General features: G+C 43.6%; 1 long non-coding RNA gene and 1 pseudogene across 1 annotated transcript; both read right to left on the reverse strand.

Annotated features, from left to right (window-relative positions):
* Positions 1–7,027: 7,027 nt before the first annotated feature.
* Positions 7,028–28,924, reverse strand: LOC138848087 (uncharacterized). The gene is made up of 5 exons (XR_011385935.1): positions 27,930–28,924; positions 27,520–27,594; positions 25,090–25,129; positions 14,126–24,335; positions 7,028–11,584 (listed from the first exon to the last, which is right to left on the reverse strand). It is a non-coding gene; the product is annotated as an uncharacterized lncRNA (long non-coding RNA).
* Positions 28,925–47,159: 18,235 nt separating this feature from the next.
* The window catches only part of LOC127486380 (nucleus accumbens-associated protein 1 pseudogene), a 33,865-nt pseudogene continuing 8,935 nt past the window's right edge, over positions 47,160–72,089 (reverse strand).

The raw sequence follows: 72,089 nt of genomic DNA on the forward strand, positions 1-72,089 counted from the left end.
TCTCTCTCTCTCTCTCTCTCTCTTTTAATCAGAGGGGAAGTATTTCTGCTCAGCTAAGCTCTTCACTTTGATGGTGATCAGTGCCTGAGCGGTAGCCCCAGTGGGTTTATTTGTCTGCACTGTCACAAGGACCTCACAATGAATCTGTGCAGTCTTCAGTGTAAGTTCAGATTCCCCTGCAATGTCTCCCACCATCTAGCCAGGTCCTCCTGAGCTTGTGGTGTCTCCTACCAAGACTACTCAAAGTCTCCAACACACTCAATTTTTTTTTTCACAATCCTAGTTCAGAAGTTCCACACAGTCACTAGGTCTTAGCCTCCTGCTATTACTCCCCACCAGAGTCAGGTTTCTCTGCTCGGCTGATTGCTGGTTGCAAACACAAGCTGCCGCTGCTGTTATGTATGTCCAAAATGGAGCTGGCTCTATTAGCTTGTATGCATTTGTAAGGTGATCAGAGAGAAATGTGTCTCTATGGCCCCTTTAATTTTTTCTCTCATCTAGTTAGGTTGGTGTACTTTCCCCCATGGGGCTTCAAGCCTTGTTCCCTCTAGGCACTTCCTGCTGCTTTTTTGCCAGTGTCTCCAGCTACTGCAGTCTCATCTCACTTACTTTCCAATGCTGGAGCTTAGCCTCTCAGATGCTGGCATCTTGAGCTGTGGGTGACCACGCCCTTCAAGTAGGTCCACTGTGTCCTTCTAATTTTGGAAGAGTTTCCTCTGCCATTTTTTTCTCTAACTCTTTCCTGAGACTACACTATCTCCACTTTTTTTTACTACCTTCTCCTGGACTAGATCAATAAGCTTTCTCCCTATTCCACCATCTTCTCTATGCTTCTTTATGGAAAACCCTTGTTTTAATCATTACAAAATGTCCATATTTGACGCTATGGCCTTATACTAAGAACTGATTACATTAAGAAATGAAAGCTATTTCTGCTTCTAATGTCAACTCAGTCCTTGGTGGAGTACCCTACAATATTCCTGCTGAATTTCCCAGTTGAAATTGGTTCTAGATTTCTTCATAAGGCATTTCCAAGGAAACAATTCAAGGTCATTGTTTGAAGTCTATACAAATACCAAAGGAAATAAAGGATGCTGTGGTGAGGTTCAGAGAATAGGATGCAGGTCTCCACTTCTCTGCTGCAGGAGGACAGTACATGCCTCAGCAGAAATCAATTTCAGGTATAGGCCAGATACAGAGAGGATTCCAGATCTGATCTTTTGGGGCCTGAGCAGGGAACAAGATTTTGTAAGTTGCCATATAATTATTGTCCACACAGAAAGAGGAAAACTAGAGGGGCCATCACATCTCAGGGCCATCACAGCTAAAGCACACTGCAGTAATAGGAGAGGTGGGGAGGGGCATAGGCTCCAGCACAGTACATGCTCAGCACAATGACAGGGTCCATGCACCCTTGCTGCTTCTTTGTATGATCCAAAGACTTCTGTGGCTTAGCAGCACTGGAAATTCTTAAGAGTTCCCAGGGCCAAAGTCCATCTGTGTTTTCCCATTCTTGTGTACAGGAAGCCTAGCCTGGGCTGGTTGGTCATCTGCAGACATTGCCATCCCACAGCCTGGCTCTTGGCTGTCCTCCTAGGGTCTCATAGGCAAATGAGGAATATATCCCTGGTCTGGTATCTAGCATAGGGCTGGAAAGGTCTACTCCTCACTGTGCACACCCTGTTGGATCACACACTGGGCTGATTACCTGCTCAGGCTCTGACCCAAGTCAGGCACAATCAGCACAAACTCCTGAAGAAAGTGCTCTTCCTGCACAATTAGTTCCAGCTGCTCACAGAATGCTCTCTCTCAGCCTGGGACAGGTCCATTCTCCAGCTCATCCATCTACAAGCATGCACATCACAGCTGGGATTTGGGGTTTTCAGATGCAGGCTGGAGGCAGCCTCATTCATTGTTTTAGGGAAAGTGAGATGTTGAGAGGTAGTGTTTTCAGCTCCACTCTTTCACTGGAAGGCTTGAAGCTGTGGTCAATGTCTGCCTGAAGGTCCACAGAGCCAAGGAAGGGTCTGAGAGGACAGAGGAGGGAGCAGGGTCATGTTGGGCAATCCAAGATGGGATCAGGCTGAGGGGAGGAATAGGCGAGACTCTCTGTGAACACATGTTGTCTGTGTTTGTGTCTCTCAAGATTGGGTCTTGCAGAACATTTCCAAGTCCAACAGTGAGGATGAAGCCCCTCAGGTATGAGCAATACCCACAAAGACTGGAGAGTCAAATTAGGGGAAGGCTTGGATTATCTGCTGCTTTGGACTTTGGAGAGGACATATTAACTCAGGAGGAAAAAATATATTGCATGTAGATGTCTGTTTTGTTCTTTTTTACATTAATTATAGAGTAGGAAGAGATTATATACCCATGGGATTGGAGCAAACTGAATTTTTACTGATCATTTCTTGCTTTAGTATTTAAAACGTTACATTTTCTCTACTGCTGACCATCCCTGGCATTGCCATTGCAAAGATCAAGTCCACTGCATTGTGATAGGACAGCACTGCCTGCATATTCAGGACAAGAGATGTTTGAGTTTTCTGTTGACCATTATCTTAGTCCACTTTTCACTGCAACATAATACCTGAGACTCTGTATTAATAAGGAAGAGAAATTTCTTTCTTCTCACGGTTGGCAGGTCAAAGACCAAGATGGTGCCATTGTGTCTGAGGAAGGGCTCTTTGTTGCATCCTGGATTCACTTGGCAGAAGGCAGAAGGGCATGGGATACAGTGGGACACCATCTCTCACACACACTGGCTGGAACCCACACAGTCCTGTAGCAAGTGCCAGGTGACAGTGAGTAGTGGACCCTGCCCCTCTGCACAGCCAGTACATGTACCAATGCTTTTGTGCTCTATCTTCACTGTCTACTCCCAGCTTACAACACAACCTCTCACGCCCAGGTTTGGCCAAGTTAAAGAATACTTCCTCTGAGCTGACAGGGGAGGCCCCAACATCCTAGAATTGTGATGGCCAAGCATTACTTTGAGTTCCTCTTGGCATCCCCATCTCACCCAAGTCTGGAATAGGCTTTGTGACAGGCTGTTATCCAGTTACTACTGGAGATACTGCATAGCTGCACAGGCTTCCCAGAGGATCTGTGTTAGGGCATTCTGGGCTGGAAACACACACTGGCCCTCACGGTCCTGCTGACCTCATCCCTTGGAACGTACTGGGCTCAGTGGAGTGCCTCTGGGCAGCAAGGCTGTGTGTCGCTGTTCCCCTCAGATGTACTGCTCCAAACACACAGTACTGAACTGTTCCCTCCTCTAGGCAGACCCAGCAGATTCCCTGTCCTCAGGCCTGCCAGGTGTCCTTCTTCCCAGTCTTTCCACTGCTCACTGAAAACTCTAGCAAGTCCCATTTATTGATATGGCCAAAAATAAACCTGCTGTGGACTCCCTGTTGCCTCCTTGGCACACTACCAGAATTTGAACAAATTAAATTTCCTCTCCTTTTTGGGGCATCTTTTCAAATGGGTCAGGAAACCTGGGATTGCTATGATGATTAAATATTTCCAAACTCCACAAGGTTAACCCAGATATATGGACTTGGTCCTTGTTATCTTGTTACCTTCTCAGGCCCCAACAGGAGACCAGGACATTCGCTCCCCACATTTAGAATTGATCTCCAGATATATTGCTGTGCATGAAAATATATTTTTAAAAGATTTATATACTTATTTGAAAGGCAGAGTTATGACTTGGAGCAAAAAAATAAAAAAATAAAAAGAGATCTTCCATCCAATGTTTCAGTCCCTACATAACCTCAATGACAAGGTTGGGCTAGGCCGAACCAGGATCCTGAAACTCCATCTGTCTCCCAAATGTCTGGCAGGGGCCCAAGCATGAGCCATATACACTGATTTCCAAGGGACATTAACAGGGAACTGGATCAGAAGGGGTGAACCAGGGACACCAATCAGTGATCCTATGGGGTGGTCGCCACACAGGGCGCTTTCACCTGCTGCACCACAATGCCAGCTCCAGGAGGCAGTATAGCATTATCTTGGGCTCCAAAGCTCCCATAGCAGACAATAATATGATTGGTGGAGGTCGACAAGGACAAAGGAAATGGACAATATTTATGAGCCAAAATAGAGGCAGGGACACATGAGGGATGAAAAACAATGTGTTGCACACATCGACAAATGGACAGTGGCTACACAAGGAGGAACAAGGTGACATTCCTAGTGAGTATTATGGGATACTGAGGGCTCAAAGAAGAGGTCAAAGTTCAGAGATCCTCTAACTCATTACAAAGGTGAAGCCATCCAATCCCAGGAACAGGGGTATAGAGATGGAGCCCCAAGAGGGTCCCAAGGTTGGCCTACATCATCCAACCAGCAGCAGGGGTCCAAGTCCTCACCTCAAGTCTAACTCTTCCCTTTTCTTTTCTCTGGCAACCTCATCACTCCCTGCTCCTGTGCACATGGAAGGCTACGTGGTAGTCTCTGAACTTTCCATTGGAAGTGGCGATCTGGGGGTAAGTGTTTCCTTTTTCATATCTTTCTGATTCTCTGGCTTTTTGCTCAGAAGCTCCTATTCCTTTGTCTCCCTCATTCCCTCCTCACCAGAGTTGATGATTCTCATTGTGAAGAACCTGGTATGATCTAGGCACTTGATATACTTGCACTATGGATGCTGATACAATCTCTCTACAGCCCTCCTTTCTCAGTTGATCAAACTTGCCTTCACTCCTGACCCCCAGACTACACTATGAAATGGTGCTGAGCAATCTGGCTGGCCTACAAGGGAACTGGCCTGGGAACAGGCAAGCTGGGTCCCAATCTCAGTGGAAGGGAGGACTCCAGGGAAGTCTGAATCTGTCCTTATTGTCCACCAAGACAGGTCAGACAGGTCTTCTCCTGCAATGCCTGCCTCAAGAAACTCATTCTGGTCTCCTTCCAGCTGTTCACGTGTTCCCTTGATGTGAATTACACTCAAAGCGTTCAGGACATTGAGGATCTCGACCAAGAAGAACAGAAAATGTGAGTTTGCAGCAGGTAGATGGGGGTCAGGGAAATAAGTCACATGGACTCCATTGCTCCACATTCTTTGTGACACCTCAGGGATGCCAACTAAATGTAGACCAGAAGTGGAGAGGCTGCCAATGAGCCTGACCTTGAGAGTGGAGATGAATGGATGTTCAGGATCCACACAGGTGAGTGAAGGATGTGCCCTGAGGTGGTCCCATGAAGCACATCCCTGTTCCATGGAAGCTCCTAGAGCTGCTAGGAGGAATTTTGCTTTCATCTGAAGGGAAGGCTGTAGGTGCTAGCAGGATTGGCAGGCAAATGACTCTGGAGAGGGCTGTTAGTTGTGTTGTGTCTGGGGAGAGCCACCACAGCTGTTGAATATCTCCCTCTACAAGGTGAGTCCCTGCCAACCCAACCTGAAGTCAACAGGGAGCCTTACAGGTGTGGGGAGACACTGGGGGTTGTCCCTGACCACCTCCAACTCAGGAAGATTAGGAAGAGGGTGAGACAGAGAGAGGCACCTTTGGGTGCCTTTTCACACCAGGAAGACAGCCCACTGTACACATCTTTATATCCTTGTAGCTACCCATCCCAACCTGACATCACATAAGAGCCAGCACAGAACACAAGAGCTGTGGGGATTTACCCAGGCCTTTTGGGGCCCTCAGCCTCCATTCTCAGAGGTTGATAGATGCTTTTTCACATGTTGATTGTTTATTTTTGTGCATATAAACTTTTCTATGTGACTGTTAAACTTAATTGTCAGCAATTAAGGCAAAACTCACTTTGAAAAGTGACAGGAGCAGGGTGTCAAGAACATAGTGTTCTTCTCATTTGTGCACTAATTTTATACTTCAATCACAAATACACACTGGCTGCATGGCCCTCTCAAAAGAAATGTCTTCCATCACATTTTCCATGCTCAAATATAGTAAAGCAATAATTGTTGGGTTAATGTCACAGAATAATTCTTGCCAATAAAATCCCTGAAATGACTTCTACATGGAGGATAGAAAGAACTTCTCCATGATTAGGGAAGGAAACCAAAGAGCTCTGTACAGCGGTCCATAATTAACATGCAGGTTACAGGCCCCAGGCCTGTGGGGTAAGAACTGAGTAGGCAGCATCAGGACTCCCATTATGTGTCATCAAACCTCCTTCTCATAAGACCCAGGGGAGTGGGCCTTGGATTTTTTTTTTATAGGCAGAGTGGACAGTGAGAGAGAGAAAGACAGAGAGAAAGGTCTTCCTTTGCTGTTGGTTCGCCCTCCAATGGCCACCGTGGCTGGGGCACTACGGGCAGTGCACTGCGCTGAACTGAAGCCAGGAGCCAGGTGCTTATCCTGGTCTCCCATGGGGTGCAGGGCCCAAGCACTTGGGCCATTCTCCACTGCACTCCCGGGCCATAGCAGAGAGCTGGCCTGGAAGAGAGGCAACCAGGACAGAATCCAGCATCCCAACCAGGATTAGAACCCAGTGGAATAGGCGGAGGATTAGCCTATTGAGCTGCGGTGCCAGCCTGGCCTTGGATTTTTAATCCCAGGGGCCAAGAGATCTCCCCTTTCCTGTACATCAGGTTCAATGCCATGTGAAATGTCCCCTGAAGGCTGCTCAAGTGAATGCCTAATGGAATTCACAATTGTAGGACATCCATGCCCCACACAAATGGGCCTCAGTGACCCATGGCCCTGATTTCTGTGGAGGTCAGGACTTAGGGTTACCCTCCAGAGCACAGGAGCCTTCTGAGTGCTGCACACCCATCCCATGGTCCCTATCCCTACAACATCCTTGTCCTCCCCCACTGATCCTGTACCTGTTTCATCTTTGCAGAAACTCTTAGCAACTTAGGAGACTGCAATGTGGAGTCCTGGGATGCAGAGGAGCTGGAGTTTCCCAAGCCATCGGAAACTTGAACCATACAGGAGACACAACTTCAGCCACATGCACCTCATCAGTCTTCTGGTAGCTTTGACATTACATTCTTGTCACCCAGTACTAGTGATTTTCACATGCTTTTCTGTCAAAGAAAATACATGGAAAGAAAACATCTTTAGCAAATGTAGGACTTAAAATGATCAGAGAGCAGTCACCCTAGTGAGTACCACCACCATTCTCTCCCTCAAGAAGAATCTCGTTTGGTCTTCACTGAAGAAAGTCACTGCCAAGTTGGCTGCTTCAATCTGTCCTTACAGGAATGACTTTCTAGGAATTTTGTCTCACATCTGTTCCTTTCTCTGGAAGGGATCATGGGGTCCATCTCACCCAAGATCTTTCTCAAAGACTTGGATGCCATTGCATTTTTTAACTAATGTCAGCTTGCACAGCACACAGTTCCTGGCTTAACCTTTTCTTCTTGAGCATCTTAAATATATTCTTTTCCCTCCTAACCCAGATAAGCTGGATCCTTTTCATTCCCTTCTATGTTACTCATCCGTGTATTCTAGATGCCTGAGTACTTTTTATTTAATTCCCAGATTTTACTAGGATAGAAATGACTTCAATCACTCTAAGTATGAACCAGTTTTCTGTGAAGATGGACTTTGAGAGCATATTGTCATTTTCTGAAATAGTTTGAATTAAAATTATTAGCTTTAGATCATTGCATTGGTATTCCTCTTCCAAGAATCTCATTCATACATATGCTTGTATTCAACTTCTAGTATTTCTCATCTTCTGAAATCTTTGGTCAAGCACCTATTCTTTATATTTCCCCTTTCACCTTCTGTTTCTTGAAAGGCACCATCTGTCTCTGTGTTTCTTCTGGTTTGCATTTCATGAGTGATGTTATTTTTTCCCGTTTTCCTTTTTTTCCTGAGTTCTGTACATTCATTTCTGAGTTTCCCTGATTCTTTGTATTGATGTCCTTTCATGCTTGGTATCATTGTCTGAGCTATTTTCCCTCATCCTGTAAACTACCCTGCTGAGAACACAAATTACACAAAGATGTAAGTATTTGCATGTATCAGAGAGTCCTTTTTGTCTTTTTATTACTGATTTCTCCCTTTAGTACTTTTGTATATAGTTGTGCATAATGTCACCAAGATTTTGGTTTTGTTCCTTTTAATAGAAAATTTGGCTTTGGGAATTGTCAATGAATATAGGATTCAGAAATATTTGTCTCAATTGTATTTGCAATGCTGAAAAAAATGACACCTAATTTCTTGGCTCTGTATTTTATCCTTATTTCATGTGAGTTTCCCCTCTGAAAACCCCTCTTTCCACTTAACCTTATTATCGATACTATTTAGGAAGGCCTCTTATATAAGAAAACAATAGTCCCCAATTTTGCAAATCTGTATTTATTTGCCTTTATATTGGGGGTATCAGAATCTTGAGATTATGGAGTTAATTTCTATTATGTCTACAAAATTATTTCTCTGAGTAACTGATTAGCCTGTTTTTATTGGTCACCATTTTATTCATAGGATTATTAAGTTTTCAAATATTTTGGTTTCTTTGAGTCACAAAATCTGGAGCTTTTTTTTCTTATTTACATTTGTGTCACTTAAGTTTAGAACTAAAATTTTTCATTTACTTTAACATCAATCTTATTTCAGAAAAATTTGATTTTAGATACCAAAAATTTTTTTAAGTTAATTAGTGATTGCTATGCATTTTTAATCCCTTAGATTATCAAAGAGGTACAGAAAAGGTCAGGTCCACCTAGGCCCATAACTCCAGCGGAAATGAGTTTTGCCAAGTTCAAGCATATACATCAGGCTTACCATGGTCTCTCTTGTTGACACAGAGTGGCCAAGGATCATCCTTACTGATTCACCCTTGTTGTCCTTACATGCACTATCTTGGAAATACATGGTTAAAGCAAAAATATTCTTTGACATTTCTTTGCTGACATAAAAAACTTAATATGAAAGAAGATAAAAACTCTCATCCATAAAATGTCATGAATCCCATTCCTGAGCAATTAAATAATTACACACATATACACACTACAGCCTGGAAAATAAAATGATGATCTTATACTCACGTACCAGGAGTTCATGAATGAACATCTTTCTGGCTTCTGGTATCCTGGGATGTTCTACTGCTCATTATCCATGGATTCCCATTGGTGGAATGGCTGAACTTCCCCCCCCCCCCCCGCCAGCTGCTTCTTTCTTTTTCAAGATTTAGTTAGTTATTTGAAAGGCAGAGTTAGAGAGAGAAGGAGACACATACATGCATACATACACACACCCACACACACAGAGAGAAAGAGAGAGAGAGACAGAGAGAGAGAGAGAGAGAGAGAGAGAGAGAGAGAATTCCCATCCACTGGTGGTTTACTCTCCAAATGTCACAACATCTAGGGCTGAGCCAGGCCAAAGGCTGAAGCCAGTAGCTTCATCCAGATCTCCCGAATGGGTGCAGGGGCCCAGGCACTTGGGCCATCTCCCACTGCTTTCCCAGGTGCATTGGCAAGGTACTGGATCAGAGGTGGAGCAGCCTGGTCATAAACTGGGACCACCATGCTGGCCTTCAGAGCTGTATCACAACTCCACCCCACACACATACACACTCATGGCATCAATTGTGAACAAAAGACAAGATTCATATCATACAAGCTCTTCAAGCCTCTGATACCCTGCAAGCATATATAGGTGATCTGTCTCCAAACAGTCCAGGCATTCATTCGCAGGATTCATGGATGGCACGGTGCGTACCTGTGACTTCAGAAACACGTGCATGGCATGCAGTGGATGCATTGGTCTGGCCTCCTGATGCAGTTGTGTATGATGTGGATAGTTCAGAGGCAGTAGGTCCAGAAGTGATGATAACAGTGGATGGAGGGCCAGTGCTGTTGTGCAGTGGGTTAAAGCCCAGGCATGAAACCCCAGCATCCCATATGGGTGCTGGGTCTAGTCCCAGCTGCTCCTCTTCTGATCCAGCTCTCTGCTATGGCCTGGGGGATCAGTAGAATATGCCCCAAGTCCTTGGCCCCTTGCACCCATGTGGGAGGCCCAGAAGAAGCTCTTGGCTCCTGGCTTTGGATCAGCACAGCTTCTGCTATTGCAGCCATCTGGAGAGTGAGCTAGCAGATGGAAGACCTCTCTCTATGCCTCTCCTTCTGTATCTTTGTAACTCTGACTTTAAGTAAATAAATATTTTAAAAAGTAGATGGAACATGAGCTACAGCCTTAGACACAGTGAGCAGGGCGGGCAGAGAAGTAATTTCCTTGGAAATACCTGGAAACCACTCATGGTAAACCTCACATATTCTTGGAGGGGCATTATAGACCTGTGGCTTGTTTACTGGCTATTCAAATGGGACATGTGGGAGACAACAAATCCCCACATCAGAGGCTGAGAATAAAGCATGAAAAACCACATAGAAGCACAAGAATGAGTCCAATAAAGGACCTTCTGTTGGTGAGTGGGTTATCTCCCTTGTTGGAGGGCACAGGAATGTGAACTGTCTATGCATAATCTAAGATCAGAAGAGAGAGACAGACTGAGCATCTAGATCAGCCATGAGCCCCTAGACCTCATGCTAACTAGATTCCTGGACAACTACCAGTTCATCAATGGGAATTTGAGTGCTGCAAGGGATAGGTATCAAAAGTTATCCTCTTGGGACACATTCTCCCCTTGATGTATTTAAGAAAATGTGTGAAAATGCTGAATGAATGTTTAAAGACACACATATATAACTTTACAAATGCCTTAAATACGTCTATACTTTGGAAAATAATGTTGAGGGACTGTACTGTGGTGTGGTGGGTAAAGTTGTCACCTGTAGTGCCGGCATCCTATATGGATGCTGGATCAAGTATCCGCTGCTCCAGTTTTTTTTTAAGATTTATTTATTCATTTGAAAGGCAGGGTTACAGAGAGGCAGAAGGAGAAGGAGAAGGAGAGGCAGAGAGAGAGAGAGAGAGAGGGAGAGAGGGAGAGAGGGAGAGAGGGAGAGAGAGAGATTTTTCCATCTGCCGGTTCACTCCCAAATGGCTACAATGGAGCTGTGCCAATCCAAAGCCAGGAGCCAGGAGCTTCTTCTGGGTCTGCCATGCGGGTGCAGGGTCCCAAGGACTTGGGCCATCTCCCACTACTTTCCCAGGCCATAGCAGGGATCTGGATCAGAAGTGAAGCAGCCAGGTCTTGAATGGGAGCGCATATGGGATGGAGGAACTACTGGTGGTAGCTGTAACTGCTTTGCCAAAGCATTGGTGACTGCTCCACTTCTGATGCTTCTCCTGGCTAATGTGCTTGGGAAAGCAGCAGAAGATGGCCCTAGTGCTTGGGCTCCTGCACCCTCATGGGAGACCTGGATGAGACCCCTTGCTCCTGGCTTCTACATGGCCCTGGCTGTTATGGTCACCTGGGGATTGAAACAGTGGATGAAGATCTCTCTCTCTCCCCTCCTCCCTCTCTCCCTCTCTCCCTCTCTCTTCTCTCTCTCTGCCTCTCCCTCTCTGTAGCACTGCCTTTCAAAAAATTATGAAATCTTTTGTAAAAAATAAAAAAAGAAAATGTCATTTCTTACTTGTGAAGCTGTATCCTTCCTTCCAGGATGTTTCCCTCTCAAAGGAAGTAGGAAGTCAGGACTACCTTTAATTGACAAATGTGCACACCACAAAACCATGAAAACATATGTATCCTAGAAATAAATACAGATAGAAACCAATCCATAACACCCATGGACATGACATTCACAACACATTGGGCTTACAAAAGTAATATACACAGCCCCCAAAGAGCTCACACAAAATTGGACATACACACTCAAGCTCTTTACATAGGGGCGAATGAGTCCTCCTCTTCTGTGCTGGAAAGCATGGGGGTCAGAAACACCTAGAGAGACCTTTTGTTGATATTTCCATTGACCATGGGATGACACCAATCACCATGGACATGTAAGTGCATCAGCCTTGACACCAGGGACCTCAACATCAGTGGGTTGTTGGCCATTCTTTCCTAAGAAAGAAAACCATGGCCACTCTTTTTCAGAAAGAAAACCCACATTTTGAAATACTCATGGTACTCAAAGACTTAGGGGTTGACAAGGGTAGGTGAAGCCTGGCCTCTCACCCCAATCTATTCACAAACTCAGTGTTTTGGGGGAGGTTATTTTGTAGGCACTAAACCTGGGTACCAGGTCTTATGGCATGAGGCTGGAGGGATGGTCCTGCCACAACCAAAATGGGGATGTGTGTAGACTCCTCAGGCCCAGGAATTGGAACAGGCCTGAAGGTTACACACTCTGGGAAAGCCAGCTCTGGCCAAAACAGCATGTCCTAGAAAGACCACCCAGGGGAACTGCAGGGCCAGCTCACTGACTCTCTTGGAAACAACTGGGGTCCACATGCTGTACACCCTCCCCCCACTTTGGAGAGGCAGACAGGACCCATGGCTTTCTGACAACATCCCATGTGAAAGCTATTCTTCACCATGTAGAGGCTGGATGTCTGGTCTGAAAGCCCAGGAGGATGAATAAGAAGAGTGCTAACTTAGGGACCATCAGTTCTAGGCCAAGACACTTGGCAAAACTGTTGGAGGTGTGTGCATGTGTAAATTGCCCATGCACAGAGCCAGGAGTCAGGACCAAGGCCATGGGTCAGCCCCAGACCCCTGTCCATCAGTCTTTCCAGGAGTCCCCTGCTTCAACATTGACAGATGGAGACTCATATCATGGCCACAACAAAAGTTAAAACTCTTAGACAAATACACATTACACACATCTGTAAATGTATAGATGTATTAAACAAACCTCTGAGGAAGTGTATATATTGTATATATACTCATATTGGTCTACAAAACACAGGTAATGGTTCCTTTAACTGTGGATCTGTATGCGATAATCTGACATTGCAGAAGGGAGGAATTTACTTCTGCCATTTTTTCTAGAGCTTACACACTCAAAAATACATGCAAACATATATCTCTTCAAAGTGAGTAGCAGAGAAATAATTCCATTAGTCTTCATGTTTCTGAAACAAGACAATGTACATATACAAATAACTACACACAAAATACCAGGGAACACACACATAGACACACATGTAGTGTATCTAGACTATTTGTCCAGGAGGCATGGGGCCCTCCACACCTCACTGGCAAGCTTAGAGCATAACACACCTGGAGGCCCTTCACTGTCCATTCCAGGGGCCCTTAGTGCACACCAATAACCAGGGCCTTTTCACTAAAACAGCCCTGATAACAGGAATCCGAATCTTGGTGGGAAGATGGCCACTCTGTCCACCAAAGTAAAATACATCCTTTGAATCAGCTATGAGCCTGAGCGACTCAGATGCCAAACGAACTGAAGTTGTGCCTCTTTGTGGAGAATTTTCCCATGAAGAGAGCTATGTTCTGAGGCTGACTTGGAGGTAGTCTATGTAGGCCTGAGTTCTGATGACATAAGGCTGGTGGTACAGGTCTGCCACGTGAGAGTGCCCTGATGATAACCTGGAACTTCCAAGGCTCTCTTTGGTTGTTTATGGCCCCCATGCTTTCCAGGACAGGAAGGACAATGGTCAGCCAAAGGCTCATATGACTTCAGTCCAGACAGCGTTCCACACTTCTCCTGGCCCATGATTGGCAGGCTCTGCTCTGTATGCTATTCATAGCTAAAATAGTGCTCTTGGAGAAATACAATTTTGCTCTGGCAAAAATACACCTTAAAATGTACATAAACATTGAACAAACTCCTAAAGATACATGCTTCACTATCTGATTACTTGTACCACTCTATAAACATAGCAAAAATGGTTCCTTTGCCTGTTGAGTTGTATTCCTGCATCCAGGATGCTTCAACTCCTTAGCAGAAAAGAATACATTAATGCCATCATTTCTACAAATGTATACAAACACAAATACATACAGCATGTACACCACAGGAACAAGTAAAATAGAAGGACATCTTATCCCACATGTATAAGAAATTATACATAAACAAATAAGACACACAGCACATTAAAACACACAGTCTCTCTCTCTCTCTCACACACACACACACACACACACATTTACTTCCTTTGTCTACTGTCCATTTGGCCCTTCCCTCCAGTATTGGCAATATTGAGGGTATACACCCAAGGAATCCTTTCACTGCAATGGCTATGGATTCATGGCCACACCAATCACCAGGGACATGTCACTGAACTACCTATGGCAGCAGGTAGCTCATTAGGGAACTCACCATTCTTTCCAAAGATGTTCAGTAGAAGGAAAACCACCTTTTGGTTAAGTCAAAGAGCTTAGACTCTCTAGTGCCAATAGGTCTGGCAGGAACTGGACCTCTACTCTAAGAACATTCTCTCACATTGTGTTCTCACTTCACCATGGAGACAGTACACATAGGTATGGTATAGCATGGCACCAGACTAGATGGACAACCCTCCAGGATGAGACTTCAAGGAGGATGTTCCAGACTTACAAAAGCCAGGGAAAGCCCCAGACCCTGAACACTATGTCCTATTACAAAGCTGGCTCTGCCTAAAACTCCCTTGCCTAGAGAGGCCAATGTAGCTACATGGAGGACTGGCTCACTGACTGAGAAACAACTAGAAACCATGTGTCTTAGGCCACCCACATTGAAACTCTAGCACTCCCAGCAACAACAAATCCTGGCATTACAGACTGAAGAGGGGCTTTCAGGCATAAAACAAAGCCCAGAGGACAAAAAAGATAATGACGGATGAACATGACCACATGAAATTTAAACATAACAAACAAGCAACATGAAAACAGCCAATGCTATGAGATCATCTCTGTGAGTGAGTGTGGGCAAAGGATGCTGCCAGCCCATTACACAGTGCCCTAGAAACACATACAATTTCTGTGTTTATTTAAAGAAAGGTTTAAAGGATTCTAGTTTAGTATTATCCATTATAATAAGGAATTCCGAGCAGTGGAGATTTCAGGCATTCTGTGAGAGAAGGTACCTTACATACATTCCAATATGTCCATGCCCACAGTACTCTGGATCTGTAGTTCATTTATGTTTTAATGGGGAAATCACAGGTGATGAAATATTAAATGGAAAAAGCAAGTTACATAACTTCCCCGGTTTAAAAATGGTATGCACATTTTTTAAAATAAAATCAAATGTGGACAAGCAAAGACACTAACTGAAACAATTTCAAAAAATGGGAATTAAGTGCCTTCCATGTCAACACTTTTCTGTTAACCAATTAAGCCCATGTAGTATTGTCAGGATAGACACATTGGTCAATGAAGAACAGACACCCAACTAAATATGACTACACATTTCCACCTATAATCTGCTCACATAACCACAAACCTGTACTGAGGATGGCATATCCCCAAAGTCACATATGATGTACAAGCCCACCAAAATCCAAAATCACTTTCAAAGAACATGGACATGTGGCAAAATACACCTTATTCCACTAGAAAGCACATGAGAATATAAACACTGTATGCCATCTAAGTCATGGCTTCACATTTGACTCAATCAAATACGCCCACACTGTCCAAATTTACAATGCCCAGAGCCCCAGATATAACATTTCCTCAAGTAAACAATCTGCTTTGTATTATTACTCCCATATTTTCATCACTACTTGTTTTCTCTATAGTAGAAGCTGATATGGGAACAGGATAGACAGTTTAGCCACCTGCAGCCAATAATCTAGCACATATAGAAGCTTTGGTAAATTTACTATCTTTGCACTTCACCTGGCAGGTGTCTCAACAAATTTTAGAGCCACTAATTTCATCATCATAATAGTTGATATTAAATCACTTACTATATTCAAATACCCAGCACCACCATTTGTATGATAATTATTATTTATAGTTATAATTCTCCTGGGACTGGCATTGTGGCACAGCAGCTTAAAGCCCTGGCTTGCAGCACCAGAATCCCATATGGGAGCCAGTTTGAGTCCCATATGCTCCACTTCTGATCCAGCTCCCTGCTAATGCACCTGAGAAGGCAGAAGAGGATGGCCCAAATCCTTGGGCCCCTGTACCCAGAAGAAACTCCTGAGTCCTGGATTTGGATCATCTCAGCTTTGGCCACTTCAGCCAATTGTCAATTGAACCAGAGGATAGAAAACCTATCACCCTCTTAGTCATTACTTCTCTCTGTAACTCTGCCTTTCAGATAAATAAAATAAATATTTAAAAAAATAGAGGGGGCCGGCTCTGTGGCTCACTTGGTTAATCTTCCACATGCAGCGCTGGCATCCCATATGGGCACCGGGCTCTAGTCCCAGGTGCTCTTCTTCCAGTCCAGCTCTCTGCTGTGGGTAGGAAGGCAGTGTAAAATGGCTCAAGTGCTTGGGCCCCTGCAACCACATGGGAGACCAGGAGGAAGCACCTGGCTCCTGGCTTCATATTGGTATAGCTCCGGCCATAGTGGCCATTTGGGGGGTGAACCAATGGAAGGAAGACCTTTCTCTCTGTCTCCTTCTCTCACTGTCTATCTGTAAAATTAAAAAAAAATACATAGGGGCAAGCATTGTGGTGAGCCAGTAAAGCTGCCACCTGCAGTGCCAGCATCCTATATAGGTGCTGATTTGAGTCCCAGCTGCTCCAAATCTGATTCAAGTCACTGCTATGGCCTGGGATGGCAGTGGAAGTTGGCTGAAGTCTTGGATCCTTTCACCTGCACTGGAGACCCAGAAGAGGCTCATGACAAGTGGCTTCGGTCTGGTGCAGTTCCAACTGTTGTGGCCATTTGGGGAGTGAATCAGAGGATGGAAGATGTTTTTCTGTCTCTCCCTCTCTCTGCCCATAACTCTGCCTCTCAAATAAAATCTTGTAAAAAATATTTTTAAAAAAGGAATGAATCGAATCCCTTAAAACTCTTCCTTGATAAAAATAGAAGTAAAATATTACATAACTTCGTCAAGGTTAATTTAGTTTAACATTTTTCATATCCTTATGGCATATCTGTGTCAACTAGTATTCCAAGGTGCTACATCATCCATTATAGAAAAACTACTATACTTTCATGACTACACCCTAATCTTATCTTTAACTAGCTATTGAATTCTTTACATTATTTCACCTATGCTAACAACCAAATTAACCCATAAAAAGAACTGCAGATCCCCAAGAAACACTACTTATTATCTTTTATCATTTATTTATTATTACTCAAATCTTATTTGCACATTCATATTTACAAATTATATACATAGGAAAGATGAAATTAACTACCCTTCTTAACCATAAAAGATACAGGACACCAAAAATATTGAAGCTCTGAATGCACAGAAATTGGGACTTAAACTTTGGCACTTATATACTCCCTTAGAAGATTTAAAACCAGAAGGATTATTACTACACACAGTAGATAATAGAGTCCTCATACCTATAGAAATACCAATCCATATATTACTTTTATCTGAAGATGTCTTACACTCACAACCAGATCCACCATTTCATCTAAAAACAAATCCCGGGGCCAGGGCTGTGGCACAGCAGGGAAAGCTGCTACCCACAGTGCCAGCCCCCCATGTAGGCAGCACTGTGAGTCCCAGCTGCTCCACTTCCAATCCAGCTCTCTGCTATTACCTGGGAAAGCAATAGAAGATGTCCCAAGTACTTGGGATCCTGCATCACTGTGGAAAGACCCAGAAGAAGCTCCTGGTTCCTGGCTTTGGATTGGCACATCTCTGGCCATTGCAGTCAATTGGGGAGTGAACCAGTGGATGGAGGACATCTCTTTCTCTCTGCCTCTCCTTCTCTCTCTGTGTAACTCTGACTTTCAAATAAAAATAATAAATCTTCAAAAAAAATTCCCATCCCAGGATGCTTTCATGAGGCAACCTTCACGTATACCCTACTTGGTCTATACTATGAAAATGCTCTGACATGTATGGGTCCAACTATATCTCCATGTCTTCAAACCAGTACTACTAAAACACTTTGAAAACTGACAGATATCTGTGTTACATCATTATGAATCTAATACTTCAATATTGAAAGCAAAAATATTTCAGTAATGAAATACCACAATTAGACACACAAATGTAATTAATTAATATGATCTCAATAAAATTAGCAACATTTATTTCTTCAACTAAAATTCTCTAAATGTATTTAACCCTCAAACCCACATCAAAATATACTGGATCACCAATGATGAAATTCCATGAGAAACTGAATGAAAGTGCAGTCACCTTTGTTGTTGCCCTTACAGTAACAGGATTCCACATCGTAATTATCATCTTATCCCCTAACATTTTATTCCCATCTCCCAGCTGCCCAGCCAACAATCAATTCATCTACCTTTAACAGTGATGGGTGCAACTCATTCTTAAATAGTGAATGACAGCACTGAAGTATGAACCTCTAACACTAACCTCACTCATATTCTGTGATTCTACAAATCAACTAGGACAGTTACCTTGTACATGCTCACAAACAACCCAAATATCAGTTGTCACAACTAGCTATCATTCTTTGAGCAGAAGCAGTAATTACTGGCCTCTGCCATAAAACCAAAGCATTTCATCCACTTCCTCCCTTAAGATGCACCTGTCTCATTTATTCCTTTGATAGTAGTTATTGAAACTACTAGCCTATCTATTAATCCACACCTCTAGCCATCCAATTAACAGCTAGCATTATAGCTCTTCACTTATATTGTATTGGTGGGGCCTCTAATCTTGACATGCATCAGTTCTGCAACTGCTATAATGACATTTATTCTAATTCTAGATGTTCTTGAACTCAGAGAAACCCCAATCCAAGCATCTGTATTTCCACTCTCATGGTTAATGACCCATCAAACTCATGCCTATCATATAATTAACACCAGCTCCAACCACAAAAGAGGGCATTGCCAGGTCTGTTGCTTTTCTTTAAAGATTTTATTTATTTATTAATTTGAGAGGTAGAATTACCAATTGAGAGAGAGAGAGAGAGAGACAGAGAGAAAGTTCTTCCATCTGCTGGTTCACTCCCCAAATGGCAATGGCCAGAGCTGGGCTGAACCAAAGTCAGGAGCCAGGAGCTTCTTCTGGATCTCCCACATGGGTATAGAGAACAAAGGATTTGGCCCTCCTTCCATTGTTTCCCCATTTCAGAATCAGAGAGCAGGATTGGAAGCAGAGCAGCCAGGACATGAACTGGCACCCGTATGGGATGCCAGCCAGCACTGCAGGTAGAGGCTTAGCCTGCTGCATGACAAAACCAGCCCCTTGTTAGCTCTGTTTCTATCATACAGCTTCATGATAGGTTTCCATTTTAATTCTTCTATTCTACCATTCCTAGCCTAGGAACTAAAATAATAACAATATACCAAGGATGATGATATAGTCTGAGAGCAATACAATTAAGGGCCATCATAATCCCATTTTCAAAAAAGGATTAAGATATGAAATTTTTCATTCTATCAGCAGTTTTTTGCCCTTACAAGATTATTCTGAGCCTTCTATCCATTATGCCTAGTCCTAAAGCTACAACCTACCAACAAGCATCTGTGCCCTAATCTACTAGAATTATCTTTACTAAACACATTAACCTCAGGAGTAGCAATTACCCGAGCTCACTAAAATTTTATAGAAGAAAACAAAAATAACATACAAACTCCACTAACTATAATCAAACTTGGAGCTGATTTTACATCTACAAACTTCAGAATATTTCTTTCTTTTTTTTTTTTTTTTTTTGACAGGCAGAGTGGACAGTGAGAGAGAGAGAGACAGAGAGAAAGGTCTTCCTTTGCCGTTGGTTCACCCTTCAATGGCCGCCGTGGCCGGCGCGCTGCGGCCGTTGCACCGCGCTGATCCGATGGCAGGAGCCAGGAGCCAGGTGCTTATCCTGGTCTCCCATGGGGTTCAGGGCCCAAGCACTTGGGCCATCCTCCTCTGCACTCCCTGGCCACAGCAGAGAGCTGGCCTGGAAGAGGGGCAACCGGGACAGAATCCGGAGCCCCGACCGGGACTAGAACCCGGTGTGCCGGTGCCACAAGGGCGGAGGATTAGCCTAGTGAGCCGCGGCGCCGGCCCAGAATATTTCTTTTTTTAAAGATTTATTTATTTATTTGAAAGTCAGAGTTACAGAGAAAGAGAAGGAGAGGCAGAGAGAGAGAGAAAAGCCTTCCAAAGGTGGTTCACTCCGCAGTTGGCTGCAATGGCCAGAGATGTGCCAATCAGAAGCCAGGAGAGAGGAGCTTCTTCTGGGACTCCCACGTGGGTACAGGGGCCCAAGAACTTGGACCATCTTCTACTGATTTCCCAGCCCATAGCAGAGAGCTAGATCAGAAGTGGAGCAGCCAGGATTCAAACTGGTGACCATATGAGATGTCATCATTGCAGGTGGCAGCTTTACCCGTTACACCGCAACACCAGCCCCAGAATATTTCAATATATCTTTTACCATCTCTGAGGTTGTGTATGGTTCAACATTCTTTACAACCACAGGATTCCATGGCCTATTTGTAATTTAGATCTTACTTTCTCATAACAATTAAAATTTCATTTGATATGAAACCATCATTTTGACATTGAAACTGATGCCTGATACACTTCGTGGACACAGTCTGATTATTCTTACACATCTCTATTTACTTATGAGGATCATAAGTATGTTATGTATGTTATTCTTTTAATGTTAACTACTGCTACTGGCTTCCAATGTATTAGCTTCAGTTTTAACCTGAAAAAGAATAATGAAACTTACTCTCTCCCTGACAATCCATATATCTGTAGTGCTATTTCTTGGAACCACCATAATCTGGTCGTAGCAATTAAATATTTACATAAAAAATAAAGTCCATACAATATTTAGATTTGATCCTATAGCCTCTGCCCAACTGCCATTATCCATAAAATTCTCTTTTAGGCATTACAGTCTTTCTATTCAGCCTAGATACTACCATCTTACTTCCCCTGCCATGGGTACTGCAGAAAAACCTAACACTTGCTCTTACCATAGAACTAATTATAGTTTCCATTTTGGCCTTAGGTCTAGCCTATTAATGAATTCAAAAAAGACTAGAATGAGTGTAATCATTAAAATTAATTATTTCAACACATTAGGTTAAGGTATTCTATTATCACCAATATGCCTTCAAACCTATAGAAATATTATTTTAGCATATGTTGCATCCTTACAAATACTATCATCAGTATACTGATATATCATCACTTTGTCTTTATAAGGTACAATATTATATGCATTCATTTTAGGAACCCTTGTAATCCTAAATATTCATTTTATCATATCACATATAATATTCATTGCCTACTAGTATTTGTAGCCTATGAAGCCACTGTGGGCTAAACACAATTAATAATGGCATCCAACACTTATGGTCTAGATAATGCATAAACTTAACCCTTCTCCTAAGATAAAAATTATGTAACTTACAATTACACTTATTCCCATAACAATGTACTCAATACCACAATACTCTGAATCAACATAAACACACACAGCTTATAGACTACTTCACAATCCTATTTATTATAAATAAAGCAATTATAAAATAAGCTGTTTCTCATCCACCTTCCTCTCTGATCCTTCCTGATACCACCTCACAGTTTCCCTTAAAAATCAGAGTGAGTATCCCCTTTCTAAAGGACACCTTCCATGAAAGTGATAAAATACTAATCTTTCTATAGATATTCTTAATTATGACATTCACAGGCACAGAAGTAATTATATTCTATATACTTTTTAGTCAACAGTAATTTCAACCCAAGTAATTATTATCCGCTGAGGAAACTAAATAGCATTTAAATGGAAATCCATGCATAATAACATTGATAGTAAGAAGCAAAAATGTCCCTATATGATCTTCAACTATGATTACCAGAAGCCCATGGCCTCTATTGCCAGGTCAATATTCCTTGCATCATACTGTTAAAACTAGGAGGCCATGGTATAACATGAGTCACTACAATCTTAAATTTCTTAAACAGACTATAGAGCCTATTTACTTCTTAGAGGATCCCTATGAGGAAAATCATAACAAGCTCCATTTCTCTCTGCCAAACACATCTAAATCACTGAGCACTTTTACATTAGTCCCTCTACTGATGTCATATCTATAAAATCCTCTTTACAGCTGTCCTAATGTTTGCATGAACAAAAATATTCTTAAATCCCAAAGCATTAAAATTACTTGGACAGAGGCTGCATGTTGGGCCTGCTGACCCAGGTAGATGCACAAGCAGGGAGGCTAATTTAGGTCCCAGCACTTGAGGGTTAAGAGTGTCAGTGCAGCTAAAGGAGGTGGTTGGGGACTGCACTGCCCATGTACAAGGCCAGGACAGGTTAGGAACCAGAGCCTTGTTCAGTCCAGCTCCTTTCTGAGGTTTCCAGATGTCTCCTGGATCATCAATAACAGGTCACAACCTGTATGGTGGGGCCAGTGTTGTGATGCAATGGGCTAAGCTGACGCCTGCAATGCCCGCATATCATATGGGTGCTGATTTGAGTCCCAGCTGTTCCACTTCCAATCCAGTTCCCTGCTAATGTGCCTGGGAAACCAAGAAAGTTGAGAAGTCCATAATCTTCAAGCACATTAGCAAGAAACCGACCGACCGCCGGCAGTTCTCTCACTGAAGACACGTCTTCCTTTGATCTTGAGTAACTTGGTCCTGGAGTCAATTTTTTTCCTTTTCTAACAAAGGAATTTTTGTAGCCTTTAAATTTGAACTCAACTAATGAGTGTTCATTGGCTCAGGTTGCAAACAATGGACACTGTGATTTCCAGCAAGTCTCTTGTATTTTTGAGATTTGGGGGCATATAAAGCAGACTTTAATTCCTTGGTTGCCCAAGGGCAAAGCAAGGAATCTTTCTCTTTTCTGATGATACGGTGTATTGATTTTAAATATATTTCCCTCTTTAAAATAAAAAAAAAAATGTGCCTGGGAAAGTAGAAGATGGCCCAAGAAGATGGTCCCTGCATCCATGTGGGAGACCCAGATGAAGTTCCTGGCTCCTGGCCTTGGCCTGGCTGCTGGAGCAATGTGGGAGTGTACCAGCAGATGGTCTCTCTCTTTCTCTCACTGTCTTTTTTTCTCTCTCACTCTCACTGCCTTGCAAATAAAATAAGTAAATGTTTAGGAAAAAAACCCGTATGTTGCCCCTAGTGAAAACAATCCTCTTGTGGTAATAGTTGTGTGTGTTTGTGTAAATGGGCAGAGAAATTAAAGGAACCTCTAATGTACACCCATACCGCATAAATACTCATATGAGTCTAGATATAGAGAAAGTTGTCCCTTTACTCGCATGGATATATCCTTGGGTCCAGGATGCTTCAACATCCTAAGAGGAAGGAATTTATTACTACCATAGTTTCTAGAAATGTATACACACAAAATATGTACACACATTATATAATAATATAGCTAGAAATAAACCTACAATTCCTACATATATGAATTTATAAAAAGAAACTATACACATACACTAAATACACATGAAATGCAAGGAACACACACAATCTCACACTCATCGCACATACACACACACAGTAATCTTTACGTCAGGCAACACTGGGCCCACCACTCACCTGATAGAGATCATGGGGGCATAAACACCCAGAGAGTCCCTCTGCTGCCAGACACAAGGGACCCTGGCAGACACCAATCACCAGGTCCACATCACTGAGACAACTGACAGCAGGTTTGTCACTCTCAGTGTGGAACTGGCTACTCTTCCCAAAACTGTCCACTGGAAGGAATGAAGTCTCTCAATAACCTATCAGGTGTTCAGGTTCTCAGGTGCCACAGGGGTGGCTGCAGCTGGGCCTCTCCCTGGAGAACATTCCCTCATTCTGTGTTCTGAGGTGACCATGGCAGCAGTGCATGTAGACATGAGCTCAGATGTCTAAAGGACAACTCAGCCCGGCTGCCAGTGGAGAGTGGGTGTTTGGGGAATTTACAGAGCCAGGGAAAGGCCCCACTCACTGAAGGCTACACAGGGTGAAAGGCCCTTGGAGTCTGTCAGGATTTTTCCCTGAAACAGTCCTGATTCCATAACAACTTCATAGACTGACCTGATGTCCACCCATGATACCCTTCGTTGATAGATGCTTTTGTCAAGTAAATTTGGCTAAAATATGAAGTGAGACAGTGAAGAATCACCCGCCTGAGAACATCCTGGAAAACGAGAGCTTCTCTGCTGCTATTTCCCTCCTCAGGCATCAGCGCCACAGTCAGGAGCCTCAGGTTGCAAGGAAAGGAACCAAGGGTGTGCTCTTCAGGAGGGACGCACGTGCGGCAGGAACAGCACAGCCAAGGGGCTTTTGGGCACCACCTCCAGGCCGCTTGCCCACGGTGCAGGACGCTCACAATTGTTGACTTTTTGCCTGCTGCCCCCTGCTGGACGCCAGATGAATCGCTGCTCATCAGTAGTCACAGATTTCAGGTCCTGACTTCCCAATTACCCAAGGAGTTGGGGAGCAGTGAGTAACCTGTGCATGCGTCATTGCAGATGGAGACCAAAAGAAGCAAAGACACTGTTAGTGTGCCAGTGCCTCCTGATGTGCTTTACACCTGCAGAGAACAACTGGAATTTAAATGTTACCAAATGCCATTTACTGGACCACACAAAAACAGTCACAGGTCTAGCAAAATATGTACAAAAGTTATCTCCAAAAAGCTACAAAATACGAGTTAGTTTTTATGATCTGTAAACTGAGTTTGAAAATATCTCTGCTTTTCTCCTCAACCTGATCTGTAGGGCATCCCCAGATTTCTCCAGAACTGTCTGATACTGACACACTTATATACACCTAGAATTCCAGACCTTCTGGGGCCAAAACAGACCAATGTCACTGGGTTAGAGGTCAAGGGTTGGGCCTTCCCAAATGGATGCATGAGGTGTGACTAATGTGAGCTCTTCCACTGTTGGATTGAGGTATGTCCCAACCACTGGAAGAAACTATGGACACAAACTACCCATGCACAAGGCCAAGAGCCAGTTTTACATCTATAGCTGCAGTCAGCCAAAAGTCCCTACAACCTCAGTAGGGCCGTGGTTCACCAGTGGGAGGTTAAAGCTTGTATTATGTCCATAGCAAAAATGATCTTAGACAATCTTAGACAAATACTTACCTATATCCACACAGGGAAATGTAAGAAAATATTGAGTGAATCCTTAAAGACATATGTTTAACTGCATAAATACTCAGATATGTCTATAAAATATAAATAAATTTCCTTTACCTATATAGCTGTAATTTCACATCTGGGAGACTTCGACATTCTAAGAGTGAAGAAATGTTACTGTCATTATTTGCAGAAATGTCTACTTACACACAACATGTATCAATATATTTACTTATATATACAAAGACATATCAAAAATAATACAAACAGAAATAAACCTATGACTGCCAAATACACAAGTTTATAAGTGTACAAATAAAATGAATTAATAATATACACAACACAGAGACACTTAATCACTGTCTACTGGGCCTTCCCATAACCTACTGGCAAGCATGGCGTCATAAGCATCAAGGCTTCCTTTGGGAAGTGGCATTATGTTCTTAAACTGTGTGTATGAAATACACAAAATTTGTTCCATTTATATAAATTTTGAAAATTTAAAAATACTTTAAAAACATGTAAACTGCCAGTTCCGTGGTTCACTAGGATAATCCTCTGCCTGCGGTGCCGGAACAACGGGTTCTAGTCCCGGTCGGGGCACCGGATTCTGTCCCAGTTGCTCCTCTTCCAGTCCAGCTCTCTGCTGTGGCCCAGGAGTGCAGTGGAGGATGGCCCAGGTGCTTGGGCCCTGCACCAGCATGGGAGACCAGGAGAAGCACCTGGCTCCTGGCTTCGGATTGGCGAAGCGCGCTGGCCGCAATGCACCAGCCGTAGCAGCCACTTTGGGGGTGAACCAACGGAAAAAGGAAGACCTTTCTCTCTGTCTCTCTCTCACTATCTAACTCTGCCTGTAAAAAAAAAAAAACATGTAATCTAACACACACATATTTAATATGTTTGTCTTTGGGCTACTGGATCCTCTACTCCCCTACTAGCAAGCTTGGGGCATAGACACCCAAGCAACTCTTAGCTAACACCAGTCACTAAGACCTTGTCACTGAACCTGCCCTGCCTGACTACAGGAACCTCACTCTTAATGAGGAGCTGGCCACTGGCCATTCATTCCAAAGATGTTCACCAGAGGGAAAATAATTTGAATTACCCTTGGGGCTCAGAGACTTGGGTACCAATGCGGGTGGCTGGAGCTGGCTGACTTCATTCTGGGTTCTGAAGTTACCCTGGAGACAGTACACATGTGCACCAGGTAAGATGGCAGCCCTGTGGGGCTGGACAGCAAGGTGGGAATCTGGAGACTTCCCAGAGACATGGAAAAGCCCCAGACCTGGAATGTTATATCCTAAATCTTCTAGGTGGGCTCATTGTTTTTCCTTGTCTCTGCCTTTTATGTCAGTAGGAATAAGTAGGAGAATGCTAGTATAAAATTCTTCTTTTGTCTTACGCCTGGAAACTGATACATTTCTAAGATGCCCTTAATGTATTTATAATCTTGGAGAAAGAAAAAAGCAGTTCAGCTAACAGATTGGGGACAGAACAAAAACAGCAAAAAACTACTTGCTATTCCTAAACATGTGTTGAAACTCTTCACTCTGCACCCCAAGAGCATGGGCATCATGCTCATTCCATTCTCCTTCTCTCCTTGCACCCTTTTTAAAGACTTATTTATTTCAAAGGCACAGTTACAGAGCTGGAGAGGGAGACATATAGAGAAAGAGATCTTCTGTGTGCTGGCTCACACAGGGCCAGCACTGAAGCACAGTCGATTAATCTGCACCCTGGCTTTCCATATGGGCTCTGGTTCAAGTCCCAGTTGTTCCACTTCTGATCCAGCTCCTTTCTAAGGCACCTGGGAAAGCAGTGGATGATGGTCCAAGTCTTTGGGTCCCTGCACCCACATGGGAGATCCAGAAGAAGCTCCTGGCACCTAGCTACAGATTGGCCCAGCTCTGGCCATTGCAGCCATTTGGGGAAACAACCAGCAGATGGAGGACCTTTCTCTCTGTGTCTCCCTCTCTCTGTAACTTTGACCCTCAAATAAATAAATAAGTAAATCTTTTTTTTTGACAGGCGGAGTGGACAGTGAGAGACAGAGAGAAAGGTCTTCCTTTGCCGTTGGTTCACCCTCCAATGGCAGCTGCGGCCCGCGCACTGCAGCCAGTGCATCATGCTAATCTGAAGCCAGGAGCCAGGTGCTTCTCCTGGTCTCCCATGCGGGTGCAGGGCCCAAGCACTTGGGCCATCCTCCACTGCACCCCTGGGCCATAGCAGAGAGCTGGCCTGGAAGAGGGGCAACCAGGACAGAATCCAGTGCCCTGACCGGGACTAGAACCCAGTGTGCCGGCGCCGCAGGTGGAGGATTAGCCTATTGAGCTGCGGCGCTGGCCATAAATAAGTAAATCTTTTTTTAAAAAAATTACCAAGTATCAATAAACACCTTGCCTTCTGCTTCCTTCATGCTTCTGAGTCCATCCTTTGGGAGGGCTCAGGTGGGCTTGTTTCTCATACAGTGCAATACACACTCACTGGTTTCTATCAAACACTTAGAGCTAAATGGTGTTTGTGGTAGAAGGAATGACTTAAGCTTACCTGTTCGATGAGGGCTACAGGTTTTGAACAATACAGTCAACTCTCCATAGCTGCAGGTTCTGCCTCTGTAGGTTTCTAATATTTATAATATTAGAAAAATAATATTCTAATATTCTGATATAAATACTAACATTTATACATTGTATATTTGTTACTTATATTTAATATATTTTCGTATATGTGATTACATACATTAGTACCTGTATATTAATCACTATAACTTCTAAGTAAAGAAAATGAATTACAGTAAGCATTATTTTACAAAAGCAAGCCGCACACTCTATCATCCATCCAACCGCTAACTGCGACCACGTACCCGGTTAATCAGCTCCAACTGTAACCTTCTGAGTTTCCGTTGGTCCCCTACTCTCCACCCCCACCTCCCCCTCCAGACCCGCCGCTTGGCTAACCTCATTAGACGATATAAAAGTGGACGATGGGGGGCGCTTGACAATTGGCGCTAACGTACATGGGACAGAGCTGACCAACTGACAGGAGCTCAAAGGTGCACGGACCTGGACCACCTCCACCTCGCTCAACAAGTAGGGGACATCCCGCGAGGCCCTGGTCATCTGCCTTGGAGCTCTCTCCAGCGCAACTGCCCCCAACTGCACGAGGGCCGGCTCCCTGAGGGGGCACCTCCCTCGTGACCTCGGCCACGCGGGCCAGTCCCCAGGTCTGAGGTCCTGGATCTCACCAGAGAGCCTGTCAGGGGCGCCTAGAGCCGCGTAGCCTCATGGACCAGAAAGTCCTGTGGGCGGGCGGCCTGGGCTGTGGAACTGAGCCCTAGAAGGACTTGCACAATTGATGTGATCCTGTCAGAAGGTATTTCGGGCTTTAGCTCAGAAGAGAGGAAATGACTGATGACCTTGACTACACAAAGTTTAAACAAAATCCACAGGCAAGATAAAAAGACAGCAAAATTGATAGGAGAAACATTCCTTCCAATGACTTGGCATTAAGGATTTTGTTTGCCCATTACATACTGCTTTATAAACATGTACAATTTGCATGTGGTTTTTATTTTTTCTTTTAAAAATTTATTCACTTGAAAGCCAGAATTACAAAGCAGTACAGTGAGATAGAGTTTCTATCTGCCAGTTCACTCCCAAAATGGCTGCTACAAGTCAAGCCTGGGCCAGTGCAAAGCCAGGAATTTAATCCAGTGTCCCAAGTGAGTGGCAGGGGCCCAAGCATTTGGGCCATCTTCCTCTGCTTTTCTTAGGCCATTAGCAGAAATCTGGATTGGGAGTGGAGCAGCAAGGATGTTAACCAGCACCAATATGGGATGCCCACATTGCAGCTGGTGGTTTGACCCACCATGCCATACATATATAGGAAAGTATATTGATTTCAGCATTATATATTATAATAACCAAAAACTGAGGCAAAGGAAAAACAGGCATTCTGTAGGAACAGCCAAATTAAATAAATTCTAATGCATCTGTACAGCTTATTACTATGACTTTGCAGCTTATTTTTAGTGAGGTAAATATTGTTAATGCAATGTTGAATAAAAGTGCAAATTACAGGGGCTGGAGTGGTGGCATTGTAGACTAAGCCTGTGCCTATGGCACCAGTTCATGGCCCCACTGATCCTCTTCCAATCCAGTTCCCTGTTTAAGGGCTGGGAAAGCAGTGGAAAACAACTGAAGTGCTTAGGTTCCTGCAGCTGCACTGGAGACCAGAAGAAGCTCTTGGCTCCTGGTTGTGGGTAGGCCTAGCTCTGGCCATTTTGGGTATTTGGTGAGTGAACCAATGGATAAGATCTTTCTCTCTGTCTCTTCTCTCTCTAACACTGCCTGCCAAATAAACAAAATCTTTAAAAAATGAAATTATACATTTATCTCTTCAGAAAACAAAGGAATAAAATTACAAAAACAACAGAAATTTTATAAACATAAAAATTAAATTGCAAGCTACTGAACACTAGCCAATTGAAAAAATAAAACAGGAAATCAGGAAGTGTCTTGAAAGAAACGAGAATGCAAATATAACATATCAAAATCTGTGGAATATAGAAAAAGCAGTGTTAAGAACACAGTTTATAGCAATAGAGCTTATACCAGAAAAACAAAAGAATGTCAAATTAACAATGTAATGATGGAAATCAAGGGCTTAGAAAACAATGACAAACCAAACCCAAAATTACCAGGAGGCAAGAAATGACATCAGAGCAGAAATTAATGAAACTGTAACAAAAATAAAAGAGCAACAAAATGAAACAAAATAGGCAAACCTTACAAACTAACAAAAAGAAAAACTAAAATAATAAGAGATAAAAGATGTTACAACTGACACTACACAAATACATAGGATCATAAGCAACCACTATGAACAGCTAAATGCTAACAACCTTGAAGAAATGGATAAATCCCTGGATATATATGACCTACCAAGATTGTAGTAAGGAGATATAAAAAATCTGAACAGACATATGGCAAGCAATGAGACTGAAGGAGGAATGTAAGAACTTACATGAGTGAAAGTTTCAAGATCTGAAGGTTTTAATATTGAATTCTCCAAAATATTTAAAGAGGGACCAATACAATATATAATATATTTACAATACAATGCAATATACAAAATATTTAAAGAGGGACCAATACAATATTATTCCAAAAATACTGAAAAGAAAGGCACTCTGTCAAACCCCTTATATGAGGCCAATATTATTCTGATACCAGATCTAAACAAAGACACAACATAAAAAGCAAACTACAGACCAATAGTCTTGATGGACATAGATGTAATAAATTCCAACACCATATTAGCAAACTAAATCCAGCAGTACATATAAAAGATGATCCATGGGGCTGGCACTGTGGCATAGCAAGTAAAGCTGTTGACTACAGTGCCAGAATCCCATATGGGTGCCAGTTTGAGTCCCAGCTTCTCTAATTTCAATCCAGCTCTGTGCTATGGCCTGGAAAAGCAGCAGAAGATGGCTCAGTCCTTGGGCACCTGAACCTGCGTGGGAGACCCAGGGTAAGCTCCTGGCTCCTGGCTTCGGATCAGTGCAGCTCCGGCCATTGTGACCAATTGGGGAGTGGGCCAGCACATGGAAGACCTCTCTCTTTCTCTGCCTCTCTCTCTCTCTGTAATTCTGATTTTCAAATAAATAAATCTTTTTTAAAAAAAGATCATACATCATATTCAAGAGAGATTATCCAAGAGATCAAAGAGTGGCTCAACATTTGGAAATCAATAAGCATCCTAAGTCAGACTAACAGAATGAAGAACAAAAACCATGCACAATCCACTGAAAGAGATGCAGAGAAAGTATTTAATAAGATTCAACGCCCCTTCATAATAAGAATTCTTAACAAACTAGGAATACAAGAGACATCCCTGAAAATGATAAAGGCAACAGATTACAGTCTAACAGCAAATTTCATATTAAATGTGGAAAACCTGAACTCATTTCTCTAAAATACGGAACAAGACAAGGCCATTCATTTTCACCACTCTTACTCAATATAAAAAATAAAGGCCATAAAAACCAGAAAAGAGGAATCAAAATATCCATGTTTGTGGATGACATGGTATTGTACATAGAAAATTCCAAAAATCAGTTACAACTGAAGAAGCAATATCAGAAAGTCACAGGCTACAAAGTCAACATATAAAAAGAAAATTTTCATACACCAATAATGATCTTGCTGAAAGAAAAATCAAGGAAAGAATCCCTTTCATAAAATGTACAAAAATTTATTTAGGATGAAATTCAATGAGAACTCTTTACAATGAAAAGTATAAAAGTATATGATGAAAAAAATGGTGAAAGAATCAAAAAATTAAGATATTCTTTGCTCAGAGATTGAAGCATTAATGGCATTAAAATGTACACACACCTGAATGAATCTATAGGTTCAGTGTAAACCATATGAGCATATCAATGGCATTTTATACAGAATTAGAAAAACGTATCCTACACTATGGAACCACAGAATGCAAACAAGTCAGGAAGTCCAGATTCCCTCAAGATCAAGCTGGAATCTCAATACTTGATTTCAAAGCACACTGCAAAGGCATAGTAACTAAGACAGCATTGTACTGGCATCAAAACTGACTCACAGATCAACAGAACAGAATAGAGAATCAAGAAATTCATCCATGTACATACAGTCAACTGATTTTTGACAAAATTGCCAAGAACATACATTAGTGAAAGGTTGTTTCTTCCAATTAATGGTGCTGGGAAAACTGGACATGAAAATTAGATCCCTACCTCTCACGATATACAAAATAAACTCAAGATAGATCAAGCACCTAAGTGGAAGATGTGAAACTATAAAATGGATACAAGAAACCCTAGAGGGAGTATTTCAGGACATTGATATAGACGATGATTTTTCAGACAAGACCTCAAAATCACAGGCAACAGAAGCAAAACTAGACAAATGGTATTGTATCAAACTCGGGAGCTTCTGCACAGCAAGAAAACAATCATTAGCGTGAATGTACACCCATCAGAATGGGAGAAAATATCTAAGTTCCTTACCTGACAAAGGACTAACATGCAGAATGATGGATGGTCCTTGATGCATTGTGATTTGGCTTATGCATTTGCAACTTGATGGTTTGTAACAGTGTAACCACACAACCAAGCTGATTTTCATTTCAGTCTAGTTTTCAATAAATTACATGAACTGGTCAGCATGTCTGGACTAACCAAATTTAGGTTAAGATGATTTTGCCCAGATAGGATAATGGGACAGTTCTGCAGATGTTTAAGGCAAGCTAGAAGAAGCTCCAGTTGTTGCTGGGTTAGACATATTAAATATATTCATTTTCAGCTTTGATGTGCTCATTGGAACATCACTCCATTGTAAGTTGAGGGGCATCTCTATATTGAAAGTGGCCTAGTGCTGTTCTAAAGCTGGCCATGTTCATGCTGCTTGCCCAGGCAGTGGGGCTTCTGGGCCAGCCAGTTGGGCCCTGCACGCTTGGCTGGGAAACTTCTTTGAGCACATGGCTGGAGCTCGGCACAGAACTGGGGAGGAACAGCAAACTTTGTGGACTAGATTTATTTTCAAAGATTTCTTTATTTATATGGAAGGCAGGGTTACAGAGAGGCAGAGGCAGAGAGAGAGAGGTCTTCTATCAGCTGGTTCACTCCCCAGATGGCTGCAACGTCTGAAGCTGTGCTGATCTGAAGCCAGGAGCCAGGAGCTTCCTGCAGGTCTCCCACGTGGGTACAGGGGCCCAAGGGTTTGGGCTGTTTTCTACTTTCCCAGGGCATAGCAAAGAGTGGGATTAGAAGTGGAACAGCCAGGAATTGAACCGGTGCCCATATGGGATGCCAACACTGCAGGCAACAGCTTTACCCACTATGCCACAGTGCCGGCCTCATGGACTAGATCTTAATCAGCAGCCCAGATGAACTTTAATAAACCAGCCTGACATTTGTAGTCTCTCAAGATCCATACACACGAATCCTTTAATCAACACCAATTTGTGTCCTGACTTTTTATGGTTTGTGAAGTCTGAGCAAAGCTCTGGTTATGAGAGATCTGAATTGTGTTCCTGGCACACCACAGCCTAAAACACTGTGTGTGTGTGTGTGTGTGTGTGTGTGTGTGTGTGTGTGTGAGAGAGAGAGAGAGAGAGAGGGAGAGAGAGAGACTGTATGTGTATGTATGTACTAAGTAAGCATCTTAAAATTATTATAGAGGTAGAGTGACAGAGAGATGGAGAAGGGAGAAGGGGAGGGGGACGGATGGAGAGGGTGACAGAGAGGAGGTAGGGAGGAATGGACAGAGACAGCACTCCCACTGATTCACTACAAAATGCCCACAACAGCTTGCACACAGACAAAGCTGGGAGCCAGGAACACAATTCAGATCTCTCAGGAGGGTGGCAGTAATATTATTTTTGAGCCATCCCAGTGGACTCCCAAGGCCTACTCTAGGAGGGTTCTTTAGTCATGAGACACATGCAGGTAGCAAATGCAGGAACCTCCAATAAGGGACATGGGCATCTCAACTAGCCTCTGAATTCCTTGGCCAAACTTATGCCATGAGCCTCTTTTACATACACTTTTTGAAGTTGTAAAATAGTTGCCCTATTTGTTTGAATGGCCTAGAGACAAGGAGACACAGTCCATCAGACAAGATATAGACAACAATCAAATCATTAGATGTCAGTTTAGCTGGATATACACGGTGTTTTTTTTTTTTTTTTGTACTCTATATATTAACTATAACCAATCAGAGAAAGCACATGTCTTCAGGGGTCTGGCTTCTTTCATTAGCATAATGGTCTCCAGTTGCACCCATTTTGTTGCAAAAGACAGAATTTCATTCTTTTTTATAGATGAGTATGTATATATGTACCATATTTTCTTTAATGAGTCACCAGTTGATGGAAATCTGGGTTGATTCCCTACCTTGGCTATTGTGAATTGAGCTGTTATAAACAGGGGACTACAGATAATTCTTTCATATGCTTATTACATTTCCTTTGGGCATAGTCCCAGAAATGGGATGGGTGGATCATATGATAGATCTATTTTCTGAGGAATCTCTAGACTGGCTTCCACAATGGTTATACTAGCTTACATTCCCACCAGAAGTGTATTTAGGGTACCTTTTTCTCCACATTAGCAGGGTCTAGAGATGGATTCTTATTATCAGAAAACGAAAGTATGGACCTGGCACTGTGGTGTAGTGGATAAAGCTGTTGCCTGAAGTGCTGGCATCCTATATGGGTGCTGGTTGGAGTCCCTACTGCTCCACTTCTGATCTAGCTCTCTGCTATGTCCTAGGAAAGCAGTGGAAGATGGCCCAAGTGCTCAGGACACTGCACCCACATGGGAGACCAGGAAGAAGCTCAAGTCTCCTGGCTTTGGTTCGGTTCAACTCAGGCTACTGTGGCCAGATGGGGAGTAAAGCAGCAAATGGAAGACCTCTCTCTCTGTGTGTTGTCTCTCCATCTCTCTCTCAGTCTCTGTCTCTCTCTCCCTGCCTCCTTTCTTCCCTCTCTGTAATTCTGACTTTCAAATAAGTAAATAAAACTTTTTAAAAAAAAAAGCCATAAAAGTATAAGGGAAGCTGCTTCTGCATGTGGTAAGAAAATGATAATGGTATTGTAAAAAAGATGAGAGAAAACTCTGAAAATACAGAATAGCAAAGAAAAATAAGTATTTCAAAATTAAATTTAGACTAAATAATCTAAGATTTGAATTACTTGATAGAAAAAATGATAATCAGCTTTAACACTTTTTAAAGGTTTATTTATTTAAAAGGCAGAGTTACAGAGAGAGAGACACAGAGAAAGAAATCTTCAGTCTGCTGTTTCACTCTCCAAATGGCTGCAACACCCAGGGCTGAGCTAGCCTGAGGCCAGGAACTTCATCCAAGTCTCCCATGGTACTTGGATCCAGGGATCCTAGGTACTTGGGCCATCTTCCACTGCTTTCTCAGATGCATTGGCAGGCAGCTGGATTGGAAACAGTGCAGCCAGGATTAGAACTAGCAACCATAGGGATTCTTGCATTGCAGGCCATGGCATAACCCACTATACCATGTAGCCCCCAAAGTCAACCGATCAATACTTAAAATAACTAAGTTTCTCTCTCTGTCGCTCCCCCTCTTCGTGGAGGAACGACACTAAGCCCTGCCTAGGCTTCATATCCGAGTCACGGCACCATTATGTCGCTCCCCGTCTTCGTGGGGGAACGACACAGGACCCTGCGCTGTTCTTTCTGTCTGCTCGGCCCTCCCCGGGTTTGCTGCTGGTTCTTCCCCGGGTTGGCTACTATCCCTTCCACCTCCGTGGAAGGGCAGTTCCCCCTGGCCGCATTCCCCACTTCCGCAGGGGAGCGGCACACCACCGGCCGGTTCTCTCGGGGGCTGCACGGGTTCCCTTAGATGTTCCCCATAGATGTTCCTGGTGCATGCCGTCTCTCTCCTCCTTTATAGTCCTCCTCCGCCAATCCCAACTCGGCTGAGTACGCTGCTCTCCAATCAGGAGCAAGTCCTACAGTTAATTGGTTGAACTGGAGGCAGCTGTGCGGAAGCTGTTTACTTCTCTCCCAGCGCCATATTGTGGGAGAGCAGATGCATAGAATAAGTCCTAATTCGAGCAACTTAGTCTAGTCCGGATTGCTCCCCACAGATCCCCCTTTCTTTTTATTTTTTGGCGTTGATACGCGCCTGTCTTCGGTGTCCCGCAGCACACACTCTGCTGTACTTGCTAGAGTTGCCACAGGCTCTTACAAGTCCTATCAATCAGGAAAACCGAATCCGGGTCCTCTCTTCGCCATTGTGTGGAGGTTTTTAGGCGCTGATGCGTGCCTGTGTTCGGTGCCCTGCAGCGCATGCTCTGCTCTGCTAGAACTGCCTGCAGGTGTTTACAAAACCTATCAGGCAAACCGAATCCAAGCCTTCTAATTGGCATGTTGAGGGGAGGCCTTATTTTTCTCTATTTCTCTATCTCCGGGCATTCCTACCTCTCCCATTTCACTTCTATCTTCCAGCATTCCCATTTCTCTTTTACTTCACTTCCAAACTTCTGTTTCTCTTATCCCTGCGGCTTTCCGGCACCTCGCCCCTTCAGCCCGCGCGCCTCTCTCATCTGCGCAGCTTCCCGGCTTTTCGCGGCTCGGCTCGGCTTCGCGCGCTCCGCGGTCTCCACGCTTAACCCTTTCGCGTCTGAACCACGGCCTACGCCAGCGTTCCCTATCTATTCACGCCCCGTGCTCTCTCTGCACGCGGCGGCTTCCGCGAGTAACACAGCGTAGCTTGCGTCTCCGCCACTAGGATTCAATCTAAGTTCCCCGGGCTAGCCTGGCGAATTCAACCCAGCGTACGTCTCCGCCCCACGATTTGGCTTCCCGTCCTTTGCTCCCCGGGCTAATCAGACGGATCCCAATCTGGCTTGCGTCTCAGCTTCTGGTTTTAACTTTTCGCCCCCTATTCCCGGGCTAACTTGAGAATCCCAAAGTGGCTTTCGTTTCCGCCTTGGCCTGCCCCCCGCGGCTTCAATTTCCCTAACATTTTTCTCTACCCGGTATGTTTCCCCAAACTTTCCTCCAACGATATTCCTCCCTCATTTCTCCTGGCCTCTCCCCACAGTCCGCGTCCGAGTCTGTTTGCTCTAGCTTTCACTTTCGCTTTCGACCTTAGAGATTTCTCCCAGCTTCCCCCCGTAGTCCGTATCCGAGTCTATGCCTAGGCTTTCAATAGCTTCTTCCGGCTCCTTTTTCGTCCGGCTTTTCCCTAGGCTGTTTGCTAGTCTCTCTCTCCGATATTTTCCCAATTCTTCCCGTTTCTTCCCGTTTCTTCCCTCCTAAGTTTGCTATCCGTCCTAGGTTTCCTATCCGAGTCATTTCTTCCCTCCTAGGTTTCCTATCCGAGCTAGGTTTCCTATCCGAGTCACGGCACCATTATGTCGCTCCCCCTCTTCGTGGAGGAACGACACTAAGCCCTGCCTAGGCTTCATATCCGAGTCACGGCACCATTATGTCGCTCCCCGTCTTCGTGGGGGAACGACACAGGACCCTGCGCTGTTCTTTCTGTCTGCTCGGCCCTCCCCGGGTTTGCTGCTGGTTCTTCCCCGGGTTGGCTACTATCCCTTCCACCTCCGTGGAAGGGCAGTTCCCCCTGGCCGCATTCCCCACTTCCGCAGGGGAGCGGCACACCACCGGCCGGTTCTCTCGGGGGCTGCACGGGTTCCCTTAGATGTTCCCCATAGATGTTCCTGGTGCATGCCGTCTCTCTCCTCCTTTATAGTCCTCCTCCGCCAATCCCAACTCGGCTGAGTACGCTGCTCTCCAATCAGGAGCAAGTCCTACAGTTAATTGGTTGAACTGGAGGCAGCTGTGCGGAAGCTGTTTACTTCTCTCCCAGCGCCATATTGTGGGAGAGCAGATGCATAGAATAAGTCCTAATTCGAGCAACTTAGTCTAGTCCGGATTGCTCCCCACATCTCTCAAATATGTGAAGTAACTTGATTTAAACAAATTTACGTAGTACTAAATACTAGAAAGTTAAAACGCCCAAACCAGTAACATTTCTCTACACCAAATGATGAACTTTCTTAAACAAACAGAAGAATTTAGACCAACTGCACTTAGCAATTACCATAAGAAAATAAATAAATAAATAACAGGTAAGTAAATAATTAGGGATAAATTTAACCAAGGAAGTGAAAGACTTATATCCCCAAAATTATAAACATTAATAAAAGCAACTGAAGAGGGCACAGATACATGGAAAGATATCCCATGTTCATGGATTACAAGAATATTGCTGAAGTAGTATTACTTGAACTAATCTGTTAAACAATATCCATCAAATTTCCAACAACTTTCTTTTTGTAAATAATTTTTATTTATATAAGGTGAACAAATTTCATGTGTTGCCTACATATGGATTTAGGAGCACAGTGATATTTTTCACCCTCCCTCTGACCCACACTCCCACCCTCATCATTTTTCATATATATAAAAAATCCTAAAATTAATATGGAACAAGAAAAACAAATAGTCCAGTGAAATGAATCATAAGCAAAAAGAACAAAGCTAGGACATCGCATTACCTTATTTCAAACTATACTACATGCAATAGTAATTAAAATAACATGGTACTGGCATAAAATTAGACATACTGGTCAGTGCAATAGAACAGAAGGTCAAGAAAAGAACCCATGCAACTATACCAGTTGAACTTCAATAAACATGACAAGAATATACAATGTGAATGGACAGTCTCTTCAATATGTGATGCTGGGAAAACTGTATATTCAATTATACAACAATGAACTGGGACATTATCTTGCACTAAATATAAAAATTGACTCAAAGTGGATTAAATTATATGAAATGGTGCAACTACTAAAGCAAATACAGAGGAAAAGCTATGCAGTGTTGGTCTAGGCAGTATTTTTTTTAGATTTGACAAAATGCAGACAATAGAAACAAAGACAATGAGATTACATCAAAACTAAAAGCTTCTGTATAGCAAAGAAAGCAATTAACAGAGCAAAGAGATAACCTACAGATTGGAGGAAATACTGACAATCCACATATGTGATAGGGTTTAATATATAAAATATGTAAGTATTCAAACAACTCAAAAATTGGGTCTGAATGAACGGTTCTCAAAAGAAGGATTTGAATAGATGTTTTTCAAAAGAAGACAAACTAAAGGCTAACCTTAAAAGGTTCAACATCACTAATCTTTAGGGATATGCAAATTAAAACATCGCACCTGTTAGAGTGCCTCTTCTCAGAAAGACAAAGGATAGCCCAGTGTTAGCAAGGATGTGGAGAAAAAGATAAGCACCATACACCTTTGGTGGAAACATAAATTAGTACAGCCACCATAAAGTTGAGATAAAATACTAAAACTAAAACCACTATATGATTCATCAATACTGCTTCAAAGTGTCTTACTGGAAAGATTTTAACTTAGTATATGGAATAAATGTCTGCCTGCCTATATTCATTTCAACATTTTTCATAATAGCTAAGATATGAAATCAGCCTAAGTGTCCATCAACAGACAAAAAAAAGTGTGAGTGTGTGTGTGTGTGTATATATATATATATATAAATATATATATAAATATATATATATAAAGAAATAACATTTAGCCTTTTTTTAACATTTAGCCTTTTAAAAAAAGAAGAGATTCTATCATTGAGGGCAACATGGATGAACTGGAAAACATTATACCAAAACAAACCATACACAAAAAGACCAATGATCAAGTTCTCACTAATATGTGGAAGCTAAAATAATGGAAGTCATAGAAGTAGACAGTAGAATGGTCGTTATCAGAGGTTGGGGAATAGGGGAAAGCAGGGAGATGATAATCTGTGGGTACAAAGCTCAGATAGACTATTTTAATTTTTGAGATTTAATATACAGTATGGTGATAGAGGTAATCATTGAGTACTATTCATTTCAACTTCACTAAGAGAATAATTCTCAGATGTTCTCACCACAAGAAATGTCAAATATTTGAGATGATGAATAGGTTAATTAGTTTGATTTAATCTATCTATATGGTAGTCACAAAACACATAACTTTATAACCTATAAATATACATGATTACAATTTATAATTACAATAAAAAGTAGAAAAATTCATGATTAAAATATATTGATCAAGTCACTGTTTCTCATAGTGTACAATGTAATACTTTATCCATTTTAGTATTTTTTGTTCTAGTACTATTGGTTGAACTCTGTAATTAACACACAATTATTCTTAGGTGTTTAAATTTTAACTGAAAAGTGATCCCTGTTAGGAATTTGGAAAACATTATGCTGAGGGAAATAAGCCAGTCACAAAGGGACAAATATCATATGTTCTCCCTGATTGGTGACAACTAACTGAGCACCAAAAAGGAAACCTGTTGAAGTGAAATGAACACTGTGAGAAATGGTGACTTGATCAGCCCTTGCCCTGACTGTTGATGAACAACTTAATACGTTATCCCTCTTAGTATTTTTTTTGTTTGTTCTACTTAATACTTTTGGTTGAATACTGTAATCAATACACAGTTATTCTTAAGTGTTGAAACTTAACTGAAAAGTGATCGCTGTTAAATATAAGAGTGGGAATGAGAGGGAAGAGATGTGCAATTTGGGACATGCTCAAGCTGACTTGCCCCAAACGGTAGAGTTAGAAACATACCAGGGGATTCCAATTCAATCCCATCAAGGTGGCATGTACGAATGCTATCTCACTAGTCCAAGTGATCAATTTCTGCTCACAATTGATCATAATGATAGGACTAAGAGCCAAAGGGATCACATAAACAAGACTAGTGTCTGCTAATACTAACTGATAGAATAAAAAGGGAAAGAACGATCCAACATGGGAAGTGAGATACACAGCAGACTCATAGAATGGCAGATGTCCTAAACAGCACTCTGGACTCAGAATCAGCCCTGAAGGCATGCGGATCTGGCTGAAAAGCCCATGAGAGTATTTCAAGCATGGAAAGCCAAGACACTCTGGCAAAAAAAAAAAAAAATGACCTAAATGAAAGATCTCCGCAAGTGAGATCCCAGTGGAAGGAAAGAACAGGTCATCAAAGAAGGAGGTACCTTTCTGTGAAGGGAGGAGAGAACTTCTACTCTGACTACGACCTTGTCTAAATATGATCAGAGTCAGTGAACTCAAAAGGCTTCCATAGCCTTGGCAACTCATGACAAGAGCCTAGGGTGATTCCTGATGCCATAAACAAGAGTGTCAATTTGTTAAGTCAACAACAGGAGTCACTGTGCACTTACTCCTCATATAGGATCTCTGTCCTTAATGTGCTGTACATTGTGATTTAATGCTTGAAAAGAAAAATCTGTTTTAATTTATTTAATAAAACATTAAAATAAATCTGGATTTGCATTTATTTTTTGCAAATGAATATTAAAAGTTAAACAACAGGGAACCGGGTGGTATACAAGTATTTGTATACAAATAGTCTAGCAGCAGGTTTCCTGCCTTTACTGCCTGCATACAATAGAAGAAAAATGCATTTGAATTATTGAATCTAAATTACTAAATCTAAAATTGTCTCAGCATTTCATTCTCTCTTTACTTGTACAGACACAGTATGCTCAATTTATACAGATAATCCTAAAAACTTTCAGTAGAAGTCATTTTAGAAACCAGTCTAAATCCCAATTAATTCATTTTTGGAGAACAAAAGGGGGTACTATTTCAAAGCACTTAAAACATGGCTGCTGATTATCATTACCAGTTTTGATAACCAAAGCTTCTTCCCTTCCAAAGACACTAACCCAGTTTCCTTCTATTTCTCCTTGTTGCCTTGACTTTGTGATTTTAAGGAAAAGAATTGTAAAAAACTCTTCTGATCCTCTATTTATGAAAGGAAAAGAGAGGATGACTAGATGATGGCACTTGATGCAGTAAGAACCTGAAAGCTAATTGCCCCCTCGCTTTCCTGCCCAGCTCAAGAGTTTCTGCAAACATTTTTGGAGAACGTCAAAGTGTTGCTCTGACTTTTGCACCATCCAAAGAAGAAAAGATGGTTATTTTATCATCACCAGTTACTCAGGACTAAGGTGGCTCATCTCATTAGTAAATGTCCTGTGAAAGACAAACATGAAAGGCCAAATGACTAGGGGGGAAGTCTCTCGGATTACCCCTTCATGGGTAATCTTCCAGGGCACCAGGTCATGTGTTGATCTATTGCAATCACAAACTGTAAATAAATATTTTCTTCTTACCTTCCAGCAAATGCTGCGGAACCTGCTGCTTCTCAGCTGCCCATGAATCCCCTTCTGCCCTTGTTACCAAGTAATTGTTGTTTACAAGTTGTTCTTCCCATTCTTTCCTACAGGAAAGAAACCAAAGCATGGGAATCCCTTTGTTAGAATTCTTCTGCTTAGAAAGCAATGCTATAGGAAATTAATTTTAAACAAGCCTAAGAAACAAAACTTTTAAATCATGTATATTTAATTGTGTACTGTTTCTGAATGCATGGCTGTCTTTTGGAAGACAGTTCTTCTGTAGATTTAATGAATATGTAGATAGCTATAATTATGCCAGTGACTGAAATTCATAAAGTTTAAGGAGGCTATTCCATCTCCACTAAAATGCTGGTAGTGCAGTTCAGTGAATAAACAAAAATTGAATATTAATATAAACACTTGACTCCAATACATACTTGACTGCCAAAGACATATTTCAAAAAATACACACAGAAAGGTGAATTGTTGATTACACTGATTTATCACATGAGATATTCGTGTAGATAAACCTGTTTCTCTTTAATGTTAGGCTGGGCAGTTAAGTATAGTGAGACTACTTACTTTAGCTGTTATTGCAATTCACTATTGAAATCTGCAATTTCTCTCTACATGATCAGTTCTAAAATTTTAACAGATATAGGTAAATTTGAAAAAAAATTAAAAAATTAAAAACCCTCACTGTAAAAACTGCTAAAGGCAAGCCTGAATACCTTGCAGTACCTATGGCTGAGTAGATAAACAACTGAAGTACACCTCTCAGGCATGCAGGCACCAGGGGCCTAACACCTGTGCCTCATTTATATACAAATAAATCTGCTCTTGGGAAACAACTGGGAATTCATTGTCCCAACTCATTTACTGAGTTTGAATAAAGGAATTAGACTGCCGGTGCCGCGGCTCACTAGGCTAATCCTCCGCCTTGCGGCGCCAGCACACTGTGTTCTAGTCCTTGTTGGGGCACCGGATTCTGTCCTGGTTGCCCCTCTTCCAGGCCAGCTCTCTGCTGTGGCCAGGGAGTGCAGTGGAGGATGGCCCAAGTACTTGGGCCCTGCACCCCATGGGAGACCAGGAGAAGCACCTGGCTCCTGCCATCGGATCAGCGTGGTGCACCGGCTACAGCGCGCCAACCGCGGTGGCCATTGGAGGGTGAACCAATGGCAAAAGAAAGACCTTTCTCTCTCTTTCTCTCTCTCTCTCTCTCTCACTGTCCACTCTGCCTGTCAAGAAAAATAAAAAAAATAAAATAAAGGAATTAGACACGTATTCCCTGCATTTTGTACCAAAACAAACACTAACAATCATTTTTTGGGGCCAGCGCTGTGGTACAGCGGGTTAACGCCCTTGCCTGAAGTGCCAGCATCCCATATGGGAGCCAGTTCAAGACCCAGCTGCTCCACTTCTAATCCAGCCCTCTGCTATGGCCTGGGAAAGCAGTAGAAGATGGCCCAAGTCTTTGGGCCCCTGCACTCACATGGGAGACCAGGAAGAATCACCTGGCTCCTGGTTTCAGATCAGCACAGCTCCAGCCGCTGGGGCCAATTGGGGAGTGAACCATTGGGTGGAAGACCTTTCTCTCTCTCTGCCTCTCCTCTCTCTGTTTGTAACTCTGACTTCCAAATAAATGAATAAATCTTTTAAAAAAGAATCATTTGTCAACAGTGGAGGCAAGTAAGATTGGCTTTATGAATTTTTCTCAAATTTCATAATGTCACAAATAAACCTATAATTTAAAATTTATCATCAATGCTGAAACCCTGGTAACAATATCTTGAGAGGCTTGCTGAAAAGAAAGCCACTGAAAGCTCTAGTCATCCTATCCACATGTGCTTGCAGTCATTACCCACCACACCCTATCATCTGAGGAGAAGACAACCTCACATACTAGGCTAACAGCCATGAATATGACCGACTGAACGCCTGAAGCTCAAAAATCTGACCACGGCAAATACGCATCTTCCCCAAAGACCTCCAGAAGTGCAACTGAACTAAAAAGAAATTGCTAAATTTTGCCTTATATAAAAAGGTATATATAAGAGCACATCAAAAAGTTCCTGGAAAAAAAAGTTCAGCACAAACTTTTCAAAATGCCTGTATGGTTCTATCTTGAGACACATTTTTCATGAATACTCACAATAGAGGTATGTGGAGAGAAGGAGTGTGTGGGTAGGAGGGTGGGAAGAAGAGAGAGAGAGCACAAATAAATAGCAAAACTCTAACAATGATGTCATCAAAATGTCAAAAATTCTATTTATGAACAAATATTTTACATAAATCTCCTCTAACCTCTGCAATAACCCTCTGGAGAGAGTGTTTTTTATCTCCCTTTCCAAATGAGGAAACTAAGGTTCAGAAAAAAACTAAATAATTGGTGGAGAGAAAAAAGGAATGAGAATTACAAAACACACCTCCCTTGAATAAGTTGGAAGACAAGAGACACTAGAAAGACACATGATACTCCAGATATTATGGGCAAAATTGCTTCTAGCAACAAGGCAAGGTTGAAATCCTTGATTTCTTCCCCAAATTTTTCATTTCTGAGTACCACAATTAAGGACATAGAGATGAGTTTTCACCAGTTGCACTCAGAAGGTAGGTTAACAACAGCTGTTGTGAGGGTTCATAACCTGGGTCATTTAGGTGTACAAAAGCCTTGAATGGAATAGTTTAGCGGCATGGGCATTGAAGGGTTCCTTTTAAAGGCTGGAGTGCCATCTAGTGGTAACTATTCTACCTTGCAGGCACTGGGTCCCTGAAAACAATCAGCACCAAGTTGGGAGAGGCACCCTATGTAGGTTTCATCTCTACACTGATGTTAATGGACCAGAGGCTGTCATGGAACCACTGTGTTGAGGACTCTGGACCTATCCCTCAGAAAGGAACACTGTGCCTGACTAAAAAGAACGGCCATCAGTGTCATCATCATTTCTCAGGGAATCAAACTTTCACAGCAGCAACTGATGCCCTCCCCCTTAAGAATTCCTGCTTAGATAGCGCCATGTCCCAAAATAGTTTTCTCTGACACGGAAATGCACTAGACTATGCAATGAACCCTTATAAATAGTAAGTACATGTAGCTGATGATTACATAGGAATATCTATTTCTAATTATATTAAAGTAATATTTTCCAAAGATATGAACATAAATTTGTATGAGACTAGAATTTTTTTTTCTGTCACAAAGGCGTTTAGTTTATTCTATCACGGATACTCCGGGGTTCACATTTCCAGACGCCGCTCCTCCTTTACAGAAGTTCAGGGAAGGGACAGCAGCTGGCCGCCGGGGGGGGGGGGGGCTCCTGAGCTAAGGCACTGCCCTGTCTGGCTCTCCTGGTGGGAAGTTCCCTCCCCTGCACCCCCCCGGCCTGCCCCCCCAGGCCCGGAAGCCAGGGGCCACCTCCTGGGGTCCCTGAAGACCACTGGGCTCTGCCACCTGGCCCTGGCACTGCAGAGCGCCCCTACCGCGGGAAAAGGTGGGGAGGGAGGAGAACCCCAGTTCCAGGGAGCCAGTGTGCCTACTCAGGCCTTGGAGGCCTGGACACACCTGGGCACGCCCACTGTTCTCTGAGGGTCTGGCTGGAGTCCCCTGCCCACCCTCGGCCCCAGCTGCTTGCCAAGAGACCAGGATATTGTGCTTTGGGGTCAGCGCTGGGGCGGGGATGGGGTGGGGACTAAGGAGCTTGTGCTTTAGCAGGGGGTGCCGACCCTCCCATACACACTCGGGGTGGCTGGGGGCTAAGTCACGGGCCAGGCTGAGACTCCCTGCCAAAGCAGGCTGGTGGTGATGCTGTTGGAAGGGTATAGTGTGGGGTGATCCTCTTTGGTCCTCCCCACCCCACACTGGAACCCCCCCCCTAAAATGCTCCACCTGGAAAGCGAGATCGTCGGGCACAAGGTGTACACAGAAGTCAGAGCCAGGGGGCAGAAAGGCTGGTAATGGGGGGGAGAAGGCGAGAGGTGTGGGGGTGGGGAAGAACCCTCCGTGTGCACATGCACGCACACACTCGCGTACACACACTCGTGTACACACACACTTGCCCTAGGCGAAAACGAGAGGAATGGTGAGAAGAAACTGCCAGCGGCCCAAGCAGACCCTGCTCTGCCCCTGGGGGAACCAGGCCCACCCAACCAGCCAAGGCCAGGGACCTCCCTTGAAATACAGCAGTGGGGGGGGGGCAGAGAAGTTGAGGGAGGGAGGGAAGCAGGTCAGACCCATGGGTCCCGAGTCAGGAACACACAGCCACACTCCACACACACGCACGCGCACTCCGCTTGCCTGCCCAGCACATGTCCCCCCCATATCCTGCCTTCCACAGTGCGTCCCCACCCCCACTGGGGACCTGCAGGTGGGCTGGTGGGGTCAGACCCAGTCCAGGTGGTTTGAAAAATAAAAGGAAATCTTATACTAAAATATTTCAGTAGCTAAAAAAATGTTCTGTACACGGGTAGGGGCTGGGCCCTGTCCCGGTTGGGTGGGGGTGGCAGGGCAGGGGTGGGGGTGGGAAGCGGAGGAGAGGACAGCAGCCCCACCCCTCCAAGTCTGCTCCCCACCCCCCATTCCAACCCAGGTCCCACTCTGCCTCTTTTACCTTCATTCAAGTTGCGCGTGCGCATGCACACACACACACACACACATACACACACTCACACACAAGAGGCTCCTTGGCTGAGGATCTCCCTCCCTGGGGCTCCAGGGGACACGGGCTGGAGGGGTGAGAGCAGGTGCTGGGCCACCACCCCCAGCCACCTTAGGCTGCTTGTGGCATTGCTCTGAGCCTGTTGGCTCGGCTGTACCACGGGCAGTGCCCACGGCCTCGCCTGCCCCGGCCCCCAGGCGCAGGGACTGAAGAGGAGGCAGGTAGGCGCTTTGGAGGCGCGGAAGCACTGGGGGGTGGGTGGGGGTGCGGAGGGGTCCTGAGCACCCCCATCCAGTCTCAGTGGAGGCTGAGGAAGGACTTCCACCAGGCAGGCCCCTGCCCCGTGCCCGGACTGGTGTGTGTGTGGGGGGCACAAAGCTTGGGGTGAAGGAAGGGGGAGCCATGTGTGAAAGAAGGAAACCTGGGCCTGCCCCCCGCCCCTGCCTGCCCGCCCTTGCCGGCCCTGCCCACCCCAGCCAGCAGCTCACACTGGGGAAGGGGCTGGGACACGGGGGAGGGGGACCCAGGAACATGCAGTGACCCCTGCGGGGCCTGGGGAGGGACAGACAGTAGCTCCTGACCAAGGTGTGTGAGGACATGGGGGTGGGGGAGTGTGACGGACCCCCAGGTGGGGTAGGGGAGTGTGACGGACCCCCCGGGTAGGGTGGGTGGAGTGTGATGGCCCCCCTGGGTGGGGTGAGGGAGTGTGATGGCCCCCCCCGGGTGGGGTGGGGGAGTGTGACGGCCCTCCCGGGTGCGGTGTGGGGGCGCGGTTACTGCAGGGCCTCGGCCGAGGGCCGCCTCGCCCCATAGCTGGCCGGCTGGAAGCTGTACTCCCCGCCCGTCACCTCCGGCTCCATCTTGCCTGAGTCCCTGATGCAGGCGGTGTAGGGTCGCCCTCGGGTGAGCAGCTTCAGCTTGGGCATCCAGCTCTGGCGCAGGACCTGGCGCGCGTTGGGGCACACGCCGGCCGCGATGGCGTTCCTCTTGCTCTCCTTGAAGTTCCGGCAGTGGTTCTTGAGGGCGTGGAGGGCGCGGCTGTCTAGTGGTTTGCCGGTGCCACAGCTGGGGGCCAGTGCGTTCTGGTCAAAGGAGGCGAGGAGTGGCTGCGGCAAGACCTGGTGCCGGGTTCCTGAGCTGCGCCCTCATGATGCACACCTTGGCACCTGTCACCAGCTCCGGCTTCTCGGAGGGGCCGCCTTCGTCCTGGAGCTTGGGGTGACAACGGGTGCCGATCTGGTCGAGGAGCTCAGCCAGGAGCGACGCCAATCTTGCCGCACCCTGATCGGTCTGTGGGTTCCGGGAGGGCCTCAACCTTCTTGGCTGTCTGGCCCACGTTCATCGCGCTGTGCACGGTGTACCTGTTGCAGATCTGCCGGCACTGCTTGTCTGAGCCTTCCTCCCCCGCGTCGTCCTCCTGGTAGGAGTCGGGCTGTCGCTGGTGTAGACGCTCCAGGTGCCTGGGCTCCTGCGGTCCGACGTGCTGGGCCCGCTTCCCACGCCCGCAGCGGCCACCACCGCCCCGCTGGCCGGCTGCCCTGCCCCCACCCCCGCGGCAAAGGCCACCCCGGCGGGGACCTGCTGCAGGGGCTGCCGGTTGGCCGCCAGGTCCAGCATGGAGAACTTGGCCATCTTGCGGCTACCGCCACTGCCGCCGCCGCCCCTGGCCTCCTTGGGGCCACCGTCCCACAGCCGTTTGGCCGCGGGCTTGCACTGCAGCGAGTCCGACTTCTGCTGCTCCTTCCTGACCTTTGAGACCAGGGGCAGCGGCGAGCTGCAGGTGGGCCAGCTGGAAGTGTGCGCCACGGGGCTCTGTGGCTCGGAGGAGGGTGCCCCTAGGTGTGCAGGCCCTGCGAGTCGCCGCTCCAGGAGCTCACCTTCAGGAAGAACTCGGCGCCTCTCTCCAGGATCTCCTGGATCTGCAGGAAGCCCGCTGTGTCTGTGAACAGGAACTGGTCCCCCACGTTCGTGCTCAGCGGCCCGTGTAGCAGAAGCTCAGGGTCTGCTGGAAGGACTGCGGCTGCACGGCCGCCGGCAGCTCCACCACGGTGCTGTGGCTGCTGTTGAACAGGAGTAAGAGCTGCTGGCGGCCAGCACGGCCTGACCCCTGACCACCACCGACACGTCACAGGGCAGCCCTGCAGCCGCTGTTCTCTGAGGCACTCCAAGATGCCGTGGCCGAAGTTGGGGATCTCCATCTGCAGGCTCTGTGCCATGGTGGGGCTGCGCCATGGCGACTGAGGCCTGGCCTGAGCCCTGGGTGCGCCCCCTGCACTGGGGCCTTGGCCTCCACCTCCATGGCCTCCATGGCCTCCACCTCAACAACAGCGGCAGAGGCGGTGGCCACTCACTGTTAAATTTAATTGTTTTAAAAAATGATGTACAGCCGGCGCCGCGGCTCTGGGTGCCGGATTCTGTCCCGGTTGCTCCTCTTCCAGTCCGGCTCTCTGCTGTGGCCTGGGAGTGCTTTTTTCCCTCCATAATGAAACATCAGGGCACATCACTGACACATTTTAAATACATATAAAAACAGAATGCACAATTATCATCAGCCTAATACGAATATCTTCATATGTCTAGATGAAACATGTTCCCATATGAGGAGGCCCCACTGAAACAAAAGCAAAGAACACTTCCCTGCATGAGGACTGACTGCTAGAGTTACGATGATTTTTAGGTTAAGGTTTGAACTGAGAAATCCTGAGATTCCACCTCAATATCCACAAGGACATAAAGAACTGAATTTAAAAAAACCTGATGGACTGTCAGATATAATGCCTGATTTTCTACAAAAACATATATTTTTCCTTCAAAACTAAAATTTAGCAGTCTCTAAAGTCACATTAAAGTAGGGAAATTCAATTATTCTTTCATAAAAGCAATCAAGAAAATGTGCATAAGTTTAACTTTATGGAATGTTTTTACCTCATTTTTTAATTTCATAAAACTGTAATATATAATAGGTAACTCTGTTATTTTTTAAAAACAGGATCAACATTTAGAAATGAGGTGAGGAAAGGACACTGTACCAGGAAATCTCTGTGATATTATCTGAAGTGAATAAATTTTCTATTCTGTGGTCTACTGTGATTTCTTTTGATTTTTTTCTTGATTTACTTGAGAGACAGAGATATAGAGTGAAACAGAGATAGAAAAAGAGATGACCCATCCACTGGTCCATTCCCCAAATGGCTGCACAGCCAGGCCTGGACCAGCCCAAAGCTGGTAGCCAGGAATTCAATCCACAGCTCCAATATGGGTGGTAGGGACTCAAGTACTTTGGGCATCACCACTGTCTTCCAGGGTCCACCTTGGCTAGAAGCTGAAATCAGGAACTGGAGCTAGGGATCAAATTTAGGTACTCCAATGTGAGATGTAGGCATCTTAACCGATAGGCCAAATACTTGCCCCTAAAGGCATTTCTGATATCATCAATACATAAGGAAAAATTCCCTTCTTTGAGACGTTTCTCTGCATATCTCCCCCACTCTCTTCTTACTGCCATCCTACCTCATTTATGTTGGTATGTAGGATAACTGACATAAGCTTGATGTCTAGCTTTCTACAACAAGGTAAAGAATTGGCCACACAGTTTGTAATGTAAGCAGTACTGAAAAGGAAATACTTATACAGTCAAGAACAAATTTTTTTCCAACAATTTAAAAATAGGCATTTATTTAGTAAAATCCCAAGTCCTAATTAAAAGGTCATTTTATCTCTTTTTTCAAAAAATGGATTTATTTATTTGAAAGGTAGAGTCACAGAGAGGGAGATAGAGAGAGATCCTCTTTCCACCAGCTCACCTCCTAAATGGCCCCAATACCCAGGGCTGAGCAAGGCCAAAGCCAGGAGCTTGGAAATCCATCCATTCTCCCACATGAGTGGCAGGGGCCCAAGTACTTGGGCCACCCTCCACTGCTTTTTCTTCAGGCATTAGCAGGGAGCTGGATCGGAAGCAGAGCATCTGGGACTGAAACCTGCCCTTGTACAGGGTGCTGCTGTCAAAGGTGGTGGCTTAACCCATTGCACAATGATGCTGGTCTCCATCTTATCTCTTAAAGCATGTTTTCCAACACTAGATGGACTCATGGAATATTATAAAAATAGAAATAGATGTTTCTGTTAAATATTTTCTTTTTAAAGATGAAAATAAGTTACATTTTAAGTGAATCTATCATTCACTCTACAAGTTCTACACCAACACTATCCAACAAAATTTTCTGAAAATACAGAAATGTTCCATAACTAACTGTCCAAAATGGTAACCACTCATCACACATAGTAACTGAGAAGTTGAAATATGGCTAATGCAGTTGAAGAATTACATATTTTATTTTAAACAAATTTAAGTCAAAATTTATATGGTTAATGGTTCCCATATTGAACAGTGAAGCTCAAAATATTTTAACAATGATAATACACACACACACACACACACTGGTTTTAAAGCAAAACTGTAAAGTTTCAAGGAATATAAAGATAAATCTACACATGATACATAATCATATGTAGTACAACTGGAGAAAGAAAACAAACATTAAAAGTAAAAAGGTTCAGACATTTGACCTGGTGGTTAAAAAGTCAGTTAACATGCCCACATCCCATATCAGTGTCTGATCTGAATCTCAGTTCTACCCCCATCTCTAGCTTCCTGCTAATGTACATTCTGGGAGGCAGCAGGTGATAGCTCAAGTACTTGGGTCTCTGCCACCTAGGAGGGGACCTGAATTGGTTCTCAGCTCCAGTGTTTGCATGGCCTAAGTGCCACTGTGGCATTTGGAGAGCCAACTAGGGGATCTAAGCTTTCTCTCTCTCTCTTTCCTCTCTCTCTCTCTCCAACTAGGGGATCTAAGCTTTCTCTCTCCTCTCTCTCTCTCTCCTCTTTCTTCTCACTGAGAGTGTGTGTATTTGTGCATTTCTGTGTAACTAAATACAATTCAATTTAAAAAAAAAAAACTTTGTTAACTAATACATGTGGTCAAATAAATCAAAATAATTCCTTAAAAGAGGCTTTTATACAGTATGTCATAATTCTAAATGCATAGTGGCACTAGTCAGAACTATCAGATAAGCATGTAAGAGTTTCTTTTTCCTTCCCATCCCTCTCATTGCCTTTTCCCATGGTATTTCTGTCACCACCACCACCCTCAGCCACTGTCTCCTCTCACCAAACTCTTGTCACATACACATGTGAAAGTGAGGAAAGTCCATCTTCAGTGGCAGCAGTGTTAGCTCTATTAGGTACCAATGGTGGCACCTAGATATGGATATAACCAGACTCAGCAACAGATTGTCTAAAAGAACTAAGAAAGGACAGGTTAAAAAGAAAGTAAATGGGTCATGTGATCAACTTTAGTTGAAGGTCAAATATGTACTTCAAATTTGTTGGGATTAAGGTACTTGAATAAACAATACACAGAGGCTTATGGAGATGTACATCACCACCTAAGCCTACTAAAAAACTCACTAAAAATCATTACAAGGTGAACATCCTTATCCAAAATGGTTAGGATTCAGAAGTGTTTCAGATTTTTAAGATTTTGGAAGATCTGCATAGACTTTACTGGCTGAACATCCTTTATCCACCTGCAGCGCCAGGCAGAGTACCAATACATTCCAAAACTTTAAAGTTGTTTTCGCCCATATGTGGTGTACAGTTCAAAAATACATGGCTATGTGTCCCTACATTAAATAATGGTTTTGTCTGTAGACCTCTCCTTTCTATTTTAGAGGCATTTCTCATATGCCCATCAGGGCTATCTGTTACCAGTCCATTTAATGCTCATACAGTAGTCCTCACTTATGTGCAGTTTCGCTTTCTACGGCTTGTTATGCCTGGTCAATGAGGGTCCAAAAATATTAAATGGAAAATTCCAGAAGTAAACAATTTCAGAGTTGTAAACTATACGTGGTAATGAGTGGCGTGATGAAATCTCATGCCATTGTGCTCTGTCTTGCCCAGTGTATCCATGTTGTGCACACTACCACCCATTAGCCACTTGGGAGCCATTTCAAGTCATCAGAGTGGCTGTTAGGGAGTCACAATGCTTATGCTCAAGGAAGCTTTATTCTGTTTAATAATGATTTCAAAGCACAAGAATAGTGATGTGGTAATTCAGGTATCTCACAGAAAAGCAAACTAAAAAGGTAAAACAGTTGGACTTATTAAAGAAAAAATATATACCCTGACGTTGACCTACATTAGGGATGAAACTTTTATCAATGATCTTGTGAGGGGAGAAAAAGAATGTCAGGCTACTTTAGCCTTGTACCTAAAATTACAGAAGTTTCAGCCATAGTGTGTGATAGTAAGGACTTAGTTTGGAGGGCCAAGGCGTGAATTTTCTGTGGTTTCATGCATCTACGGATGTACACAACACTCCTGAGGTCTTAGAATGTACTAGGGAATAAGAGGAGACTACTGGACATTAGCTTTTAAAAATCTCAAATCTATACACCTTTGTCATTTGCTCAGACTTTACACTTATTGCATATTTCAGTCTATTTTGACATCATAAACTATCATCTTCTTAAATTTTAAATAAAGGGAGAAATGAGAAATAAGACTAAATGGAAGAAAATAGGATTGATTGGTAAAGCCTTCCTGTGATGAAATATACTTTAATCAGCAGACCTTTCAGCCATTCAATTATTCTCCTCTAGGTTTCTGATTATATTCTGGTTGGTTAGAGTATGCTGGTTCACTCTCCAAGTGACTACATCGGCTGGGGCTGGTCACTGCTAAAGCCAGGATCCAGGAACTTCATCTGGGTCTCCAACATGGGTGCAAGGGCCTGAGCACTTGAGCCATCTTCTACTGCACCATCTTTCCCAGAAACATTAGCTGGAAGCTGGATCAGAGTTGGAGCAGCTGGGATTTGAACTGGTGCCAATATGGGATGCCGGCGTACTATAGGCAGCAGTTTAACCAGCTGCACCACAGTGCTGGCCCCAGGAGTAGCATTTTTCTTACTAATATTTCAAAAACAGTTTCTCCAAATCACAATGAAAGATTAACCATTTTCTTTTTATTTCCTTTTCCAAATTAAATTTTCATCAAAACTCTGTTAGCTATAAGTGACCCTATTACAAAAATTTTAAACTATTTTAAAGTTCAAATACTTTAACAGAACCTAAATCTGGTCCTGATTTTCCCTTTGGTATATTAAATTTGCTATTGTGTTATCTATATTCCTAATAATTTGAATATTCCCCCAATAAATGCCATAAAATTTAATTATATTACCACAGATATCTTTACTTTTTTTATTTTATTTTTTGACAGGCAGAGTGGACAGTGAGAGAGAGAGAGAGACAGAGAGAAAGGTCTTCCTTTTGCCATTGGTTCACCCTCCAATGGCCGCTGCGGCCAGCACACTGCAGCTGGTGCACCACACTGATCTTTAGGCAGGAGCCAGGTGCTTCTCCTGGTCTCCCATGAGGGTGCAGGGCCCAAGGACTTGGGCCATCCTCCACTGCACTCCCAGGCCAAAGCAGAGAGCTGGCCTGGAAGAAGGGCAACTGGGACAGAATCTGGTGCCCCAGCAGGGACTAGAACCCGGGGTAATGGCGCCACAGGTGGAGGATTAGCCAAGTGAGCTGCGGTGCCGGCCCCACAGATATCTTTTTATGAACCAAATAGATGTTTCCAGAAATATTACTGTAAAACTGAGGTTTAACACCCCCCAAAATCTCATTTTTCTATACAGCCTTTATAGTAGTCCCATTAGGTGGTGATGGCAAAGTGACTTGGTCCGTACACACATGCAAGAGACCTAAATTGAGTTAATAGCTCCTGGCTTTGGTTCCAGCCATGACAGTCATTTGGAGAGTGAACCAGTAGATGGGGATTCTCTTTCTGTGTTTGCCTCTGTTTCTTTCTATCTCTGCCTCTGAGTTGAATACATAAAATACTATGATTAGAAATGGCATCTAATGATATAGAAGCAGGAAAATGGTTGTTCCTTCTTTAGAATCTATCAGCAGCTCTGATGGCATAGGAGAAAGGGGGCAGTAGTAAAATCACTAAACAAATCACTTTGGCTTTATTCATTTCTCTTATGCCCTTCCACCTTCACTCAAATCTCTCATATGGGGAAAAAGTCTGACTTACAAAGTACAAAGGAGATAAGTAGGTTCTAGGTGTGGCAACACAGAGAAAGGATGGAGCAAAACAGTAGCTACCTTGGAGAGTGTGAACTTATTACTGTGCTCTAAAGAAAATCCAGAGAACAGAAAGTCTAAGTCTAGTTCTATGATAGCAGAATTGTGCTGTTCAAGATAACTTTAAGACCTAAAAGGACATTTTAAAAAGAAGTGAGAGTTCAGAGTATGCAACTATCCTGTTTTGCTTCTAAAGGGCATGCACCTGAATTAGTTTCCTAATCTGAACAGGTTGATTAGAATAAAGTTTTTGGAGCTGTTTGAGAATATGTCAACCAGACTAAACCACTTCTCTATCTCTGAATACTGTACATATAACCCTATAATATAAATTGTATCCCTATACACAGATGATACCGGGGCATATTTTAACTTTCAACATTTTTCTCAGTAACAAGCTAATTTTAATATCATAGCTATCTTACTGATGTTCCTTATATTTCTAGGCACATAATACCCATTATCAAATATTTCAAATAGTGTGTGATCTCATTTTCAACTCTCAGTTAAATATTTTGATAAGATTCAAATATAACTAAATTTAAAACTTTAATCAAAATAGCAGTTCATGCAAAGTAACACTGTCACCACATGAAACAGATACTCAGCTATGTGACTACCCATATTGTGGGTCACATTAGCTATCTTTATCAGTAAGGCACAATTCTGTCATTGACTAAAGTAAAACCAAATCTAACCCACTCTCAAACTGCAGAAGAAACCAAAAGGATACATTCCTAAGGAGCAGAAAATGAAGATTGTGTTCCTATCACTCATCTCCCTGCAAACTCCTGCCCCTCTAGAGTGCTGAGCAAACAGATCTTCCTCCTAAGTACCATTTAATTTCAATTACCCCATTTGGTCTTTTCCAGATCCTTGATAAAAGCTTCCACTGTAACCCCAGTTATCAGCTGTGTTAGTTATTTCCAAGTTTCTCTCTCTAACTAAAGCACAAGTTCTCCAAGAGGAGGAGCTTGTGTTTGGATTCCTTTGGGTCTATTAGTTTTTCTTTTTTAAAAGATTTATTTATTTGAAAGTCAGAGTTACACAGAAAGAGAAGAGGCAGAGAGAGAGAGAGAGAGAGAGAGAGAGAGAGAATCTTCCATCCAATGGTTCACTCCTCAGATGGCCTCAAAGGCTGGAGCTGTGCCAATCTGTAGCCAGGAGCCAGGAGCTTCTTCCTGGTTTCCCATGTGGGTGTGTGGGTGCAGGGGCTCAAGGACTTGGGCCATCTTCTACTGCTTTCCCAGGCCATAGCAGAGAGCTGGACAGGATGTGAGCAGCTGGGTCTCAAACCAGCACCCATATGGGATGCTGGCACTTCAGGCCAGGGTGTTAACCCACTGGACCACAGTGCCGGCCCCTGAGTCTATTAGTTTTAACACATAGGCTTGTCTACAAAGGAAGTACAAGGAAGATATGCAGAATGACTGAAGATGTATTCTCTTGAGTAGTGAGAGAGAGAGCTCTGAAAAGTACTTGAAAGCCCTGGATTAACAATAAAATGAGAAAACTAACTGCTACAGCAGTCAGCATTGTGGCACAGCAGGTTAAAACCCTAGCCTGTAGCGCCAGCATCCCATATGGGCACCAGTTTCTGTCCCAGCTGCTCCATTTCCAATGCAGCTCTCTGTTATGGTCTGGGAAAGCAGTGGATGATGGCCCAAGTCCTTGGGCCACTGCACCCATGTGGGAGACCTGGAAGAAGCTCCTGGCTCCTGGCTTCGGATCAGTTCAGCTCTGGCCATTGCAGTTATCTGGGGAAGTGAACCAAAGGATGGAAGATCCCCCCACTCTGGCTCTACCTCTCTCTGTAACTCTGTCTTTCAAATAAATAAAATAAATCTTAAAAAATTAACTGCTGCCACTGTGTCCCAACAATCAAGGCAATGTGTCTACAAAATAGACAAATCTTAAATCTCCATTTCTAATAAAATTTCTTTGAAAATTTCTCCCTTAAACCATATTGTTGAGTATAACAACCTGCTGTGAAGTCAAATATCAGATAATGAAAATTAGAATTCAATATATTACTACTAAGCAAGTTAGTAAGTAAATAAATAAGAAGTTGTTGTAAATTTTTAAAAAGGTTTCCACTTTTGAATGTTTATGCAATATTTCCTCAAATAACTTCAGTATTATTGACCAAATATGTAGTTATGTTACGTATTTTTACCACCATACCTACAAAGCACAACACACTAATATATATTACCAACAGTGACCCATGGCACTGACGCGGAGGCATTTCAACCTGGAATACAGTGCCAACAACAACAACAAAAACAAGTCTGTGTAGGGGAAGGGACTGATTCAGAGCAGCTTACCCTATGTTTCAAACGAATGCCTGTCTACTCGAAGATAAACACTGACATGCCTTGGATGATGGGGCTTATGGCTGACTATGTAAATAAGCAAGCTTAAACAACCCTCCCACACACACACACACAACACATACAGCCTGGTGGAAGATAATCAAAATGGCTTGAAGTGATTTCCAAAGGAAAGGAGCTCACACTGTAACAGTAGGGTCAAACCAGCTTGGTTACTTAATTCAAGACTATAAATGCAAAAATAAGTTAATGTAAGGCTACAGACACAAAAATCAGCTAACCTTTTTAATGGAAGGTAGTAATTTCAGAGCCTTAAGTAATCAATTAGTTCAGAGAAATTATACTCATACAATATATAAAAAGAGATACTGACCAGTTCTACTATCATTTGTCAAGAAGACATTTTCATCAATCAAAAATATTTCTTTCTCCTCTCAAAAGTGTCTCCACTGTGGAGATTACAACAAAAGGTCATGTTTTGTCTTTGGTTTCTGAAAAAAAAAAAAACAACAAGGTTGCACATATTGTGCTCCCTGAAATCATAACTATAAAGGTTGTGGTGCTTCTGGAACAAATACGGAAACTAGAAATAAGAACACCTGACAATGAGATTGTTAGACTAAATATAATGAGATTGTTAGACTAAATATAAGAACAGGTCACATAAAGATTCACACTATATAAGCTACAAGTAATTGTAGATAAATCAGATTCTTAAAATACTCATCTATTACCAATTTAGAACTATAAGTGATTTTTTAAAAAAACTTTCTGAGATAAGGGCCAAATTTGTCAGGTGAAACAGTTGATTGAAAGTTAAAGGAAACTTTAGAAGAGAGAGGGAAAGGACATATGAAGAAAGAAAACTTGTTACCTACTAACTATATGTTATGTAATGGGGCCAGGGGTTCCACACAATTTATAGGTAACTACAACTGTATGACATAGGTGCTATTGAAAATATAATTTTACAGATGAGGTAATTAGCAATCAGAGAGGTTAGTTACCTTGCCTCAAGTTATACGTTTAGTAAGTGGCAGAGCTAAGATGTCAACTTTGTCTTATTTCTTTGTGCTTTTTCCATTTTGCTTCCCTAAATCATGTATTTATTCTTAAGAACATACAAAGTTTGTATCATATAATTATAAATTCACAACAAAAATCAGGCAACGAAATGAAGTCAGGAAAACAATGCTATCAGAAAAGGAAGCTTAATTCTAGTCCTTCCTTCCTCTGCTACCTACTAAGGTAGGAATCTGTGGAAAAATAATTAAAATATCTAGGCCTTAGAAATTTAAGATGGTGGCATGGAGGGGAGAGGATTCAGGTCGATCCCCCTTATCTGTAGTATAACTGCCAGATTAATTGATTCCAATCAGCTCATATCATTAAATAAAATAAAATTTTATTGTATGAGTGTGACTAGAACTCAAATTTCTGAATTTTAAATCTTGTTGTCCAAAGAAGGATTGTGTCCCACTATCACTCTCTCCTTTAATACTTTGAACTGCTGTCTATTATTTAAATGGGATGTATGACAATCTTACCTATGAATGCAAAAGGTACTAAGCCAAAAAATGTGAATGATGGGAAGGTATTTCCTGCATCCTTTCAAGTTGCTGATTACTTATAAAGATACATAAAAATCTTTACTATCAAGACTTCAAATCATTTTTAAAATACACTCAGCAGTTCAAGAGAGTATAAATTGATGTGTGGCTTTTTTCTTGTTCAAGAAATAATTTAACTTCTAGATTCAAAAAGCTAAACTAACTAACTTTCAAAACTTCTCCCTGGGAAGGACCAAATGGCTGCTGAGTAAGATATTCAGGTGAACTTCTCTCAACACAGATATTAATTTGAATAGCTGTTCACAAACTAAGTCACCTTCACAAAAGCCAAAGCAAGGTGACCACAGTGCCTGTGGTGCTGGCATCCCATATGGATGCTGGTTCTAGTCCCGGTTGCTCCTCTTCCAGTTCAGCTCTCTGCTGTGGCCCGGGAGGGCAGTGGAGGATGGCCCAGGTGCTTGGGCCCCTGCACCTGCATGGGAGACCAGGAAGAAGCACCTGGCTGCTGGCTTCAGATCGGCACAGCGCCGGCCACAGCAGCCTTGGGGAGTGAACCAATGGAAGGAAGACCTTTCTCTCTGTCTCTCTCTCTCACTGTCTGTAACTCTACCTGTCAAATAAAAAAAATGTATAAAAAATAAAAAAAAAATAACAAGGTAGTGAAGAAGGCAACAAGGGGCACTGTGGCACAGTGAATTAAATCACAGCTGATTTGGGAGCTTAGGTTCCTGTCTCAAGTGACTCTGCTTTCCAATCCAGTCCCTGCTAATGCAATTGGAACATCACCAGATGACGGTCCAAATGCTTGGGCCCCTGACACCTCTGTGAGATACTGAGGGAGTTTCTGACTCCTGGCTTTGATCTAGCCCAGATCTAGCCATTGAGGCCAAAGGTGTGAACCAGTGGATCAAAGATCTCTCTCTCTGTCTCTGATGCTAATCCTTTCAAATCAATCAATCATTTTTCTTGTTTTTTAAGGGTAAGAAGGAAATTTTTACTACATCACCCTTCCCCAAGCTCCGAGCAGTCTAGAGAGAAACAATTACTACCTGGGGAAGAGGGAAGTCCAGACCTTAGACTTGAAACTCAAGACCAGGCTTGCGACTGTGAAATCCAGACTCAGAGAGGATGCCATGGTCTCTGCCTCCTGGACAGGACTCACAGACTAAGACTTTGGATCCTCCTCAGCCATGTACTCCTGCCTCAAACTCCAGCACACAGAAGGGCAAACTCCAGTCCGTGGGCAGCAGGGCAGTAAAGTGAGTTAGGACCTAGCCTTAAAGCTGCTTACCTTCAAGCAGACAGCAAAGAAGACCAACCACAAAGGAGTAGGGCAGGAAATTGAGATCAGTAGCAGTCCCACTACAGTGGCACCAGACAGACAGCAAGGCTCCTATAACCAGACCTGCATGTGCAGACAGAGACAAACCTGCCCTAACACCAGATGAAGAACTACACCCATGTAGGAACAGACAACTCTTTCTCCCTGCATCACCTTCAACCTCCTAAGGGCTTGGCACACAACTACAAGATAATGCCAACTTACTCTCAAAATGGACAGCCAAGAGATCTCCCCCATCCCTGTTCCCCAACCACAGGCAAGCGAGGAACAAGGTCCAGCCATGAGGGAGTAGGGCAATAAAGTGAGCACAGAACTGCATCACAGATCTGGTAAAACCATTGCTTGGCAGGTATTAATAGTCCCACGGTCAGTGCTTGTAGACAGAGGACCAGCCCTTGTCACAGGTGGAGACCACAGCCCCAGTGAATTAGACTTATATCCAGGCCGACATCACATGTGGTTGATTGCAGTGGTCTCAGGTAGCAAGTCCATGTCAGCAGTTGGCAGGTCATGACAAATTTGCACTTGACCATACCCGAGTCTGCAGGCCTTTTTTTTTTTTTTTTTTTTTGCAGGCTGAAGGACTTAGGTTTGATCTAGCATTGTAGCATAGGTGGCCACAAGACTGCTCATTCCAATCCTCCCTCAACCCTCAACTCCAGGCAGTACAACACAGAGAGAGTAACTGGGGTAAAAAAAAAAAAAAAAGGCAGATGGGTATTCAGGCATTGTATGGAAGCATGGGGCTGGCACTCCAGGAACTCCTGAATCCTTGCTGGACTTAGTGCCTCTGTGACAGCAAACACATCCCTGCCAACGTGAGCACCTGAGCAACCACGTCAGACCTCAGGGCAGCATTCCTGCATCTCAGGCACAGTGGACTGAGGGATGGCACCCTTGTGGCCCTGGGCCACCATATGAGCTGCTCCCAAGAACCATGCATTCCTCTAGGACTGAGAAGAGAACCCCATGTCCCAAATGCCACTGTCATCCTTTGCTATGAAAGACATTGGGAGACTTCACAGCATCCAAATTAAAATAAAGCCAAAATTCTTACCAGATACCCAAACACACATTTTTAGGAAAAAGTCTTTTACACAAAATCAACTGATTAAAAGTGAAAGAAGGGTCCAGTGCTGTGGCTTAGTAGGCTAAGCCTCCACCTGCAGTGCCGGCATCCCAGATGGGTGCTGGTTTGTGTCCTAGCTGCTCCTCTTCCGATCCAGCTCTCTGGTATGGCCTGGAAAAGCAGCAGAAGATGGCCCAAGTACTTGGGCCCCTGCTCCTGCATGGGGAGACCTGGAAGAAGCTCTTGGTTCCTGGCTCTGGATCAGCCCATCTCTAGTCACTGTGGCCATTTAGGGGAGTGACCACTGGATGGAAGATCTTTCTTTCTGTCTCTTCCCCTTTCTCTGTAACTTTGCCTCAAATAAACAAATCAATCTTGTGAAAGAAACAGCTATTCTGCCAGATGACAAATATCCATGTAGGAACACTGAAGTATGAAAAGGCAAGGCAGTGTAACACCTCCAAAGGAACAAAGTAATGCTTAAGTAACAAATTCCAAGGAAAAGAGACTTAAAAATACCTGATATTCAAAGTAATGATTACTAGGATGCTCAAAGAGATACAAGAGAAAACACACTCTGAGATGAACAACAGCCAGAAAACAATTCATGGCTTTAATGAGAAATTCAGCAAAGATACAGAGATCTTGAAAAAGAGTCAAACAGAAATCATGAAAATGGAGAATTCAGTGTTGAATAAAAAGTACAGCTGAAAGCCTCAATAACAGACTAGACCAAGCTAAGAAAAAAATATGATCTGAAATTCAAGACATCTTTTGGAATAAACCAGACCCCCTCCCCTCCAAAAAAAAGGATATAAAATGGAGATAGCCTTTGAACTGTGCAGGCCAATATTAAGAGAAATATACAAATTCTGGGGATTCCTAAGAATGAATATAAAATAGTAAGTCCCTACATTAAAAAAATGATCAGTGCCTGGTGTTGTGCCACACGGGGTTAAGCTGCCACTCATGACATGGATGTTCCATATCTGAGCACCTGTTTGAGTCCTGCCTGTTCTGCTTATGATCCGGCTCCCTGCTAATGTGCCTATGAAAGCAGCAGGAGACAGCCCAAGTATTTGGGTCCCTGCAACTCATGTGGGAGACTCACATGCAGTCCCAGACTCCAGGCTTCAGCCTGGCCAAGCCAAGGCAGTTGCATTCATTTGGGGAATGAACCAGCAGATGGAACATCTCTTTTTCTCTCTGTCCCTCTTTTTCTGTCATTCTGCCTTTCAATAAAAAAAAAGGAAGAGCAAGAAAAAAAAGAAGTTATAAAACATACAACCTAACAATGTATATCAAGGACCTAGAAAAACAAGAATAAACCAAACCAAATGTTAGTACAATGGAAGAATTGATAAAGATCTGGGGTTGGTATTGTGATCCAGTTGGCTAAGCTACAGCTTGGGAAGCCTGTATCACATACTGGACTGCAAGTTCCAGTCTCAGGTATTCCACTTTTTTGTTAAAGATTTATTTATTTATTTGAGAGGTAGAGTTACAGAGAGGGGGGAGATGGAGAGAAAGTTCTTTCATCTGCTGGTTCACTCCCCAAATGGCCACAATGGCCAATGGTAGGCTGTTCTGAAGCCAGGAGCCAGGAGTTTCTTCTGGGTCTCCCACACACATACATGGGCCCAAGCACTTAGGCCATCTTCCACTGCTTTTTCTGGCCACAGCAGAAAGCTGGATTGGAAGAGGAACAGCCTGGATACAAACCAGCAACCGTATGAGATGGCAGTGCCACAGGCAGAGGCTTAGCCTACTATGCTACAGCACTAGCCCCAGTTATTCCACATTTAATCTAGCTCCACACTAATGCACCTTGGAAGAAGCAGATGATGACTCAAGTACTTGAGCCTCTGCTACCCATGTGTAAAACCAGGATGGAGTTCTTGGCTCCTGGCTTTGGCCTGACCCAGACCTGGATGTGGCCATTTGTGAAACCACCAGGTGAAAGCTCTCTTTCCCTCCCTCCCCCCCTTCCCTCCTATCACTCTGCCTTTCAAATAAATCAATCACTTTTTAATTGTTTTTTTTTTATTTGTGTTATTTATTTGGACAGCAGAGTTGTACACAGAGGAGGAAGAGACAGAAAGAGATATCTTTCATCTGCTGGTTCACTCCCGAACCGAACATAAAGGACTAGGGTTGGGCCAGACCGAAGTCAGGATCCAGGATCTTCTGGATCTTCCACAAGGATTCTGGGGTCCAAGCACTTTGGACTCCTTCCACTGCTCTCCCAGGTGCATTAGGGAGCTAGATTGGAAGCGGGACAGCCAGAACTTGAACTGGTGCCTATACAGGATGCTGGCATTGCAGGTAGTCATTTTACCAGCTATGCCACAACACCAGCCTCTCAAATAAAAAAAAAAAAAGAAAAAATAAGAAAAAATTTTTCTATTTGCTTTGGCTCTGATCTTTTTTTCTTTTTTTTTTTCAAAAGATGTCTGCATTTCTTTTTCATTTTTTATTTTTTTAATTTTTTGACAGGCAGAGTGGACAGTGAGAGAGAGAGACAGACAGAAAGGTCTTCCTTTGCCGTTGGTTCACCCTCCAATGGCCGCCACGGCTGGCGCACTGCGGCGGGCGCACAGTGCTGATCTGATGGCAGGAGCCAGGTGCTTCTCCTGGTCTCCCATGCGGGTGTAGGGCCCAAGCACTTGGGCCATCCTCCACTGCACTCCCTGGCCACAGCAGAGAGCTGGCCTGGAAGAGGGGCAACCGGGACAGAATCCAGTTCCCCGACCGGGACTAGAACCCAGTGTGCCGGTGCCACAAGGCGGAGGATTAGCCTAGTGAGCCATGGCGCCGGCCTCTGATCTTTTTTTCTAAGATCTTCCACCTGCGGCGCTGGCACCCCGGGTTCAAGACCCAGTCGGGGCACCAGATTCTGTCCTGGTTGCTCCTCTTCCAGTCCAGCTCTTTGCTGTGGCCCGGGAAGGCAGTGGAGGATGGTCCAAGTACTTGGGCCCTGCACCCACATGGGAGACCAGGAGGAAGCACCTGGCTCCTGGCTTTGGATCGGCACGGCGCGCCAGCCATGGTGGCCATTTTGGGGGGTGAACCAATGGAAGGAAGACCTTTCTCTCTGTCTCTCTCTCTCACTGTCTAACTGCCTGTCCAAAAAAAAAAAAAAAAAGAAAGAAAGAAAGAAAGGAAGAAGTTGAAAGAAGTTGAAGTATCCCTATTTGCAGATGATGTAACTCTTTATACAGAGTAATGTAGACTCTACCAAGAAACTATCAGAACTGATTAATTAATTCAGTAAAGCTGCAGGAAACAAAATCAAGACCTAAAAATAAGCAGTATTTTTATCATCAATAATGGGCTCACTAACAGAGAAATTAAGAGCAATCCTACTAGCAATAGTTATAGAAAAATGAAATATCTTGAAATAAGCTTTAATTTTTAAAAATTTATTTGAGAGAGAGACACAGACAGAGACAGGCAGCTCCCATTTGCTGGTTCAATCTCTAAATGCCACAACAGAAAGGGTTAGGTCAGGCCTAAAATCCAAGAACTCAACCCAGGTCCCAGAAATGGAAGGCAAATTACTTGAGTCATTACCATTGCCTCTGAGGGTCTGGAGTAGCAGGAAGCTGGAGTAAGTAGTGAAATCGGGTATTGAACCCAGGCACTCCAAATGGGACACGAGTGTCTTAACAGTTTAACTGTGAGGCCAAGATCTGCCCTCCCATCACCCAGAATAAAATTTAACCAAGGACGTGAAAGACATTTACAATAAAAATTGCAAAGCACTGATGAAAGAATGTGAAGAAGACAAAAAAAAACCCACAAAGTTCTCTGTATGCAGATTAGAAAAATTAATACTAGTAGAAGTCCATGATACCTGAAGCAATTCACAGCTTCAATGTAATTACAACCAAAATGATAGACATCATTCACAGAACTAGAAAAAACAATCCTAAAATTCATATAAAAGGACTTTAAAAGAACTCAAATAGATAAAGATATCTTGAACAACAAAGTTGGAGGCATCACAACATCAGATTTCAAGACATATTATAGAGTTACTGTAATAAAAAGAGTATGGTATCAGCATAAAAACAGACATACAGACTATTGGAACAAAATAGAGATCTCAAAAATTACTCTACATACCTACAGCCAATTGCTCTTTGATAAATCTGATAAAACTCATACCAGAGAAAGGACAGTCTCTTACATAAGTGGTGCTGGGAAACCTAAACCTAAATATCCGTACCCACGGGGCCAGCACTGTGGCTTAGCAGTGCCACCACCTGCAGTGCTGGCATCCCATATGGGCACTGGTTCCAGTCCTGGCTGCTGTACTTCTGATCCAGCTCTCTCCTGTGGCCTGGAAAAGCAGTAGAAGATGGCCCAAGTTCTTGGGCCCCTACACCCATGTGGGAGACCTGGAAGAAGCTCCTGGCCCCTGGCTTTGGATCGGTGCAGCTCTGGCCATTGTGGCCATCTGGGGAGTGAACCAGCAGATGAAAGACCTCTCTCTCCCTCTGCCTCTGCCTCTCTATAACTCTGCATTTCAAGTAAAAATAAATAAATCTTTAAAATAAAATATCCATACCCAGAATCCAAAATGTCATCCCATGCCTCTCACCATAATTTAAAATCAACTCATAATGGAAGAGACATAAATGTAAGACCTGAAATTATGAAACCCCTGGGGAAAAACATTGGCAAACATTAATTTTTTTAAAAAAGACCCCAAGAGCACAGAGAGGAAAGGAGAAACAGACAAATGTGATCATCCCAAACTAAGAAGCTTCTGTAGAGCAAAAGGAACAAATCACAGCCGACAGAAAACAGTTACAAGCTGTGCATCTAACAAAGGACTATGACTCAGAACATGTACAGAACCCCAAACACCACAAAAACGGAACAATCCAATTAACAAACAGGCAAAGAATCTGAATAGATATTTCTCTGGAGAAGAAACACAAAAGAAAACAAAAGCTTGAAGAAATGTTCAATATCACTAGCCATCAGGGACATGTAAATCAAAACCACAATGAGGTTGGGAAGGGTATGGCGAGAGAGAATGGAAGACTGGGTAACAGGCACCAAACACAGACAGAAGGCACTGGTTCCAGTGTTCACAGCACAGTGCTCCTGTTCCACTATAGCTCACAATAATGTATTATACACTGCACAAAGAACCAGGAGAGAGAAACTAGTAGCTACCAGAACACAGATAAGCTGAGGACATAGAAAAGCTATTTTCCTGGTTTCAGGTATGCTTTGTATATGTAGTGAAATACTGCACCATAAAAGTATTGTGTGGGGAGCAACTGAGACTAGACTAAATTACTGGAACTAGGACTAATTCTATGCATCTGCTCTCCCATAATATGGCACTGGGGAGGAGCAAACAACTACGCAGCTGCCTCATCGGTTTGACTGATAAGCTGCAGGAGCTGATCCTGCTCCTGATTGGAGGAGGAGAGCAGCGTACTCGGCGTGTAGGTAGCAGAGTTGGGATTGGTGGAAGAGGACTATAAAGGAGGAGAGAGACAACATGCACCAGGAACATCTGAGGGAACACCTGAGGAACATCTGAGCAGCCCCCGAGAGAGCCGGCCGGCGGTGTGCCGCTCCTCCGCGGAAGCCGGGAAAGCGGCGGGGGGGGGGGTGCCGCCCCTCCATGGAGGTGGAGGGGCCGGCAGCTAACCCAGGACGGCGTCGTTCCTCCACAAGTGGGGAACCGGCAGCAAACCCGGGAAGGGCCGAGCAGACAAAAGAACAGCGCAGGGTCCAGTGTCGTTCCTCCATGAATGGGGGAGCGATAGTATTGCATGCTAATCAAAAATATTTTAATAGAATAATAATAAAAAACATTTTACCAAGGTAGTCTCTGACTCAGTGATATAGAGAACATAACATGTTGAGAAAGGGAAGCGATTTTGGAAGCTCTCTTCAATATAAGAAATTAGACCACCACTATTTGAAGCCAAGTGCCTTTTACTGTCTTTTCTTAAAAAATATATATTATATATATAAAATATATATAGAAACATTCCTTTTATTCTTCAATTAAAATTCTTTTGGAATATGAAATTAGTATTTCTTCAGAGTAAAACACCTGTCAGAAAGTATGAATACATTAAAAAAAAACAACAGGACTCACAAACATCATGTCTTAAGAATTAAGTCTCCAGTCACCCTACTATATCAATTATAGGATTTATTATCTAAAGACACAAAGAAGTATTTTGTGATTTTCTTGCATTCAGAAACTTTTTTATTTTCTTAGATTCAGCATCAGGGTCCCTAGCTAAATTATTATAATAGAACACTGGCTAAGACTTATAATTGATTATCATTAGTTTTTATTATTTTGTGTGTCTCTTAAAGTCAACATCACATTTAAAGATTATTACTTCAAAATTATCCCTTTGTCAAAAAATCAGAGGATAATACATTTTTTCCTAACAGCACAGCTTGGGAAAATATACTCATCAATGATGCCAAGTTAAATTAAATTAAAAAATAGAGTAAACTTGGTGATCAACTACCATATATATGAATCTAGAGAAGAGGTAAATATGATTTAAAATTTATTTTAAAGCAAGATACAATAATTTGCATTCTATACTATGCCATTTCTGCAATGCCAAGATAAAGGAGTATTTTGAGTTTCTCAGAGAATGCCAAATAATTGGTCTGAGTTCAATCTAACTTAATTGTCTAATAAGGTAAGTTTACTATGGCTTTTCAATTATATAAACAGACTAAAATCTATCAATAAATGAGACAAAAATTAAATTATTTTCTATACTGTGCAGTATGACATTATACTTTAAAAACCTTAAAAAAAATTACATGAATCAAAAACCAAAAAGACTTCCTAGGAACTTTTGTAGAAAGTTATAATCTAATCAAAAAGATTTTGGGAAACATAGGGTAATAAAAGGGAAGTTAACAATGTTCACCTTCAGTTAATTTCATAGGTCACTGTTATACCATCTAATAAGATAACTAAAAACATGCAAGCAGCTGGTACTGCAGCTAGACAGATTAATGTAATAGTCTGTAGTCATCTGGGCTGGCAAGGGCTCGCCTCTTTTGGCAAGGAGGTCAGTTGCCCTTGGGAAGAGAGGGGGAGGATGGAGAAACAACATTCCTTCCACCATGTGGCCATGTGTGCTCCATTCCCTAAGTTAAACATCCACTGTAGCACACACAGGACACTCTCTCTTCTTCCACATCCGGCAGTTTTCTCTCACATGTAACTTGACAAAAAAACATATAACATAAATATAAATAAATATATATATAATAAATAAATAAACATAAATATAAAACCTGTAAGATGTACTGCATAAAACTAATAATATATTCTCATAACACATCACTGCAAATTAGTTGGAAGCCAAATACTTAAATTTAAACCAACACTTCCAAAACAAGATGTGGCCTAAAACCATTCAGGCATCATATAACCCCATACAAGTGTCTCAGGAGTTAAATCCATTTGTTTTCTACCTCTCTGAATCAATGAAGAAAACCACTAAGAAATACAAATCATTGTAAAACCTCATAGGCCATAAAAATAAATCTGTGAGTATTAGACATATGAAGCTGTAGTTAGTGTCCATGGATTTAAGTTCCATAATTTATTTGTTATAATTCCAGATATCACTTCTTTTTTTTTTTTTTTTGACAGGCAGAGTTAGGGTCTTTCTTCCATTGGTTCACCCCCCAAATGGCTGCTAAGGCCAGCGCGCTGTGCCAGTCCAAAGCCAGGAGCCAGGTGCCCCCTTGTGAGCTCCCATGTGGGTGCAGAGCCCAAGCACTTGGGCCATCCTCCACTGCCTTCCTGGGCCACAGAAGGAAGCTGGACTGGAAGAGGAGTAACTGGGACAGAATCGGCGCCCCAACAGGGACTAGAACCTGGGGTGCCAGCGCCACAGGTGGAGGATTAGCCTAGTGAGCCACAGAACAGGCCCTGCATTTAGATTTTCAAGAGGCTTTGTTTTACATGTTTTACCCCAGTATTTAAAAGTTGTGGGAAGGAAGCAGATCAGACAATATAATGCCCTTTTTACAGATGAGAAACTAGCTCGTTACCCTGGACATAAGCTCTAGTATGTCAGTGGTAGGCTTAAGGCCTGAGCTGTCTGATTATGAAGAAAGGTTAGGATTTCTGAGGCAGTTTAAATAGTTGTTACACAAAAGGACTTCTGAACACTGGAAAATTTATATATTTTTTAATAACCTGTTACTAGCTAGTTTAAAAGAGCTATAATGGCAACAGAAAAATAATTTTCATCTTCTAAAGCAAATTTTACTAATAATTCTGTGGCTACTTTAATGTGACACTGCTACATTTTTCTAGGTTTTGTCTATCAATATTAATAAGAAAATATACACCAGCACTGTGCTTCTATGAATTCTACATTTAACTCAATTGCCAAATTCACAATTAAGCTTATTACATTACAAGAGCTACTGCCTACTGGGTAGAAAAATATTAATTTCACACTTTAAATACTATAAAACTATTTGACAGCAGTGTTGGCCTGCCAATTGAATCCTTTCCTGTTTGAGCTGTAACAGCCCTATTGGCTGAAAAGCCCTAAAAGGGCATTAACAAACAGCTCTTAATTCAATCACATTTGCATTTTAACCTTTCGTAGGTACTCTGAAAGAAGTCTTTAGTACTGTAAAAGATATATGGGAAAAACAAAAAACAAATTATAAGAAAGGTTAATTCTACATGTACATTTGTTCTGATTAGTGTACTGTAGGATAGGAGGGCAACAGATATCTGATGTAAGCTCATTTACAAGAATTTGGGTTATTACATTTTCTGATACTCATTATTTCTGCAGATAATCACATACCACAGTAATATTTAAATATTATCACATTTTAAAAGCACAAGTCCTAATTCTTTGCTATTCTAAGATTAGAATCCTCTAAGAAATTGGATCTTATACATTATCCTGTAATATTCTATATCTCTGTATTTACTACCTACCTACAAGAATTAAAAGTCTCTTCAGAGTCCAAAGCAGAACTTGGTTCTTCTTCCATTTTTATTAGAATCTCCTGGAAAAAATTTTAAAAACACACTAAAATAATGGAGATTGCAAAGCAACGTTTCAGTTAAACAGCTGTGTAACAGTTCTATGCAGTATATTAGCCAAAATAAAATGTCCCCTTGCCCCTTCCCTAAATTATCTTCTGTACTTCTTTTAGGAAAAATACTCATCTTAAAGCCACAATATAAACCAACAGCACTCCTAATTTGCATAATAATGCTATCAATGTAATTACTAACAAGAATAAATGAAGTATAATACAGGTTTTTTCCTTAAAAATTTATACATTTATAAAAATTGAGGAGGCAGAGGTGAACAGAAAGCAGATTTGGTAGATTAAAAATACTTTTACTAAAGAAACTTAAAATGCTAATCAATGCCAATATAATGAATATAATATATATTAAGTATAAATATAAGTTCTCAAAATATATATTTCAAAGTTTAGTTATGAAACAATAGTTTCCCATGATTAAACAGATCATTCGTTCTTCAAAAAAAAATTTTTAAAACTGACAGAAAATCCTAAAATGCATAAACCATTTAGTTATACGCTAGCATTTTCTTTTTTTCTTTTTTCTTTTTTTTTGACAGGCAGAGTGGACAGTGAGAGAGAGACAGAGAGAAAGGTCTTCCTTTGCCGTTGGTTCACCCTCCAATGGCCGCCGCGGCCGGCCGCGGTCGGCGCACCGCGCTGATCCGATGGCAGGAGCCAGGTGCTTCTCCTGGTCTCCCATGGGATGCAGGGCCCAAGCACTTGGGCCATCCTCCACTGCACTCCCGGGCCACAGCAGAGAGCTGGCCTGGAAGAGGGGGAACCAGGACAGAATCCGGTGCCCCGATGGGACTAGAACCCAGAGTGCCGGCGCCGCAAGGCGGAGGATTAGCCTGGTGAGCCGCAGCGCCGGCTATACGCTAGCATTTTCATAAAAGGGAGTTTTCTGTTGGTGACCAAGTCTCCATGCTAACAGCTGGGACAGCCAAAGAAAAAGCTCAGGAGAGAACAGACCCGGAAGGTTTTCCAGCTCCCATTTCTCCACCTGCTAGAAATGGAGGAGGCAGAGATGAACGGAAAGCAGATTTGGTAGGCGGTGGCCAGAAACAGATTTTAGGGCGGCAGGGGCGGCGTGGGGGCCGCGTCCACTAGCCAAGGGCAGCTGAGGGGCCGGGCGGGCCGAGCGCAGAGCTGCCTGTGCCCGCGCCCGCGCCTCCTGTCTGTCCTCTGGCAGCTTCCTGAGCCGCCGAGGCCGGCATCCTGCGCTGGGCTGGCGCCCTTCAGGTACAGGATCCCGCAGTCCTCGGCCACCAGGACTCCAGGCTGCCGACGACGGAGCTGCGCGGGGCAGCGGGTCGGGGTCAGGGCGGCCTCTCCCGGCCCAGCCCGGGCCTCCCCCGCGGGCCTCGGGGATCCGGGGGTCCCCGCTCGGGCGAGGCGCGGGGCTCGGAGGAGGGGGCGCGGGCGCTGGGGAGGGGGCCGCGGGCGCTGGGGAGGGGCGGGGGCGCTGGGGAGGGGGCGTGGGGTCTCTGAGGAGGGGCGGGGGGCTCTGGGGAGGGGCGGGGGCGCTGGGGAGGGGGCCGCGGGCGCTGGGGAGGGGGCCGCGGGCGCTGGGGAGGGGCGGGGGCGCTGGGGAGGGCCGGGGGACTCCGAGGAGGGGGCCGCGTGCCCTGGGGAGGGGCGGGGGACTCCGAGGAGGGGGCCGCGGGCTGTGGGGAGGGGCCGCAGGGCTGTGGGGAGGGGGCCGCGGGCTGTGGGGAGGGGCGGGGGGCTCTGGAGGGGTCCGGGGGCTCTGGGGAGGGGCCGCAGGGCTCTGGGGAGGGGGCCGTGTTGCAGCCCCTCGGGCCCCCGCAGGACCGGTCTGGCAATGGCTATGGTGACGGTGATTGTGTTCACGGTATTGGTGGTGATGATGATGATGGTGTTGATGGTGTTGGTGATGGACGTGTGTGGTGTGGCGGCTGCGGAGCCCCGGCGCCCAGGGAAGGCCCAGAGTGGGCCAGCAGGGGGAGCCTGGGAGGTCCCCGCCCGCCCCGCCTCCTGCCCGGCTTCCCGCCTGCCCCGCCTCCCGCCCACCCTCCCCGCCCCGCCTCCTGCCCGCCCTGCCCTCCTGGCCCCTCCCCGCCCGCTCACAGGAAGAGGTTCTCCAGGACATAGTGGTAGTCTGGGCAGCTGCT

The sequence above is a fragment of the Oryctolagus cuniculus genome, unplaced genomic scaffold, assembly GCF_964237555.1.
Source record: "Oryctolagus cuniculus unplaced genomic scaffold, mOryCun1.1 SCAFFOLD_164, whole genome shotgun sequence".
Lineage (NCBI taxonomy): Eukaryota > Metazoa > Chordata > Mammalia > Lagomorpha > Leporidae > Oryctolagus > Oryctolagus cuniculus.